Raw genomic sequence first — 72,089 nt, 5'->3', positions numbered from 1 at the left:
CATATTTAGGTCTAATACATACAAATGACTTGATAATTATTAGAATTATCCAACAGCATAATGTTTTGCCTCATGAGGTAGTAAGCTTACTACCCTTGGAGGTATTTAAGAACAGCCTGAACAGCTATCTGATTAGAATGCTGTACATATGTCAGGTGGGAAATTCCTTCCAACTCTGAAAGTCTGTAATAAAAGAATTCTATTGTGATTGAAATAACAGAAATATAATCATCAGATATCTCCTATTCAACATCTATTCAATAAGCATTGCTGAATGACTAAATAAATCATTATCCCATATCTTTTTATATAGGTATAGGGTATATTAACTAACTAAAAAATTGTTTATTTTTAACCAAGGTGAAACTTTGATTGTGGGTGCACCCGAGTTCTGCCACCTACTATCTGTGTTCACTTGGGCAAGTCATGTAACTTCTCTGGGCCTCGTTTTCCTCACTTGCTGCTCAAGGCTAGATATGACTCAGATTAGGTCCTAGTAGTATAGATTTGATACTAGAAGGGAATGAAGTACTCACAGGTCATTGAAAAGTTAACAGAAAGAGATTGATTTAGCCATAGCCAGAGGTCATTGATCATGGATAGCACCTGAGGATACTTCAAGGAGATTGAATTTAGTGAAGTACCTTGGCCTGTGTAATCCAAGATGATACCAAATATAAGAGTATAGTTAGATCTCCTCTTGGTTTCTTTGTACTGATGCAACAAGGAAGCAACATCAGTAGTCTGAATTCTTAGTCTCCTGAGCCAATCAAATATTGAGAAAGGTCTCAATAACTTTTAGGGGAAAAACTAGCTTAGTTTATATGGAGGGAGATAGTAGACTGTTACACATTGGGCACCCATAAATTGAGGTTTAACTAGATGAACAGTACCTCCTAGGTTTAAATTTATTATCCTATCTTGACACAAGATATTACACTTAATTTATAAGGTAAACAAGTAGCAGCTGTTGTAGTTAAAAGTCCTTTGGATAGAAAGGCTAATGTTTTCTAGAGGGAAAATGATGTATTTGTTGTCTGAAATGAAGCATGGTTGTAAGATTTTTGTTTTGTTTTATGTTTCCTACAAGAAAGCATATTTAAAGACTATACTTTGTAGATATTATCGTGGTTCCTGGGATACATATTGCTTTGTGAAACTGCTATAAATTTTCTTATTTGTTGGTAAACCCAACTGAAACTCCCAGCTATGTAGGGTTGTGCTATTTGAACTTTCCTTCAGTTTATGCTCTATACAAACAGAGATGTCATGAGAAAATGTGGTTTTAAAATGGAGTATTTGGTGAGATTCAAGAAAAATGTAGAGATGTTTTTTTTGGGGGGGATGAGCTTTGGGGAGGAATTGCTATTGCTTTACTATTCATCTGTTATGATTTCGAGCTTATCAATATCCCTTTTTTTGAGTCTTGGACATTCCTTCACTTTGTCACACTGATTACTAGATGGAATGACAACTCTTACTTTCCTGCTTCCAGTACATTGCCTTTCCTTTTCTGACAAAGAAAGTGTGAGCAGAACTGTCTTTAGAGCCTTTTGAAAATTCTCTTTAGATATTAAAAGGTATCTATTGTGCAATACTTCGCGGCTCTCAAGAAAAGGGAAAGAATTAAATCTTTGACTTTCTGTGAAATAATAAATCCAGCTGGACACACTGAGTTATTTTATCTACCATTGTCATGTTCTTTAAAAAGACTATGAAGCTATAGATTTTGCTTAAAGAAGAATATGGTTAGGTAGACTTTTATGGTTTGGTAGATTTTTTTCACAGAAGTATGGAAAATCAGTGGAGAAATGTAGGGTTCTGGGAATAATTCATAGAATGAGTACAGTCTTAACTCTGATTTTTCCTTTTCTGAGTCAATCTTATTTGGATATACAGGGTGTATTTTGAAAAGTTCTGGCAACTGGCCATCCATTTGATTTTAGAAAATGTAATTCAAATCTCCAAATTAAAATTTGAAATCCCCATATATTGTATTATCATAGCTTTGCCTTTTAATTATATGGAGACTTTTGCATCTGGTAGTAAAAGAACTTGAGAAAGCAATTTTTAGGACCTGTGTTGATAGTCAAAGGGAAAGGAATTTCTTTTTCATTCGTTATTGATATACTCAAAAGAAAATTATGTCTTGGTTGACTCTGATCCATCATCTTTCTTTTAGCCTTTCCTTTCCATGAATTTATTTGAATTGACTTATGATTCAGATATAAAATGATTTGATATCAACTGCTCACTCTTCTAATTTGGGGACATTGACTAGATCAGGTAGAACTAGTGAGGAGCAGGTGTTTTTCACAAGCAGGAAAAAAAGCAAATAGAAAGTGCTTCAGGATGCACATCTCTAATTAAAACCGCAGAGTTCTCAATAAGTTTTTTTTTTCTTTTTTTCTCTCTAGGTAAGTCAGGTGCTACCTAATCTAAAATGCCTAGACCTGCATGTCTTCTACATGTGTCTCATCTGGCCAAAAACTAATTGCATAACTAATTATTTTCATCATTAATGTGCTTACGTTGTAGCAGGATCACTTTTATTTTTAAGGTGCTATTAATACTTAGTATTTACAAATTATTTTTTTATGTTTGGGAAATATATGAAAGAATGAATCAACTGAATGCTGGGAAATTGTTTCCTTGTAATATAAGTTGTCAGTAATCAGCAGGTTTATTTAATGAGTAAACAATTCCTTTTCATGGCAGGAAGCTAAGATTGTTTTAGATTTTATATAAAAATGAAAACCAGCACAAATGAACAAGCACCTCCTTTTAATAGACCGGTAGATACATTCATAGATAGATTAGATAGATAGATAGATAGATAGATAGATAGATAGATAGATAGATAGATAGATAGATAGATAGATAGATAATTCTTCCAAAAGTCTCCACGGAATATTAGAGCTGTAAGGCGCCATCTATTTCAATGAGCAATCAAGATTCAGACTAGTTAAGTGGTAAAGATCATGTGGGCAGCTAGGTGGCACAGTGGTTAGAGTGTCACACTTAGAGTCAGGAAGACTCATCTTCCCGAGTTCAAATCTGACTGCAGACACAAGCTGTGCGATCCTGGGCAACTTGTTTAACCCTGTTTGCCTCAGTTCCTCATCTATAAAATGAACTGGAGAAGGAAATGGCAAATCACTCCAGCATCTTTGCCGAAACAAATCCTGAATGGAGTCAGAATGAGTAGAACATGACTGAAAAACAACTGAACAGCAAAGATCATGTAGTTATAACAGCTGGCAGTAGAATTGGTAATAGAACCCGTCATAGCACATTCCTGCTACACTATTATGCTGCAGTAGTGCTATCAAATGCTAATGAACCATTTCCAGGTCTCCTTACTAGCAGCCCTTCCCTTTCTCCACAACTGGTTGCAGGAAGCTTTCAAAATGAGAAGGCCATCTATGGTAAGAACTTTCATCCTGGAAATGTGGTGAATTTTATCTTGAACTTCGAAAGGATTAATTTTACTGGCCCTTATGTTCAGTGACTGAAAAATTCTGCTTTCTATCATTCTGGTCTCTAATCCCTACCATTTAGTCTCACTTCCTTAGATGAAAGCTGCATGTCTACATTATCACCTTTCAAATCCTTATTTCTATTTTAATTAACCATACAAGTCCCACAAATACTTTCCAAATTTCAATGTTATTACAGTATGTCCTTTGTTATTTTTGCTTTATCTTAAACTCCTCTAACCTTTGGATTCTTCTTTTATTTCTCCCTATTAAAGGAAACCTGGCTTACTCCTTAGGATACACACTGCTTTAAAATCTTTCCCTGGTGGACAGTTTTACCATTTCTCCATTTAAGAGGGCTAGGAGGAAATGTGGTAAACTCTTTTCTTCTTCGGTTAATTCTGGGCAATTTCAGTACTACTACAATTCAATATCTGCCCCTTTTGCTGTCATCTGCCAATTTTAGGCAATTCTCCAAACTTTGTGACCATCTTCACTATCTTGTTCATGGTTATCATCTCTGTTCTAAGTCCCATCATCCTTTCCTAGAATGTCAGTTTTAATTTTTATGATTTGACATTTTAAATGACACCAATATTAAATATATATATGTATATATATGCACACACACATATAAATATAATGGGTATACACACACACATATATATATATATGTATATATGCCAAGTAGAATGATATTATAAGAGAAAAGTTAACTGAATTAGAGAAAAACATAATAGAGTAGGAGCCTTTAATATCCCTCTTTCAGAGCTGAATAAAGCTAATAGAAAGATAAAAAAAAAGGAAAACAAAGAACAGAAGAGATTGCAGGATAATTAAATGCTAAAAAATTTATTGCATTTTCTGAAATGGAATAATAAAAAATGTACTTCTTACTCAGGATGATGTAACATCTTTATAAAAAAAAGAACTGGTATACTATGGCACATAGAAATTACAAATAAATATAATTTATTATACTTGTGAAACACATTCTTTGAAGACTATAAAGCAAAGAAAAGGTAATCAGTACAGTAATACAAGCAAAAGACACAGACCTAAATGGAAACTGAATAATGAAATCCAGAACAATGAGTATGCCAAGTAATAAAACATAGAAACAATAAATATATTAAAGACAATGTCAATGATTAGAAAATACAAATTTCTGAAATGCAGCCAAATCAGAGGAAAAATTGTGTTCCTAAACATTATGTCCCTATTAAAATAGAAAAGAGAGAGGACTGATTAATTGCGCATGCAATTTAAAATAAAAATAAAAATTGTATGATAGAGGATATTTTGAAAGCTAAAGGAGAAATAAATTGGAAACCAAATATTATAGAACTGGGAAACAAATTCCAAAAATCTGATTATCTGAAAAGAATAGCAAAATTTGTAAACTTTCAGGCAATTTGATTAAAAATAAAAAGGAGAAAAATCAGACTGAGAAAAATATGAACAAGCAAAAATCATAACAGCAAGGAAATAAAAAAATTGCTGGAACTTACCATTCACATATGCCAACATAATTTTCTAGAAAAGAACTATCTTTTAATTACTAGTATAACTGCAAAGTAAGGTAGTTGAAATTAAGTGTAGACCCTCATTTACACAATAAACTAAAAATGGATATGTGACCTGAATGGTAAATATAAATAAAAACATCAGAAGAGAGTCAGATTAAGCACTATCCATTTGTATGTTTAGTAGGTAAGTTATTAACCAAATGAAATACAGAGGAGATGCAAAAGACAAAATATGAAATTTCAATTCAGGTTCAAAAATTAAAAATTTCCCAGGAATTTTAAAAACCAAATAGTGAATTTTTTTTTAATCCCAAAAGCTTAGATCTTATCTTTACCAAATGTAAGGTTACTATAATAATGTACTATTGTACATTGTAGACCTACTGCATTCCACTGATCCACCATTCTATTTCTTAGCCAATACTAGAGAGTTTTGATAATTATTGTTATTAAGATTTGATACTGCGAGATTGCTTTCCTTTACATTTTTTCTTTATTTCCTTTGATATTCTTGACATTTTGTTTTTCCAAATGAATTTTGTTATTACTTTTTTCTAACTCAATAAAATAACTTTTTGGTTGTTTAATTGGGATGGAACTGAATAAGTAAATTAGTTTAGTTAGAAGTGGCATTGTCATTATATGACTTGACCCACCCATGAACTATGAATATTTCTCCAGTTATTTAAACCTGACTTTATATAAAACTGTTTATAATTATGTTATATCTTTCCTGGGTTTGTCTCAGCAGTTATATTCCCAGCTATTTTATATTGTTGAAGGTTATTTTAAATGAAATATCTCTTTCTTTTCTTGCAGGGTTTGGTTAAGCAATATATAGAAATACTGATGATTTATGTGGCTTTATCTTATATCCTGTTACTTTGCTAAAATTATTGTTTCAATTAATTTTAGTTGAATCTTAGATTTTCCAAGTATATCATCATATCATCTGAAAAAGTTATTTTCTCATTGACTATTCTGATTCCTTCAATTTCTTTTTTTCCTCTTATTGCTATTGTTAGCATTTCTAGTACAATATTAAATAATATTGGTGACAATGGGCATTATTGTATCACTTCTGATTTTATTGAGAAGGCTTCTAGCTTATTTCCATCACAGATAATGCTTGCTGGATGTTCTTAGGTGGATGTATCTAACTATTTTAAGAAAAAATCCATTTACACCTATGCTTTTAAGCACTTTTAATAGGAATGATTGTTGTATTTTATCAAAAGCCTTTTAATGCATCTATTGATATAATCACATGATTTTGTTGATTTTGATTTACATAATCAATTATGTTAATAGTGTTCTTTATATTGAACCAACTCTGCATTCTTGGTATGTCTCACTTAGTAATAATGTATAATCTTTGTAATATATTGCTGTAGTATTCTAGCTAGCATTTTATTTAGGAATTTTGCATCAATATTCATTAGAGATGATTTATAGTTTTCTTTTTCTGTTTTTGCTCTTTCTGGTTTAGCTATCAGAACAATGTTTGTTTCGTAAAATGACTTTGGTAGGACTCTTTCTTTACCTATTATTCAAAATAATTTATTTAATATTGTAATTAGTTGATCTTTAAATATTTGGTAGAATTTACTTGTAAAATCATCCGGTCCTGATGCTTTCTTGTTAGGAAGCTCATTTGTGGCCTGTTCCACTTCTTTTTCTAAAAGAGATCTAGTTAGATATTCTATTTCCTCTTCTGTTAATGTAGGCAGTCTAGATTTCTGTAAATATTCTTCCATTTCACTTAAATTGTTAAATTTATTGGCTTATAATTGGAAAAAAATAGCTCCTAATAATTGCTTTAATTTCATCTTAATTAGTGGTACATTCATCTTTGTCATTTTTGATAATAGTGATTTGACTTTCTTCTCTCTTTTTGGAAATCATTAACCAATGATTTATCTATTTTATTGTTTTTCATAAAATCAACTCCTAACTTTATTTATTAATTTAATGGTTTTTCTTATATTCAATTTTATTAATCTCATCTTTAATTTTCAGGATTTCCAATTAGATGTTCAGTTGAGGATTTTTAATCTTCTTTTTCCAGTTTTTTTTGAAATTCCATACCCAATTCAATGTTCTTTTTTTCTCCATTTTATTGATAAAGATATAATTTTCATCTCATTATTGCTTTTATTGCATCCCATAAGTTTTGGTATAATTAAATAGGGTTTTAAAACTTATTAATGAATAAATTAATTTAAGTAGGATAAGAAGGAGAAAATCTTCACATGAAATATCTCTGTCAGTTGATATCCAAGATATGTGAACAATTTACATGAATGTATAACACCCAAAGTGATTTCCCAATAAATAATCAAAGCATATAAACAAACCATTTTCTTTTTTATTAATTAATTAATTTTTAGTTTTCAACATTCACTTCCACAAGATTTTGAATTTCAGATTTTCTCCCCTTATCTCCTCTCCACCATTCCAAGACTACATGCATTCTGATTACCCCTTCCCTCAATCTTTCTTTCCTTCTATCATCTTCCTCTCTTCTCTTATGCTCTTCCCTTTCTAATTTCCTTTAGGGTATGATAGATTTCTATACTTCATCACCTGTATATCTTATTTTCCATTTTCATGAATAAACAATTTTTAACATTTGTTTTTAAAACTTTGAGTTCCAAATTCTCTCCCTTCCTCTCCCCCCACCATTGAGAAGGCAAGCAATTAGATATAGGTTGTTCATGTGTAGTCATGCAAAACGCTTCCATAATAGGTTTTGAAAGACTAACTATATTTCTCTCCATCTATCCTGTCCCTTGTTTCTTCTCTTCCCTTCTTTGACCCTATGCCTCCTCAAAAGTGTTTGCTTCTGATTCCCCCCCCCCCATTCTGTCCTCTCTTCTATCAAACCATCTCCCTTTCTTATCCCTTTTCTCCCTACTTTTCTTTAGGGTAAAATAGCTTTCCATACTCAATTGATTGTGTAAGTTATTCCCTCCTTAAGTCAAATCTGATGAGAGTAAGGTTCACTTATTCCTTCTCACCTTCCCCCTCTTCCCCTCCACTATAAAAGTTTTTTATTGCCTCTTTTATGTGAGATAATTTACCCAATTCTACCTCCCCCTTTCTCCTTCTTCCAGTACTTTCCTCTCTCACCCCTTAATTTTATTTTTTAGATAACATCCCTTCATATTAAACTCACCCTGTGTCCCATCTCTCTCTCTCTTTCCATATATATGTATACATGTATATACATACACATGCATAATCACACATACATATATACAAACATATATACATATATATGTATATATTCCTTCCAACTACTCTAATACTGAGAAAAATCCCCTGAGTTACAACTATCATCTTTTCATGTAGAAATGTAAATCGTTCAAGTTTAATAAGTCCCTTATGATTTCTTTTCCTGTTTACCTTTTCATACTTCTCTTGAGTCTTGAATTGAAAGTCAAATTTTCTATTCCACTCTGGTCTTTCCATCAAGAAAGCTTGAAAGTCCTTTATTACATTGAATAGTCATTTTTCCCCCTGAAGGATTACACTCAGTTTTGTTGGGTAGGTGAGTCTTGGTTTTAATCCTAGCTCCTTTGACCTCCAGAATATCATATTTCAAGTCCTCTGGTTTTTAATGTAAAAGCTGCTAAATCTTCTGTTATCCTTACTGTGTTTCCACAATACTTGAATTATTTCTTTCTTACTTCTTGCAATATTTTCTCTGTGACCTGGGATCTCTGGAATTCAACTATAATATTCTTACGAGTTTTCTTTTTTGAATCTCTTTCATTAAGTGATAAGTGGATTCTTTCCATTTCTATTTTACCCTCTGGTTCTAGAATATGGGGATAGTTATCCTTGATAATTTCTGAAAACATGATGTCTAGGCGCATTTTGATCATGGCTTTTAAGTGGCCCAATAATTTTTTTTTAAATGATCTCTCCTGGATCTATTTTCCAGGTTAGTTGTTTTTCCAATGAGATATTTCACACTGTCTTCTATTTTTTTCATTCTTTGAATCTTTGTTCTCACAAGTTGGTGATCTGTAGTAATAAATCTCTTTTTAAATTCTTCTCCCATGCTGCCTTACACCTAGGTCTGTACTTGAGTATGCATTTCTAACAGAGCAATCACATTTAGGTTCAAATTCATTCATACAGAGGGATGGAAATGTGTGTTTGTGGGAGAATAGAGAGGATATTATAGAAGGAGCAGTTCTCTCAAATGGATAGCTTGTGTCAGAATACATTTATATTATTCTTTTCCTCAAGGTAGGAACAGTTGTATTCAGTAACTCTTAGAATTACAAATTATTTCAAAACTGCTCATGTAGTTTAACCTTTTGGATCTAGGAGGGACTCTACAACTCTGCTTACCCACTCAATGTTGCAGTTTCCCTGCCCCATCACTGAGAGAAAAACCAAATGGAAAAGTTAGAAAAATGGATATAAAGTTAATTTAGAAATTTCCCTAAAGATGGATTTCAGGTTTTTAAACTTGGAATATTAAAGTATTATGTCAGTCAACCCAAGAGAAAAAAAAGCTGCCCATATTTATGAAGTTTCATCTTGATGTAGTAAAAATAGTCTGCTTTTTTCTTCTTTGAATTTTTTTCTTTTGTTTTTAAATGTATGGAATAAAAAAAAAAAGCATTTCTATAACATAGTACAATAAAAAGTTGTATATGAAACTGCAAATGTACTAGGCACAATTTGCTATTCCTTTCAAATATACAACAAAATTATGATGTAACTTTCTTTTCTTTTTATTTTTTTCTTCTCTCCCCTCCTAACCCTAGCGATGTCTACCATTAAACATAAATAGGTGTGTGTGTGTGTGTGTCTATGTATGTGTGTGTGCATGTTATGTATATAAAATGATTCTATACATACTTGTATTTATCAGTTCCTTCTCTGGATACAGATAGTATCTTTCTTCAAATAATCTTTTATAGTTAATTTAGGTATTCATAATAGACAAAATAACTTCTTCTCTCTAAGTAATTCTTAAAACAACATTACTGTTGTTGTATATAATGCTCTCTTGGCTCTGCTCATTTCACTCCTGATTATTTCATGCAAATCTTTTGATGTTTTTCTAAAATTATCGAGTTCATCATTTCTTATAGCATAGTACTGTTCTATCACAATTATATACCACAATTCATGATAAAGACCTTAGCTTAAAAAGGCCAAGATCTCCCATTGCATGCTGAGCCATCTCCAGTTGTCCTGATCTATACCTTGCCACTGGACCCAGTGGCTCCAGAGAAGAAAATGAGGCAGGTGACATGAAAATGAGGCACAGCTCTCCCTCACTCAAATCCAATTCATTTGCATGTCATGGCATCATCTTCCTGATGTCATGGTCTTCTTCAAGAATGAAGGACAAACAGGAACAATCCCTAATTGATTGGGATCCCTGCAATTTTCAGTTCTTTGTCACTACAAAGAGAGTTGCTATAAACAATCTAGAACATATAGGTTCTTTACATTTCCCCCTAATCATCTTTGGAAATAGACTAAGTAGTTGTATTGCTGGTTTGAAAGGTATAGGTAGTTTAATAATTCTTTGGACCTAATTCCAGATTACTCTCCAAAATGGTTGGATAAATTCAAAATTCCACCCACAATGAATTAGAGTTCCAATTTTTCCACATTCCCTGCAACAATTTTTTGCTTTCCCCTTTAATAATTTTACCCAATCTGGTAGGTGTAAAATGGTATCTCAAAGTTGTTTTAATCTGCATTTCTCTAATCAGTAATGATATAGAGCATTTTTATATGGCTATAAATTATTTTATAGTAGGTTTAGAGCAATCTAATTTTAAATGCTGTTTTATCCACATCTCTGATTGTATATGTGATCTTCACAGCACAAAACAATAATCTTTTAAGGTCTCATTTCATTTCATTTGACTCAGGTATTGTATGTAATCAAATCTTTACATGGTCCCCTACTCATGCTATTCAAGAGTCTGTGCCTTATTACTGCAAAGAGGTGTGGGTATTGAGGTTTTCTAAGATGATGGAGAGATTAAACCCAAACTTAATAGCTAAAGATGGTAGATAATTGAAGAGAGAGTTATCAGTTGTAATTTCGTGATTACTCCATGAGTCAAAAAGGTTGATGCAAGAGCTACATTTAAATAAAGATGAACAGAAATGACACCCTTGTTTCTTATTTTGAAAATATAAAACATCCCTACAATTGTAATGTATTATGATTAATAATTATATTTACTTAAATATTTTATACTGACATTGTTATATAAATTAATATACATATTTTCACTTTGAATCTTGAGATAAGAATGGGTCAAAATGTGGTTATATCCTACCAATCAGAGGGTCCTGATATGCTGTCATGACAAAGGAAAAGTTGTGGTTTCAGAACATTAACTGTCTACCTAGCAACTATCCAGGCTCAATGATATCCCAGCACAACACACACCCTGTTGTGTCTTATTGCTTAAATATTCCCACTTCTAAAATTACCACTGCACCACTGGGGGTGAATGAATACAAGATTACAATTTCAATTTGACAGTTTTAAAGGAAATAGCATAGGGATTTAATTAGACCCTCTACATGTGCTTCATTGATTCTCAGATGGGTTTTCATTCTAGCATAAGCAGATGTGGATTGTAATGTAGGAGTTAGCTTTCCTTCTACACTTGGCTGGATGATTTGAACCAGTAAAACAACCAACAGTTAGCCAGCTCAACTGCAATTTTTTTAGAAAGTAGTTTGATTTGGTACAAAATAGTAGAGAACTGTTTCCATCCCATCTTCTCATTTTCTACGTGAGTGTTAAAATCATGTGTATAATAGTCATAGAGCACTGTCTTAGAATCACTAGTTTTTCCCATGACTATGCTAATAGTTGGACAAGCTAGTTATATATGGAGACTTTTATCATTGATTACAATAGCCTTCTTGATTTTATGAGAAGGAAAATATTTGCTCTAATAAGAAATGTGACTGAGGAAGATAATACTTTAAATTAATATGGTTTTTAGTGTTACAAAACTAGTTATCTACATTAATTAATTGATACCTTAAGAGCTAGGTATTGCTGTATCTTCATGTTATAGGTGAAGAGTTAAGGTAATTTGAAAGTGATTGGCAGAGATGCGACTTGAGCCCAGGTATTTGAACAAGGTGTTTGCTTTCTACCATGGTGTCTCATGTTCAAGTTCATCATCAGAATTAGACAATGCACTTTTAAAATAGAGAAATCCATTAATTCTCACAATTCATTTGTGATCAGGAAATCAAGATGCATTCTAGAAATACTAACATTTTCCAGAAATTCTTTGAAAATTCATACTTTCCTGAAAATCAAGTCAGGAGAGAGATTAGCAGTTCTACAATAACAAATGAAGGAGGCAAAGGTTTCAGAGATGTGATGAAACCTGGCTTCTCTAAGAGAGTATCTATTACATGCTTAAGAGACAGTAGTCAGATGCCTATTACAGGATGATGTGCATGGTGGTCTTTTGAGAAATAGGACATTGAAAACTAATTTGAGTCTATCTCATTAGTTTCAAGCAACATATTTTAAGTGCCTGCTACCTGAAAAGTCCTATACTATTCATAATTGATGAGATAGGTGGATCATCCCAAAGAAGGGGTATCAGCCTATATTTATGGGTGTTGTTTTTCAGTTATATCAGTAATGAAATAGTTGGGGTTTTCTTGGCAGAGATACTGGAGTGACTTGCCATTTCCTTCTTCATCTCATTTTAGAGATGAGGAAACTGAGGCAAACAAGATCAAATGGTTTGCCCAGGATTACACAGTTATTAAGTGTCTGAGACTGATTTGGACTCACAAAGATGTGCTCCTGTCTTCAGCCCCAGCACTCTATCCATTGAGCCACCTAACTGCCCTATCAGATTATAGAGAATATGATATACCTGACAACCAATAATCAGAAACATAATGTTCTCTGGACATGATAATAAAAAACAGAAGGACCTCAGGAAACAAGTTTTAAATAATATTTGATTCCATCCAATAACATATTCAGGGTCACTTTTTCACGTAGCAAAAACAGTTTTGAAATTTTATTTTTATCTTATCTTTTGTATTTTCATAACTTTTATTTCTGAACATATTTCTCTTCCTCCTCTTACTTAGCCATATCTTATAACAAACATTTGAAAAGAAGATTTGGTAAACCTATTAATATACCAACTATTTGACAGTACTTGCAATACTCTGTACTCATACACCACTCTTCAATCTTTGCATCTACAGAAAGGAAGTGTATTTTATCAGTTCTTCCCTGGGGTTAAAATTGGTCGATTATAATTCCACAACATTCCATTTCATTTTTCCCCATTTATGTTGTTAATCTTATAGATGTGGTTTTCTTGGTTCTACTTATTTGCCTCTGTATCAACTCATATATGGTTCTTTAAATTCTTCATATTAATCCTTTCTTTGGGTGTAGCAATATTCAACTATACTCATGTCCCATGATTTCTTGAGTTGTTCCCCAAATGATGATCACCCTTTTTGTTTCCAGTATTTCCTATCACACAAAATGTTGCTGTAAATATTTTGGGAACAAGGACATTTCTACTTTTGATATCTTTCATTTATCTGCCTGGCAGTGGGACATCTGGATTAAAGAGTATGAATATTTTATTCACTTTCTTAGAATTAATTTGAAGAAGTTTCAAGAATGACAAGACCAATTTATTAGCTGGTGTGGTGGTCATTGCCAATATTTACTATTTCTCTCTTTTTTATGTTTGCAATTTTCTCTAAGTGAAGTAAAAGCTGAGGATTATTTTGATTAACATTTCTTTTATTATTTGTGATTCACAGCCACTTTTCATATGGTTGTTAAAGTTTGCTTTTTTTCAATAAAGAATTATTCCTACTTGACCACTTACACACTGGGAAATGACACTTGGTGTTTACAAGTTTCCTATATATTAACTGTAATTAGATATATTTGATGTTCTTTTTTCCCTAAGTGGCTGTTTCCCTTCTAATCCAGGCTGCATTGATTTTGTTTGTGCAAAAGCTTTTCAATTTCATTCATTAAAAAGTATCTTCCTTACATTTTGTAATTACCCTATGACTTATTTAGTTAAGAGGTCTCCTAGCAACAGTTATGAAATGTAAATTCTCTTCTTTAATGTGTGTATGTGTGTGTGTGTGTGTGTGTGTGTGTGTGTGTACATTTCATATTCAAGGCATATGTCCATTTTGAGATTAGTGTGGTATGCAATGTAAGAAGCAAGTGTAAAACTAATTTTTGCCAAAACTTTTAAAAGTTATCCTGGCAATTCTTGTAAAATAGGGAGTCTTGTCCAAGTATTTGAGTTCACAGATTTGTTAAATCCTGCATTAGTAAAATTGATTATTTTTCGTTATTCCTTATCTAGTCTGTTCCACTGTTGTACTTTACAATTTTGTTAACCAAATGCGTAACAAAATCATTTATGGGGTAACACTCTCCTATAAATACAGGGGAATATGTATTCTTATGGTGAAAGAGGCAAAGAAGAACTCTTTAGGTCTTTCAACTTATGTGAGAATAATGGCCTTTAATGCTTTCTTTTATTTATTTATTTTTACTATTACAGGTCTGACTAATGTTAAAAATTTGAGTTATGTTCCAAATTTTAGCTCCTCCTTTGCTTCAAGACATTAGGAATGAATGTCACTTAAAGTTAAATTTCTCTTTTGCAAAAATAAATAAATAAATAGCAAAGTTTTCTGAATGTCAGTGGGTCTATGATCTCATCTGTATAGGTACTCTTTCCAAAGGTGCTAATCACAACCAACTCATGCATTCTCATGAAATTTTCTCCATCTTTCCCCATAAATTGTCCTTGGAAGAAGTTTTTCCAACATGCTGAGAGCCTTCCTCTAGATCTCTTAACATTATGTGGATGCAACTGAATCATTCAGTCTGCTCCTCTACTATCTCTTCCTCATACTATACTAACCTCTTTTTGTAGTTATTTGGCCTGGACCTATGTTTTTCTCAGTAAAAAGAGTCATCATAGAGGAAAGACTCTCTACCAATATAGATTTTTACTTTGTTAAAACATTGCCTTGGGGTACTTAGAGGTTGTGATATGATGAGAGTCACAAAGATATTACGTGCCTGAGACAGGTCTTAAATCCAAGTTTTTTTACTTGGAAGCCAGCATTTTCCCACCTCCCTGTATGATACACTGATCTTAAAATTATACACCTTCACAGACATCTTATTCTGTGATATGGCATGAAATAACCTTGGGTTCTTTAACACTGTAACTAGGAAACTCCAAACACCGGCAAATTCTTCCACTTTTTGAAGGCTTTGAGTATGTTCCTAACAATAGACTATGTTTTCCATCCTTGGACCAGTCTAATTAAGAAAATAGAGAGAAACTTCACCAACAGACTGTTCACTCAATGATAGTTTAATGATGACAACCCATGAATGGGACCACTGTTTTGTCTGGTTATGTTTTAAAATGCTCAGAGGGAAGAGAATTAACTCCTTTTTCCTTGTGTCAAGTTTGAAATTATAGAGGATTAACTAGAGTCAAATTATAAAATGAGGATGTGATCTATGCTTAGAGATAGACTATCATAATGCCAGAATTCTTCAAAAATTAAGATGTGATATCTCTCCGACTTATTTATATCTTAAGATGAGTTCAGAATTTGAGAATTCAGAATACTTGGTTATATATGGCCTCTGCTGGGAGAAATTTTAACTGTGAAGATTAATGACAAGAATGTCTTTGTTTTTGTAATATTTTAAATTATGCTAAACATTGTTTAGAATTAGAAATTAAAAATCAATAGAAATATGTAGGATAGCTATATTATTGTTGAAAATACAATATCAGGTGGGCTATGAGTGTTTCATCCATGCCTGAGGACAGTTTATTAAATATAGCCACCCCCCCAATGTTAATTATGTTAATGAGAATTAAAGATCTTCCTCACCCTTAATGGGCCTGCCCATTAAGGGAAGCTTGATTATGGGAGATTTTTTTTGTAGGAAAACTCACACCTTTTGTTAATTTCTAATGAGGCACTGGTTCTCAATAGCTGTGATGCCCTGTGGCTCTGAAAAGTGTATATATATTCTGAGCTGAGGTTTTGTTTTGGGGCTTACTCATTGGAAGTGTTTGTTTGGCCAGATGAGATTCTGGGTAGCCACTAAGGAGGCACCCAGCTTCAAAAACCCAGATGTTGGTGCTTCTCTCTCTCTGGTAACTATGTCTATATTTAATGATCAGACAGTTGGATCTGTCTCTTGATCTGTGATGTATGTATTGCTTATGGTCAGGCAGTTGGAAGTCCTGTCTGTTGGTCTTTCTATTTGTAATTTCTGTTTGTTTTGTCTGTTAAATTCAGGATGCTGACTTTTCCCCTGAACTAGGTGAATGATGTATGTACTTGATTAAAGTACCTTGCTCACCTCTCAAAAGTTGCTTTCCTTTTAGAAAAGCAGATCTAAGAACTTGTACAGCAAGCCCTCCTGTGTATGGCAGGGTCCTTGCTGTTACACCCGCCTCCCCCCAAAAAGAAGTCATCAGTGTTTACCTGGGGCACTCATATGAAGCAAAATATAAGTGACCAGCTTCTATAGAACACAATTTAAAAAACAAATAAAAACGGGATCCTCTCTGTTCATCTGATAAAGTAATTGTTAGAACCAAGTAGGAAAAGAAAAAAAAACAGAAATACTTGGAAAATTGAAAAAAATATATAAGTATTAGAACAAAAGCTCTTCCCAGAGTCAGGCAAAGGGCTGTGTTTTTGCCCTTTAGAACTTTATTCTTTGAGCTTAAGGTTTTGGTTCCTGTTAAAATTTATAAATCCCTAAGAAGGGTACCCGGGTATCTTAATATGCACGTGGGCATTTAGTCACTTTCTCTCTCTGAGTCTTTGGCAACTCTCTAAGGTTAAGTAATAGACAATTGAAATCTCCATTAGATAAAAGGAGTTCAAACTCACAGATTAGTAGTTTATTAGATTTTTCTTTTTTTTTCTTTTTTGTATTTTGCTTTTGCAGAGCCTAAATTTCTTCTTATGTTCCTGACTCTACAGCCAACTATCCCACATAATAAATCAGTTTTTGAAAGAAAAAGAAAGAGATAAAATGATAACTATACAAAAAGACTGATGTATCTAATATTCAACATTCCATACCTCAAGAATCACCTCATCTCAACTTCTGCATAGGATTTGGGGGAGGTGTCTCATATCTCTCCTTTGGGCCAAGCTTATTCTTTGTCATTTTGCAATATTCATTTTCTGTCAATGTATACATGGTTCTGCTTACTTTGCATAAGTTCATGTAAATCTTTTTGTGCTCTGTATTAATCATAGTCATTGTTTCTCACAGCACAATAACATTTCATTATAATTATGTATTACTATTTGGCAATTCTTTAGGCAACCTCTTCATTTCCAGTTCTTTGCTACCACAAGGGGAAGGGGAGAGGGAAGAGTGCCTACTATGTGCCAGGCCCTATATAAAGCACATTTTACAAATATTAGCTCATTTGATCCTCACAAACACCCTAAGAAAAAGGAGCTAATATTACCTTCATCCTTTATACTTGAAGAAACTGAAGCAAACATAAGTTAAGTGCTCAGGGTCACACAGCTAGTAAGTATCTGAGAGTTCTCCTGACTACTGGTCCAGTGCTCTATTTCTCCACATCTCCACTAGCTGCCGCTGCCACAAAAGTACTGCCATAAGTATTTTGGCGTATACGAAGCCTATCCTTTTTCAATTTGTTCCTTGGCATATATGCCTAACAGTAGAATCCTGGAGTAAAAGGGTATGAACATTTTATCTACTTAATTTGCATAATGCCAAACTGATTTCCATAATGGTTGTATTAACTCATAGCTGCATAAACAATGCATTCATATGTGTATTTTCCTACAATCCCTCCAGCAATGAATACTCCTATCTCTTGTCATCTTTGACTATCTGCTGGCTATGAAGTAAAAATCTCAAGGTTATTTTGATTTTTCACTTCTCTTATTAATGATTTGGAGCATTCTTTCAAATCATTAGGGACAGTTGGGTGGTGCAGTGGATAGAGCACCAGTGCAGGAGCCAGGAGGACCTGAGTTCAAATCTCACCTCAGACACTTGACACTCACTAGCTGTGTGACCTTGGGCAAGTCACTTAACCCCAATTGCCTCATCCTGGATCATCTCCAGTCATCCTGATGAATATCTGGTCACTGGATTCAGATGGCTCTGCAGGAGAAGTGAGGCTGGTGACCTGCACAGCCCTCCCTCACTCAAAACCAAGTCAAGTCCAAGTTATGTCATCATTTCTCTGATGGCAAGCTCTTCTTCGGCAAAGAAGGATGAACACACTTCTAACAGTTTGTAATTCCTCTTTTAAGTGCCATTTGTTCATACAGTAGGACTACTATCTATTGGGAAATAGCTTTTAATCATGTATATTTCTCTTGTCTTTTTTATACACATATACACATGTATATGTGTATATGTATATATGTACATACATATATGTAAACATATACATGTGTGTATATACAAATATATAATGTACATATATGTATGTATATGTATATATGTGTATACACAAATATGCATACATATTTATATAAATATAAATATATGTGTATACCTTCATCTTTCTGTCTTTCTGTCCATCTAACTGAAGATTATGGTGCTAGCTACCAAGGGGAGTATAGAGAGAACAAAATGATGGCTTAGGGGTTTCAAATAATATTTTTCAGATTTGCCTGGTACTGTCTTCTCTTGGATACTAGCATCATATAATATCTGCATTAATATCATGTGACTTTTACAGACAACTGTACCCAAAGTTTCTAAGCTTTGTTTCTTAGTAAGAAGACTGCAGCAGATTTCATGGACTTGGTCAATGGTGAATTCCTTGACTCAGTCTTATGGAGAAAGAGAAGGGATTTCCTGAATAATATAAGGTTTTGGACTGAGACTTTGGGAAAGAAAGGGAATTCCAGTTGAGCTCCTGTACCCAGAATTATGGAGAGAAGATAAACAAGTATATAGCCTTAGAGTTGGAAGAGTTGCAAGGAATTAAGTAAATCTGTCCTTTGCTTTCCACTACTCCTATAAATGATATGGGCTGTCTAGATTGACTTTCTGAGGCCAAAATTTTAATTTGGGGAGGGAGTCCCCCAACCTTAGTGTAATACTCTAAGTCTCCTGACCCATTTAGGTCTTTAGAAGAGAGTAGAGGCTTGCTGAAGGATAAGGCATCATCATTTTCTAGACTTCTGTTTCCTTTCTGGGGGAATCACTGTGACAGGGTGATGCCATGAGTCTAGTGGAACTTACAAGAAAGGGAAAGAGAGTTGCTTTGACTATATTTGGGCTCCTGTGAATTCTTTATATGTTTTGCATATTTCTATGGGGTGAAATAAAGGTTGTCCTTAATCAAAGGACTCTTTTTCACATCTACAGAGACAAAGACATGAGTAAAATTTTAAATTTTCCAGAGGGGCACCTATATAAGGGCACAAATCAAAGAGTGACTCTAAGGATTGGAGTTCTGGGCCATGTTTCACATAAGGGGTCCCAGATTTTCGCAAATGCCTAGCTATACATATTCTAGTTTTGTAAAGCTGACCTTTTTACTGGGAGAGCATAGAGAGACTTGCCCTATAATATTGTAATAGAATTCCAATTTCTGGCTCCCTTGTGCTTCCCTTATCCCACTGTGGCTCAAGCTGAATTTCAGGGTTACTCCATTTGCTCAATCCTTACAGAAGCACAGTATTCATATTATGACAGGAAAATAATTATTTCCTCTCCTCTTGCAAAGGGTATCAAGTTGACAGTTAAGATTTAGAGATCTTCCTTTATATAGCTGTATTCTCTGAAATAAAAGTGAATTTCTACTAATTTCTTGTTCTTTAAGGACAGCAGCTATTTCGTTTGTGTCTCTGCATCTCCAGCACTAGCACAATATCTCGAACTGGCCAAATGCTTTTTGAAATAGATGGTATTGGCAAGTAATCTTTATCTCTTTGTGGTTTAGTTTCCTCATCTGTAAAATGGGTTGGGGGTGATAAGTGGGTGGGGCTGCGGCTGGGGTGGAAAGTGATGGGTTGAGGGTGGGGCATTAGATGACCTCCAAGATTATTCTCAGCTCTAAAATACTATATAACATTCCCAGTCAGAACTGTTTGGGTGGTCCACTTCCAAAGCAGATAGCACTAGCCTTGACACTTCTTTTCAATTTAACCATTTAATTCAAACCTTTTTCAATGAAACTTTTCCTCTGGCTATTGTTGAGTTATCACATACAAAACTATAATTACATAGTTTGGATATGGTCTTAATATTTGTAATATGCACTGTACTTAAAGGAAAGAACTGTACATGTGTATACAAACACAAATAGTAGTCTTAAAAATAGCAAATATAATCCTCTCTCCCACAAAGATTCCAAATTTAACTTGGTGAAACATACCACATGTTTTTAAAGGTACAGCTATATTGTCTCACTGCCTCTTAACAAGAGTGTGAAATTCTTTGTCTTCTTTCTCCTGTGAATTGGCTAATATCAGGGATAGAAATGGTTCTTCTTCACCCCCCCCCCCCCCACTTTTTCACTGTATTTATTCACTCTTTTAAAAAGTAGCGGTTAATTTAGGGCACTGGCAAGCATAAAATCAAGGAAAGGTTAGTCTTTTTCTATATTCTCCATGCAACAATTTCAATGAGTGTCTCTTAGATTTTGGAGACACCAAAGGATAATACTCTTATAGGAAAAATCTAAATTTCCATGTTCTGAGTTTCATTAATAGCTCACTGATGGTGATATTTATGTTAGCACTGTTGATGTAAATAGTAAAACAACCACTGAGTTCTCACATTTTGTTTTGTGGGCTTTTTGTTTGTTGTTTGTTTTTTTCCCTAAGTTCCCCTGTCTTCCCAAATTAGAAACAGAACAGCCATTTGCTTTCTGAGCCCAATGCTTAAATATCCTGGTTTTCATTTTTCTCTTTCTGATCTGGGCTAGTTCATTCCTTCTTAGGTAGCCTAGCTGCCTTCTGCTTCTGGGGTTTACCATCTTGGTGCCAGACATAATATAGACAACCCAAAGGTTTAGCCCACTGTATGCAGTCCAGAGAGTCAGAGCTCAACCCATCCCCTAGATTCAGCTTTGCTGGTAGTGGGGATTATGGGTGTGTGGCACAATGGCCAGAGGTTTCTCCATTTTCCAATCCATGAACTTTGCCATTGTTTACCATGAAAATAAGCTTTGTTGTTTTCTTATCACTAAGAGTAAGAATTGGAAGTGTTCTTTTGCAGTGACAAGAGCTACCTTTTATATGTTTCAGTCTTACTGCTACCTTGTGGGATGGGGAGCACAGGTATTAATTTTGTTTTATAGAAAGAAATAATCTGAATCTTCAAGAGGCTTGCCCATAGTTGAAAAACTGTACATATCATAGGCAGGATGGAAAGTAGGTCTAAGTCTAACATTTTGCCCTTCTGTGGATCATTAAGGTTGTGTAGAGAGTTCTTCATGGTTGGCAAAAAATCAATAAGTAAAAACAAAGGAGTTTTGGCAACTTATAAAGTCTTTTAGGGTTTGGTTAACTTTAAAAATTTGATCTCAGAAAATAATGAATAATTTAATACATGTATAATGTGAAGTTTTGGTAACTATCCCATGCCAGGTAGAATTTGGAAATTGTTTAGAAAAACAACCAAGGAGAAACTTATTTTAATATCTATCCATTCATTTATCAAACCTTTATTTGGGAACTTATTCCTAAGCACTGAAAGGGATACAAAGATGAAGGAGACTTAATCCTTGCCTGTTGGGAGTTTATATTCAAACAGGAAATAACAGTGCATTGAACATAATAAGTGCTTTATGAATGAATGAATGATAAATTTAGAATGTCATTGATATGATGATGGGTAAGAAAAAGTGTTATGTGAGACTGGAGGAAATAATTTAAAACTTCAAGTCAAATACTGGTCAGTCTTGGAGGTGTCATTCTACTTTGGAAGGATTGGTGCTATAGTCTTTGGTCCGTTGGTAAATTGATCAAGTAGCAAATCAGTAGTTTTAGTTTCAAGTTACTATTGCTAAATTACTAGAATTAAGATGTAAGCAGAAAGGAAAAAAAATCATGATTATTGGAGAAAAACCGACAGTTTCATAAAATATTATTTGTGAATCTAATTTTTTAAATCTATAAATGGGGAAATGGATAACCTCCAATCAAGTGCATCTTGGCAATTTAGTCTCAGGAACAGAATACAATTAGCATAGTGAGGGTTGAATTCTAAGTAGTACAGGCCAAGGGGTACTGAGCTTGCTTCTTATTTGCTTCAGAGAAACAACAGTTTAGCATTAAAGGATTTGGATACTTTTGGATGATGAAATAATTCTCTTATTGGCCATTAAACTAGAAGAGTCTCTGACTCAGTGGGCCTTCAAAAGAAGTCCCCTTCCTCTCTTCTCTTCCTAAGACTAGTCTGCATCAGTATCAAATGAGCTTCTCTGTGATAGGGTAAGGGCAGTGCCTAGCACCCTCTCTTCACCCCAGTGGCACTGCAGTAACTCCCCTGCCATAACACTGCAGCTAGAGCAAAGGGAGATTGAGTGTGGGCCTTTGGCAACCTGTTCTGCATTAAATTTCTTTTCTTTATCATAGGAGAATGAATGGTGATCCTGAAATCAATATTTCCAACCTTGGAGGCCAACACATGAATTCAAAACATCCAAAGATGATCAGTTCTCATCTAGTGTGTGAGAAACCCTTTATAGTCACCACATTTCTTCTTGGAGAAGACTTCAGATTGATAATGAGCTCCATTCCTGGCCTGGCATCCCAGAAGACATAGGTCCTGGTGGGAACTGTTTGGACAGTGCAGGTAAAATCTGAAGTATCTATTTAGCAAGCCTACAAACTACATGGTTTAATAATTTTAACAGTATCATGTTATTTCATTGTTTGTCAACGTATTTTGGGGTCTTGTGTATTTTAAACATTTTAGAAGAAATAAATAGCTGTCCTTTCTTTGCTCTATACATGAATCCATGAATATCTTTGTGCTTTAAGTAAGTAATTTTTCTTTGGTTGCAGAGTGCATGTGTAAAAACGTAGTGAGTATAGGGCAAAAGGAAGCTGACATCTGATTTAGGGGGTAAGTTTGCCTTAGGATTAGAGCTGGTACAACTCTTATGTGTTGGACTAGAACTGAGTGTAACTTCTTAGTGTAGAGGGGGAACGTGCAGCATTCCAACCCTGTATTGGGTTTTTATTGCTACACTAGGAAAAAGATTTTCTTCTAAAAGTAATTGGCTGCCTTTTAAGAACATCACAATCAGTCCCCTAAGAACAAAGTTGTGCTAATAAATGGTTATTTTCTTTCTGATAGAAAGGTCTCATCCTGTTTCATGGAAACCATAGGAAACTACACTAATGAATCAACTGTGCATATGGGAATTACTCAAGTTTTGCAGATAAACTACAGAACATTGTTTGACCAGTCTTTATTTATCAAGTAAGTAAAATTAACTTGAACTTTGCTGGTAAGAAATCAAACCAGGGCTGTGTTTTGCTGGTGGTCTGTCATTCTTGAAGAGGACCAATGACTTCAGGAGGGTGACATTTTGACTTGTAAATAAATGGGATTTAAGTGAGGCAGAGCTGTTCAAAGTCACTAGCCCCATTCTCTCTTCCAAAGTCATTGTATTCCAGTGGCAAGACATAGGTTAAGATAACTGGTGATGGTCCAGAATGCAGTAGGAGACCTTGGCCTTTTTAAGCTAAGGTCTTTCCTAGGTCTCTCTATGTCTGAGTCAACACCCATTCTGTGGTTAAGGCTAGGTAAGAAATGAAGTAAAATGTGGCCTACTTTGCCTTCACAAAGGAATCACTCCAGAAGGGGAAGACTGGCAGAGTTTCTGGTCAGAACAGAAACAATTACTATTTACATTCACTCTGAACCATCAAAACCCAAACAATGAGCAAGTGAGAGTTGGGTTGGGGGATTTATTGGAAGGGAGAGTGATGCTACCTGACTTAGAAATCAAAGCATTGTAGTTTTCCTATTTTAAAAAGGTAACATTTTTCATTGAATATAGGGGTTGAACCCGAGCAAAACTGTAAAGTAGCAGATACTTGTCTAAGGTGTCCTTTCCGTCTTCCTTGGCCACCTTTCAATATATCCTTTTCCTTTCTCTCAGTTGAACATGTCATCATAATTCCATGCAGATGTACCCTGCCCTACACTGTAAGCATCGCATTTGAATTATCACCCAACAAACCCAGTTCTAAGCTCTACAGGGTTTCCTTGATTTCATTTCTTTGAAATTCATCTGTGTTCATACCTGTATCCTTTGACTTCAGATATACTGCTCTTAAGCCTGGACTTTCATTTCTTAATCAGTAAAATGAGCGTGTTGAAATAGGTGATTTCTAAATCTCAAACCAACTCAAGCATTTTGACCTAATGTATAAAGGACTGATAATGACTTTATGTGTCACTTTACTGATATCATTTGCATTTTAATAAAATTCCTAAAGTTGAGGTCTTCCTGAGAAGTGCAACTACCATTGTAGAGGGCTTTGAGGTCATGCCACCTGAAGCTTGGTTGAAGGAACTGGAGACATCTAACCCAGAGAAGAAAAGATTTAGGAGTAGAAGAGAGGGAGGACATACATAATAACTGTTTGTCTTCATGTATTTGAAGGACTTTAACATAGAAGAGGGATTAGAATTGCTGTGTTTGGCTCCAGGGGCCAGAATTAGGAGGATTTGGTGGGATTTGCAAAGAGGACAATTTGAGTTTTCTGAAAAAATATTAGAGCTATCCAAAAGTAGACTGGACTACTTATAGAAGTGGGGGGAGGGGCTCTCTCTCACTGGAGGATTTAATTCATGCTGTTATTGTTGTTGTGTTTGTCCTTCATTTTTAAGAGGACTATGACATCAGGGAGATGATGACATGACTTGCAATTGACTTTGATTTATCAGAGTGAGGGAGGGCTGTGCAAAGTCAGCAACCATACTTTCTCCTTCAGAGCCATCTGGGTCCGGTGGTCAGATATCCATCAGGATGACTGGAGATGGCCTCGGATGCAACGGGAAACCCTGACTCTTTTAGGCTAAGACCTTTTCAGGTTCTCACTCTGAGTGAGGTAACACCCATTCAGTGAATAAGCCTTTTTAAGAAGTGATTGAAGGGATGGCTTCTTTTTAAAAAAAATCAAACTGGGAGGAGAAGACTCCCAGGGTTGCTGGTCAAAAAAGAAACAGACATTCACTCTGAGTTTGGAGGGGCCAAAATATAATCATTAAGTGGAGCTTGGGCAGGGAACCAATTGTGGTTCAATCTATGAGCTCCAGAGTGAAATAGGTTTAAGCTTTGGTCTTTGAGAAAAGAGAAAGGAAGAATGAAAGAAAGAAAGAAAAATGAAAGAAAGAAAATCTCAAAGAAAATGAAAGGAAGGAAGGAAGGGGAAAAAGAAAAAAAAGAGACAGGAAGGAAGGATAGAAGGAATTTTGCCAGCAAACCCCAAGTTAACTGGGCAGCTTCCTGCCATCAAAATTTACCTTCATTTAGAGAGGAGGAAGCAAGGGAGAGGACTCCCTGAGTTACCCAACTGGCTGGGTTTCCATTCAGGCAGCTTGAACTACTATTTTGTTTGTTCTTTGTTTTCATAGTGGACCATGACTTCAGGGAAATGGTGACATGGCTTGCATTTGACTTTGATTTGAGTGAAGGAGGACTGTGCAAGGTCACCAGCCTCACTTTTTCCTCCAGAGCCAGTTCTGATGAGTATCTACATCAGACAAAGTTTGAATCAATACTTTTGTCAGTTGTGATGTAGAGAGGACTGTTCTGGTAGAGACTGGACTAGATGGATGCTGAAATTCTGACATTTGATGATTCAATGAATCCCAAGAACAAGGCAGGGTCAACGGAGAAGATATGTTGGGGCAAAGTTGGGAGCTTGGGTATCTGTCCAACCACATATGTAGGGGGCTCCCTAAGGCTGGCTTTGTTCATAGGTGGGTTGAGTAACCTATAACAAATTTGTTTAAAATAAGTGAGAAAGGAAAAATTGGATTGATTTTTATGTTACCCTTTACTATTTACCAGTTTCTTTACTCTTGGTATCTCAACAAATCTAGGCATTATTCTATTGTTTGCTTAATTGCCAGGATAGATTAATATTTAAATGGCATTTCTATTTTGCATACATTTAAAAAAATCTGATCCTTATAGCATCCCTGTCAGGTATTATCCCCATTTTACAGTGGAACAAACTGAGACTAGAGTGGTACTGTGACTTGCCTGTAGTTTCACAATTAAGTATCTGAGTCAGGTTTGACTCCACTTCTCCACATGAAAACTCTTGCTTCTGTCCTTTTGTTCAAACTATGCCCCCTGCCTGGAATGCCTTCTCTCTTTACTGCCACTTCTAAGAACCTCCAACTTCGTGCAAAGTTCAGCTTTAGAGTCACTGGCTTCAATAAAGTGTTTGCTGTCTCCCTCGGTCCTTAGCACTTTTCAGTCATGTTGCATGCACTTTATATTTATCCTGTATTTACTTATCTGTGATTACAGTGGATACTCCCAAGGATATGAACTGTGACTTTTGTGTTTGCATCCCAGGTGACTTATTGTTGATCTCTCAATCTTCCCTCTTTCCGGCATCTTACCTGCTATGTCATTCCTTTGTACTAGGAAAAGGATCACTGAAATGATTGCTTGCACTATTAAACCTGCAAATTATACTACTTTTGTGTCATCTCATTAATCCACAAATCTGCAATGATGTATCCGTATGCAAATGATGCATACATTTGCAGGTATGTTTGAAAGTCCAGTGGGGGTGAAGCAAAGATATTTGGTTGAAATGATCTGGCAAATCTAGGTGATATAAAAGAGTTATTGGAACCATTTGGTCCATTTATAGCAACTTTTTTGAGGTAATGAGTTTTAAAAAATTGTGAATGAGGGAATAGATCAATAAAAATCTTGGGAAATTAAAAACACTTCTCTTTTAAAACATGACATTCATCTGATTGAAGATTTAAGTGAAATGAGTCTGAAGAGTTGTTTTCCCATGCATAAAGGGAGCTAATTCTTTCAATTGTTTCTTTTAGATAAGAATATTTAGATAACCAAATAGGCTTTTTCCAAACCTTGAGTTTCAATGATTTTGAAGAATCCAAATCAATTTGATAAATGTTATATCTGAACCTTACTTTGAAATGAGTATCTATTCAACTCCACCCTACACCTCCACAATTTTAAGCAATAAACTGATGGATCAAGCAGGACATAAGTTTAGGTGTGGTCCACTCAGGATGATTTGTTTTAGGATGACTTTTTATGTTTTAACAGAATACCCAACAATTCAATTGAATACACTCTAGCAAGTGATGAAGGAGACATTCGACACATGGCTGATGGTCTCTTCAATGGCATAGAGGTAGGAGAGAGATAGACTGTTGTGTAGGAGAACAGCAAATAAGTCAGTTTATTTGGAACATAGAATGTATAAAAGTGCACAATGTGAAATCAGACTAGAAAGATTGATTGGATTCAGATTGTTAAGGGCTTTAAATGCTAAAAGAGGAGTTTTTTTTCTTATCTCACCTTTGAGTCAACCTTCATAACTTCTTGAACATGGGAATGTCAGACTTGGGTATTATAAGGAAGAAACTTGGGAGAGATGAGAAATTTAATTCAGGGAGACCAATGAGGAGGCTTGAAATAGGGTCACTATGTTAGTCCAAAGTCTGGGACAGATGCAAGAGATATCGTTGAGGTAGAATTAACAGTTCAACTGTGTGTGATGGTAGCATTGTTGAAGTATCTTAAAGGAATGGGTTTGGTTTTTTTTTTTTGATGCTGGTGGTGAAGGGGAAATCCATGTTACTATAAGTTCAATTTAATCCCCAAGCAAAAACATTCCTTTGTAGTTTGCTCTTAAAAATATTGCAAAGATTTTTATAGGTAACAAAAAAAAATCTCAAAACATTTTCATTTCATTGTGGGAATTGAATTTACCTTACAATTGCCAGGGTAAATGCTTGAAGATTTTCCCAAACCAACGCGCCATTAAGAATACTCCTCTTATGAATAATAGCACTCTTTCTTTCCCTTAATTTCTTTAAGTTGCTTTATATTTAATGGAAAATTTTAGCATCAAACTAAAGCATATTTGCATTGGAACAAAAATGAGACTTTCACATGTCTGTCATTTTCTAAAAAGCTCTGAAGACTGATTTTTTTCTGTGTATATCATGGGATTCAATACCTCTGAATAGAGTATATTAATGATAAATTTAGTATTTCAAGAATCAACCTTCTTTGATGCTACAAAACCTATACCTGTTATTGACATCACAATCAGCTTCTCTGCAAATTTCTTCCCCGACAGCTAGGTATTATCCTTATTAAATGCAGGAGAAAGGCTCAAGCAATGAAGTTTTTAAATGGATATAGATTTATTTTTTATAGTTTTTCTTTGGGAGGCAGGTGCTATTATTATCCCCATTTTACAGATGAGGAAACTGAAGCAAATAGGGGTTAAATTATTTGCCTGGAGTCACATAGCTAATAAGTGTCAGATGAGAACAATTTGTTCCAATATCCATGAAGGCAGCTGAAGCAGATGCTGTGTAGCACTTAAAGCTTGGTCCGACATCAAAGATGTTCTAAGGTCATTCACTCCATCCCTGACCATCACCAGCCATCTTTACTTTTGTCCTGCTACTCAACTTTGATGACTCTTGAAGAGAGAGTGAGGCTAGTGACTTTGTGTAAAGTTGCTTCATTTAAATCCAATTTATGCCCAAGACAAGACTTCACTCCATGATGACATTGATCCTCTTAGAAAACAAAGGATTAAGGACAGCAACTATAGTTTCTCTTTCCATGAAAGTCCTCCTTTGATATCTCTTTTGTGATGTGAAGTTGATATGGGTTACATAACCTTGAACAGGGTCTTACCAAGGTGACAGGCTTTTTTGATTATATCCCACCACCAGCTGACCTTATGCTTATTGTTTGAGGACAAACTTGTTTAAGCGTTGAGAGGATCATCCCCAGAAGGAGGATCTACCAGTAATAAGCTGCTACAGCCACAGTAGTATAGGAAGACTGCCTACAGAGGCACAGAGGAATTGTGATCTGCACTGGTGAAAGGAATACCCACACCTGGGCCATCATGCATCCTTTAAGTAAACATGCTGAAGCTCAGTAGGTCAGGAACAACAGATAGTGAGATTGGAGATTGTTAAGAGTTCAGAGTAGTTGTAGGAAATGGAAGTGAAATGTAGAAAAGAAGAAAGAAAGAAAATCTTAAGTATTACATATACTGGAAAAAATGGCAAGCAGGAAAATTTCACATGGATGATTTCATCTGGGGCTAGAAATAGCTTTACAAACAGCACTAGTCATCAGTCATCATCCAGAGCATAGATCTCACTTCTTCCTCTTCCTCCTTTCCTCTTCTCTTTCACTTTTCAGTTTCCTAAATATTATATTATGTTAACATGCATGTAGCTCTTTTGAGTGCTGGCTGACTGTTTTATTTATTCAGCCATTTATTTATTTTTAAATTTATGGATTAAACAAGCATTTCCATAACATGAAGAAGATGATTCCACATAAAACTGCAAATCTGCTCTGTATAACTTACTGTTCTTTTTGAATACACAACAAAGTTATCCTGTAAATCTCGGTGGGGACTTGAGAACGACTAACTACAGAAGGGAAAGTGTTTTGCTGCTTCTATGAAGTATATTCATCTCACTCCAAAAGTGGAATGATGCTTTCCCAAAACATCAGCAAGAGCCATATCCATGACAGGACAGAGTTTCAGCAGATGGCAGCCATGAAGATGGAATGTAGCCATGATAGCAAAGCTTTAGTAGATAGAAGCTATGAGAATAGTAATGATAAAGAGGTAGAAGGCAATTATGGTGATGAGGGACTGGACAGGAAACAAAGCTAGCAACTTCCAGCCTCAATGGGAAAATGATACAGGCTGAAAAGCAGTAGCAACTAAGTTATTTAGTAGAGCCAAGAAGCTACGTATGGGAGGCCAAGCTAAAAGATCAATCAACTGCTGGGAGAGAGAGCTGGCAAGACCCATGAAGGACATTTACATCTAATGGCATGGATTCTTTGAAGACCAGAACCTCTCTCACCTTAAAGTTTGAGTTTTCTGGGATTTGCTCAGATACTGACAACAATTATGTTGCTTGACTTTTCCCTTTTGATTTATCATTCTGCCTCGTTTAAATACTTTATATTTGATTTGTGGTTCTTCCCTGGTCTGTTAGTAAAGTTGGCACCAGAGATTTGAGTCATACTTCATACAATAGCTCAATAAGCTGGGTGAATTTTAGAGTATGTGTGTATACACACATACGCTCATATTTGTTTTCATTGAATATGAAGCACTTTCACCATGGAAATTCCTTTTATTGATTCAGAGAAACAACTCATCATCTTTGAGAACTGTTTGATGCAGGGAGAGTCCTTGCTTGTGTAACTGATGTCAGAGATAAGACTTCAACGAGAGAGAGAGAGAGAGAGAGAGAGACAGAGAGACAGAGAGACAGAGAGACAGAGAGACAGAGAGACAGAGAGACAGAGGAGAGAAAGACAGAGACAGAGACAGAGAGAGAGAGAAAAAGAGAGACAGAGAGAAAGAGAGACAGAGACAGAGAGAGAGAGAGAGGGAGAGAGGGAGGGAGAGAGAGAGAGAGAGAGAGAGAGAGAGAGAGAGAGAGAGAGAGAGAGAGAGAGAGAGAGATCTAGTCTGATCCATATTTGAATAAAAATCTGCTTAGCACATATTTGAACAGTCACCATCCAGCTTTGCCTGACAGATTGTCAGTGAGTGGTTGCTTCCTGAGGCTTCCGCTCTCACTGACTGTTAAGAAATTTTCCCTTAAGATCTAAATTTCCCTCTTTTTGTCCTCTACCCATTTCTTCCTTCCTGTTCTACCCTCTGGGTCCAAGCAAAGTGAACTATTCCTTCTTTCATGTGGCAAACCTCAAATACTTGAAGACAGCTACCTTATCTTCCCTAAACATTTGTTTTTCCAGGTTAAACATCCCAGATGTCTTCAAGGGCACTTCATAAAGCATGACCTCAAGGTCTTTCACCATCCTGGTTTTCCTTCTCTGGTTGTGTTCCATACTTAGTTCCTAGAGGTCAAAGGTCACATATTATCTTTTTACTCTTCATGATTTATTGTCTAGTAGAAAACTCACACCCTAGTATAAACTCTTCTTACTACTAGGTATATAGTAGAATCTCAATAAATATTCATTTCATTGAATAGTATTTCTAGAAAATGATACCACACAGGACAGTACACTGTAATGTGTACCTACAATTCTTTCTAATTCTCCAAGTTTTCCATAATGACAGGGAGCAACAATCTTTCTCCCTTCAACTGTGATCACTCTAAAATGATCCCTCTTCCTCAGTGCTTCACATTTTTTGAGGTTGAGTGTGAAGTTAAGTGAAAAAAAAGTCATGCTTTTACTTCAGAATGTTTAGATGGGTCTTTCTAAGTTGGATTCAAGGCACTTACTTCCATCTTTTCCCCAGTCATAGATCAGTGAATTAGCAAGTTACCATCCTTGCTTTGTCTTCCAGTCTTCAAGCCAAGCCTAATTAAAGAAATATATAGTTTTTATTGAGCTGCAAGAAAAAGGGACACAGGGCACAATTAAATTTGCATCAATAATTAAAGACAAAATTATTAATGCAGCAAATATTATACATTAATAAGAAATATATTTTGTCACTAACTACAGCATAAAAGTCCCTTCTGTTAATCTATAATCCAAAAGAAGAAATAGATAAGAAAACATATAAAGAACATTTTATACTAATCTGGGTTGTAGTCATTTAAAATAATATGATTGCTATATTTTAAAATTTTGCAATACTGTGTTAAATATTTTGTTGTGGTATAAATTTTTCAGAATTGCTAAGCAAGAAAAAAATAATAAATTGAATGCATGCAAAGCCTTTTACCTAGGTTATAAAATCATTTATCAGCCTATCCATGCTCAAAGAGGACAGACACTTACTCTACTTTCTTCTCAAATAATCTCCAAGACAAGATTTGACTGCTCTCTTCTGACCCAGTGATATGAAGGTGTTTTGCCAGGGTCTGTCTTTTGACCTGTGGGTAACACTCAAGCATTCATCTTATTAAATGTGCCTGGGGCTAATAGAGAGAACGTGTAATCTCTTCAGAAATGGAAGGGGAGAAAGACAGAGAGAGACACACAAAGAGAGAGAGAGAGAGAGAATAAGCACTGATACAGCATATTCCATGTGCCAGGCACTGTGCTAAGTGCCTTAACATTTTTTTCAAATATTATCTCATTTGATCCTCACAATAACTCTGCAATATAGGTATTATTATTATCCCCATTTAGCAGTAGAGGAAACTGAGGCAAAGAGAGGTTAAGTGATTTGCTCACAAAATTAGAAAGTGTCTGAGACTGAATTTAACCTCATGTTCTCAACTCTTCCTGACTTCAGGTTCACTTGTAAGCTGGTTTAGAGGAAATCCATGATTTGTCTATTTAAACTATGATCACCAACCACTTAATCAAACAAAGCTACTTGAGCAATATTTTATGGCAGTGGTGGTGATGGGGACCCTAAGCTTGTAAATAGAATGATCTGCTTTGGTATCCTGACCCTAATGCTGATTAGCTGTGTGAATGCAGTTCATTTAAACCCCTTTAGATCTAGTTTCCTCATCTATTAAAGGCAAATGTTAATGTTTTTCCTCCCTCAAAGTTATATTGTGGGGAAAGCATTTTGAAAAGTGCGGTATATTTTGTGAGGCATTATTACAACTCATGTTTTTTGTCTGTGTTGTACTCACAGTTATCTTATTAGATGTTTTTTGCTAGGTGGCATGGCAAAGTAAATACAGTGCTGTACTTAGAGTCAAGAAGATCTGGGTTCAAATCCAGGTGTAGACACATTAACTGTGTGTGCATGAGTTAGTTATTTAGCCTTTTTGAGCCTCAGTTTTCTCATGTATAAATTGGTAATAATAAAACAAAAAAAAGTACATTATTAGGAAAACAAGGATGAAGAAAATGTGGTCTCTAACTTAAAGGAATGTTGTGAGATTTGAATGAGATGGTGCACAGAAAAAGCTTTGTAAAATGGAAAATTCTCTAAAAGATATTATTATCAATATTATTATCATGAAGATTACTTCCGTCATTTTGTGAATCTGTGTTGCATATTTTCTCAGGTCAGGAACCATTTTATCTATTCCTTTTATATCCTTCCAAGTACTCTGCCTGCAGTTAGCACTTGATCAATTTTAATTGTATGTTGTTGATTGTTGACTGGCAGCGACCTATATGGCTTTAACTACATTGGTACAAGACATTTTACCTGAATAATGAGGCAAAAATTGAAATCTTCCTTTATATTTTTTAAAAATCCCAACTCCCTCACCAAGGTCCATGTGGAACAGAAGGAGAGCAAGACAGAGACCAGCTAATCCAAAGGCCAGCTAATCCAAAGTGTTCTTTGCCTTTTCTCTGCTGCCACTTACAGTTCAGCAAAATAAGTTTCCACTTTGATGAGGCCAAATTTCACCATCAAGATCCAAAGTAGATGTTGTAACACTTGACCTTCAGTCTTTCCAAGGGCTATTTGGATTTTCTTCTCTATCATTCATTCATGAAACTATTAATGTCACTGAAAGGAACTGTTAGAACCAAGACTTTGGCCATGTTAAGATGCCCTTTTGCTGAACATCAGAGTAGTATGCTTTAGGGAGGGAAACTAGCTTGAAATCCCTTTATTTCTTTGTCATGCTGAAGTGGAAAAAACATTAAGTTTAGAGTTAGAACCCTTGGACTTGGTTCTTGGCTCTTATGAGTTGTGTAACCACTGGGTACTCTTTCTGCCCCAGCTGAGTAGATTGTCTCTAAAGGCTGTTCTAGGTTTCAGAGATGGGGTGAGGAACCTGTGGACTCTAGGCCACATGTGGCTCTCCAGGTCGTCAAATGTGGGCCTTTGATTGAATCCAAAGTTCACAGAACAAATCCCCTTAATAAAAGGACTTGTTCTGTAAAACTTGGACTCAGTGAAAAGGCCACACTCGAGGACCTAGAAGGTCACATGTGGCCTCCAGGCAAATTTCTGTGACCCACCAAAATTCTGAATCTTAAAATTCAATAGACTCTCTACATGGAAGACAGAACGAAAACATTCAGATACCAGAAAGTCAAATCCATCCTAGTAACAAAAATCTAGACACAACAACAATGCAGAGGGCAACATCATCCCCAAGCCTTCCCCCGTTAGGCTTCCCACAAACCAGCTCCCTTAAACAAAGCCACAAACAAGCTCTCTTGCTCACACTAGCCAGCTGCCTGCATCCTTCCTAGCTCTGACTGTTCTCTGACCAATTTCCTCTCAGCTCTGCTCTAGCTCTTTCACCCTTCCTGCTCCATGGGACTTAGACTCATGTGACTCAGGATTCCATGTGACCCAAACAAGTCACATGGGCCTATTAATGAATGGGAAAGATCTTCACATTTAATTTACCATTACAGTCCAAAACCCTGTCCTTGCCCTCAAGGAGCTTACCTTCTAATGTGGAAGACAACATACAAACAACCATGTACATGCAAGACATATATGCTGTAGGAAGGCACTAGTAGAAGTTGGTATGTGGGTATCTTATAGAAGGTGAAATTTGAGTAGAGTCTTGAAAGAAACCATAGAAACTAACTCACCATTTCTATTTAATTTCAATTCAATGAGCATTTATCAAGATTCTATGCTGTGCCCAGATGTGTGCTAAGAATTCTGGGACCCAGGAGGATCTCATCTACACCATCCTCTCAAGAAAGGATGATAGAATAAGTCAGGCTTTGTCTCTGTCACACAAAGTGGAATGGAGAGTCACAATTACCTGGAAAATTTGATTCAGAAAGTGATCTAATGAGTTGATGTATATGGCTACATAGCCTAAACTAGCCAGAAATGCCATCTCACTATTCCTATTTACTTTTAAAATGAGTGTTTAGCAAGTATCTATGCTGTGCCCAGATCTGTGCTAAGAATTGTGGGCTTATAAATGTAGTACAAGGAATGTTCTCTCTAGGAACCTAAAAAAATCTATCTAGTGAGAATATATTATGCATGTGAAACAATCAGATGAGAAGTGTTGTAGGAAGTCCAGAAAGGGAGAAGTCAGTATTTGTTTTAGAGGTGTCTGGGAAAGTTTCATGGAAGATGTGACAGAACACTTAAAGGATTGCTTTTGGAGACGTTGATAAAAAAGGTTAGAATGTTTATTATAAAATGTTGGTTCCCCTTTGGGCACAGGATATCTTACCCTTGTTAGCCAGGGGTATGCCCATAATAATTGAACAATTGGCTCTCCTAAAGAACAAAGACACACTTTTAAATTTAACCTGCTCTCCATCTCTCTCTAAAGCCTAGATAATCAACAAAACAATAAATCAGCCCCTGATTTGTAGGTTTGCTGATTTCTGAGGTTTCATGTTGACATTGAAAATTGGACCATCAGCTAGCTTCAGCACATCCTCGGTAATAGTCTTGGTAAATGCAGATCATCTTCCTAATGTAGTCACTTCTTGGGATACTGTCATGTTTGGGGAAAATAGTTTTAATGTATTCTGATGGGCTAAATCAGAAAAGAACTACCATTCTAGAAGGAAATTTAGACGTTTCAGAAGTGTATAGAAGAACTTGAGTAAGAAAGTGGTTGTGCCCATGAAATTGCCAAACACCATCTGGTATAGACATTGTGGGTGGAAGTGTGAGATTAAAAATCTTTTGAAGAGAGCAGGGCAGATTTTAACCTCATAAAAACAAAACAAAACAAAAAACCTTTGGTTCCTTTCGCATGTTTTTTTTTTTTTTAAATGTAGTCTACTCAGAAGCCTATCTCCATCACCTATGATGAAAGCCTGGCTTGATATCGTTTTATTCATTTCTCCCTCTAGTACAAAAGCAGCTCTGGCAAGCAAACATGCAAACAAACTAACAAATAAACGAAACAAGCAGCGACAACAATCTTGAGGCAAATTCTCTGGGAACACATCATGAGTTGAATTGCTTTCAATGCTGTCTTACTTCTTACCTAGGCTAGTTTGTGTAGAGAAATGGAACATATGGAAACAATGGTTTCAAGACTCCTGAGGGGCCTTTTTGCCCCTTTGCTGCCTGCTGATCTCACCTGTGATTTGTTACTTTCTGATGTACTGTCTTTGATTCAGCACTTAAAGTCTTCATACTTCCAAGGATAACAAATAAGTTTTAATGATGCTATCGGGATAAATAAAGAAGCACGTACTTAGATGAGGGAGCTATGATAGGAGAAAGAAAAACAAACACCCCCACAGTGCCTAGTTTCATTGCCAGAAACTAAAGCAGCTTGTAAACACAGGTGATTGTATGTACAATCAGTGGAGGATTTGCAGGTCTAGAAACACCCTGCCAAGCTAAGGTATCTATTAAGATTGGAGTAGGATACTTTTTTTTAAGAGTATGCAGCAGCTCCAACATAAACAGGAAACCAATAGCTGCTTTGTGAGAGGTCAACTTGGCTTTTCTGGAGAGTCCCATGGTACAGGCACTCTGTTGCCTGAGGTCAATGATCCTTCTTTGTGCAGCAGTAGGCACTTTATGGTAAGGGGTAGAGGCTAGTGACTTGGCTCTCCCTGTGGCTACCTGGGTCTGCAGAAATGAAAGTATGACTTTGTGGGGGTACTTGGGGCCTAGCTTGGAATATTAGCTTTGATGTTTAAGCTTTGTTTAACTTGGCACAGGGCAAAGGATGTGTGCAAAGGCACACATCAGCATCCCGAATTAACCTTAATAATGCCCCAGTCACTGGATAGGATGGACCTCCTGTCTAGTGCATTCTCAGACACTTGTAATATAACCATTGTTAAAGACCTAAAATTCATTTTAGGATAGAGACAAAGAATATTAGAAAAAATGTAGAATATTAATAGCAACTCATTGAAAACATATTGGCACAACTTACCCAAAGCAGTTTCCTGCAACCCATTGTGTTAAGGAATGCCATTTCTCAGCATATTTGTTTCTGGAGATGATCATCGCCTTGGTTCTTAATGACTATATTTGGAATGAAGAGCCTGTGGCATTTGCCTCCTTTCCATCGTCTGACTGTGACAAAGTTTAGTTGGGGAGACTCAACTTTGCTTTTATGCTGGTAGGCTTGATGAGAGGGGCAACAAAATTCTTTTGAAAGCTTTATTACTATATCTTTACAGAGGATCATCTCAAGGTCATAACTAGGTGACACTGTTAGCTCCATTTGCTGGGCAGGATGGCCAGGGAGAAGGCAATTATTTAACCCTCCTATGCTTCTTTCACAGCTTTGATGATGTCTCAAATTCATTCATAGGGGACATGACCTTTCTTTCCACAAAAAAGCAAGGTGGCAAATACCCTTGAAGGAAGTAACATCTTGGCCTATGTGACATCTTGATGCATAAATGACTGCCAGGAGGTCATTCACTGTTGAGGACAGCAAAGTTTGTAAGGAGAAGTAAATATTCTCTCAAGAAGAGTAGGGTGGTAGGGGTTAGGGATGTAAAATGGGTGCCAAAAAAGGCCTCTGAACACAGAATTTGCTTGCTTTCCCATCTTGTCCAGCCCTTCTTAGGGAGAGAATTTGGCTATATTTTTTGAACATGTCAAGCTTGCTATGCCTGAATCCCAATATACGGTCCCGATTTAGAAGGATAAAAAAAGAAATCCCTTATTAAAAGATAATCTGAAGGAACAAGAATTAATATCAAGAAATCTATATATGTATATTTATATATGTATAGGAATAAATATCAAGATTGTTAATGACATCTCAAATTTTTACTTAATAGAGATACCACTCTTTGACCCCACAAAGATGTAACGTCACTTAGATAGGCAAATTGGAAAATTCAGCTTTTATGTGATAATTTTATGGGATGTCATTTTTATTTTTCAACAAGTGGTAAAAAAAAAACCACACATACACAGTTCACTTAAAGATTCTGGGACTAGGGAGGTCAGTTTTTCATTCTTAGAGAATTTTGAAAGACTCTTCAGGGTGGAAAGCCGACCTGAACTAAATTGCCATTGCTATTTCTAGGCAACATTTAGTTTTCTTAAATGATTACATTTCTGGCACCTGTTTAGGTGGGTGGTAGAAGGATTGCTGACCCTACCTAGACATGAGTGACATAAATGTACACAAATGCAGTACAGACTCCCATTAACATCCCTTTATTGTGTGTCCACCAGAAATGGGGCATTGTGTGGAGGATGGGAAAAGAACATATGTGGATATCAATTGTTACTAGGTCCAGACAGTACACTAATCTCAGGTTCTTAAGGTGGCATTCTCCCACTGCCAAACATATTAGGCAAACAAAGTCCTGATGATGACAGGGTCCCACTAGGCAGCTAGGAACACAGGCAAGATACCTAACTTCTCTGAGTCTCAATTTCCTCATCTATAAAATGGGGATAATAATGATGGCATAACTGGCCTCAAAGGATTCTCATGAAAAGTTGTAGAAACTTTCAAGTATGACATCGATGAGAGTTGTTTTTTTTTTGTTTTGTTATTTTCTTTCTCCATTACTAGGTAAGGGGCAAACATGAGAGGGAGAAAAGTACTGAAGATCCTCTTTCCTTTATACCTAGTAAAAATATCATTCTTAAAGGGAGGAATCAGGCCTATTGACTGACCATATTAAAGACTTAAAAGGAGCTTGAAAATTTAACAGACATTGTATCTTTATCTGGTCAACGATGAAGGCAATTCTAGACTGAATTCATTCATTCAGCAAACATTTATTAATTGCCCACTGTGTGCAGAGCCCTGTGCTAGGTGATATAAAATTAAGTTGGAGGAAGTTCTTGCCTTCATGGAGCTCACCATCTAGAAATGTTGTAGGAGTATAAGATGGGAAACATCAGGTTGGTAAAGTCTCTCTCATGGTCATAGACATTGCTTGATTCACTTTGAAAGTGTAGGAAAACTTGACCAAAACCACGAAGATCGTCCTTGAGAGGGAAGGAACAAAAAGAAAAAATAAAAGTAGTGAATTTCTATCAAGTAAACACATATAAACATATATGCAGCATCTTACAGTTTCCTACATTGATTTGTGCTATTTATGATTGATTTCATTTTCAAAAGTAAAAAATAGTCCCCCTTTTGCAACTTTAAAAGACCCTGGATAATTAACTCCTGTTTTTTCCACTGTAGGTAAAATTGTTTTAATTTCTGAATCCTTCTCCTCCAGGATTCCATATTTTAATCCTCCCTTTGTAACAATTTATCCATTTTGAAGTCTTTCTTATTTCACCAGTAAGCTTTTAAAATGTGAACACACAAAGAGGACAATGTCCTTGAGTGGATTTGGTAATAGCCAACAGTGAAGGAGGATAATTATTTTGTTGGTACTTGAATACTTTGATTCTTTTAGTTGAATTTTATTTTATTTTTAGTTCTGAATTCTCTTTCTCTCTGCTCCCCTTCCTCTGCCCTTTTAGAAGGCAGGAAAAACAAAATATATTACTAATATGTATAGTCATGAAAAGCAAATTCCAACATTAACCATGTCCAAGAAAGAAAAGAGGAAAGTGGAAGGAAGGAAAGTAGGAAGGAAGAAGAGAAACTATGCTTTAATACAGATCAGTGTCAGGGATTTTGGGAAAGGGATCGTAGATCTAGAGACTTCAAACAATATCTGGTCCAACTCCCTCCTTTTATGGATGAAGAAAACGAAGCCTAAAGACATTAAATGAAATTGCGAAAAGTCGCACATATAGACTCATTGTTCATATAGGTCTGAAGACAGAAAAGAACTTAGAGGTTATCTACTTCAACTCTTCATTTTACAAATAAAGAAACTGAGGCCCATGGAGGTAAAGTTCAAGGATCCAAAAATAATAGACATCAAAAGAAATATTTGAATTCCAAGACTCTAATTCCATAGCTGGTCCTCTTTCTACTGTGCTCTGTTGTGTTTCCCTAGATGAGTTTGAATGAATGAATAAATTAATGGAAAGCATTTATTTATCACTTATTACATAATATTGTGCTAAGTTTGAATGCAAATGCAAAAGTGAGATAGTACCTGCTTTCAAGGAATTAACATTCTAACATGTGGAGAGAACACATAATGGAATGACAGTCAAGAAAAGGTGTTTTGTAAGCTTATCAAGTTCATCATTTCTTCTAACACAGTCACAGTCACAATCATATACTGAAAACATGGATAGACTTACACAAATAACTGAGTGAAATGAGCAGAATTAAGACAATATTGTATATAGATACAGTATGTTTTAAAACACCTTTGAGTGACTAAGTGATTTTTATTATTATAAATACTCAAATTAACTGTAAAGGACACAGGAAGGAAAATGCTATCTGCATCCAAAGAACTGCTAAATAGAAGTATATATAGAATGATTTTACATACACATATGTATATGTATATATACACATATATATTTGTATCTAATGGCAGCCATCTCTAGGGTTTGAGGAGGAAGGAAAGAAAAAAGGAAAAGAAAAAGAAAATTATACAACAACGTTATATATTTAAAAGGAATAACAGGTTGAACATAAAAGATTTGCAGTTTCATATATGATCATCTTTTTTTTCCTTCCTATCCTACTGTTACAGAGATGCATGCTTTGTTTCTTAAGTTTGGAATGAAATGTTATTTTTTTTTTAAAAGAAAAGATGTTTTGGGTTGAGAATTCACAGGCATGTTAAATGGAGGCACTGGAAGTTGATCGACAGCCTTTTCTCAAAACAAGTAGTATTCACTCCCAAAACAAGTAATAGAAAGCATTGGGTATGGCAACGGAAGGGCAGATGGTAAGACAATAGCCAGGGCAAGAGACCCACTGAATGAGATGTGAAGAATGTGTTGGCATAGTCTGGGGCCAGCTAGCTATTAACTATATAAATGTATGCTCATTCATTCACCAATCAGGATAATTCAGTCCTGGGGTGGGTGTTCCCAAAGTTGGGTGCAACAAAACTAGAATTCTCACAGTCCATAGGATGGAAAGAATGAAACAAACATTTATAGCATCTACTATGTGTAAAATACTGTGCTAAGGGCTTTATAAATGGCTTGTTTGGATCTTATAGTAACCCTGGGAGAGAGGTGTTATTATTACCCCCATTTTACAGTTGAGGAAACTAAGGCAGACAGAGGTTAAGTGATTGTTCAGAGTGACACAGCTAACATGAAGCTAAATTTGAATTCAGGTCTTCTGGACTCCAGGCAAGAATATTATGTACCTCAGATGGAGTGGCTATAGCCAGAAGACAACTAGTCTGAATTTATTATTTATTCACATTATCATGTATCTAAAAGCTAGCATCTAAAAGCTCAAAATCTTAGGGTTGTGATCAACCTGACCCCTAGGGGCAGATTTAGCTGACATAAGGGCAGGCACTTAGCCAGCCAGCTGCACTTAAGCTAAGGTTTATACTTGCAATAAGCAAACACCTGGATGTTTCTGGATCTCACATGTAGAATTTTCTTCTCTGTGAAAGCATAGCATCTAGCTCATTCTTTGTATCTTTGTACACCAAGGGCATCACACAGTGTCTGGCTTATAGTGGGAATTTAATAAATTCTGGTTAAAAGGGGAATGCATATGACATTCAGCATCATTCTCTCCTCAAACACTATACTATGATATTGACACCAGGCTTAAAGCACCTTTTAGTGGTCAGCATTATTGGGTACCTTCAAAAGTGATTAGATTTTAAAAGGCAATTTCATCAAATATGAATAAAAATAAATTCATGTTTAGTGTAAAAAAAGGTGTGCTGATTTGCCTCTCTTGAATTTGTTTCATTGCTCTAAATGGACATAGCTCATCTCTCTCTCTCTCCCTCTCCCTCCCTCTCCCTCCCTCTCCCTCCCTCTCCCTTTCTCCCTCTCTCCCTCTCTCCCTCTCTCTCTCTCTCTCTCTCTCTCTCTCTCTCTCTCTCTCTCTCTCTCTCTCTCTCTCTCTCTCTCTCTCTCTCTCTCTCTCTCTCTCTCTCTCTCAGAGACTATATTTGCAGCCCAGGACAGAGAACCAAGTTACAATTAAAATAAGCTGGCATGGTAGATTAAAAGGCATGGCAACTGACGAAAGAATCATCAGTGAGATTATTCATTCATTCATCTAAGACTGCAAAAGTTTTGAGAGTGGGAATTTTTTTTGTAACAATTGAAATAACATTGATATTTTTTGAACTTCATAATCACTTCTATACTTAAATATCTATATGAAACTTGAATTTTTTTTGAACAAAATTATATTGGTGTTTGACAAATTATTTGTTGTTTTTTTATTGATCTGCACTAATCTCATGAAACTTTTATAAATGTAGATTTTAGTGCAATTCTAAAAAAGTTCCTGAAAGTTACTCCCTTCACCCAGTGTAAATGAAATTGGGATCATGATTCCATGGAAATTGTCATGTAAAACAGGGAAGAAACCGATAAAGAATTGGAATCATTGATGTACAGATTTAAGTATTTACAGCATCTATAAGTTTCACTGTGACTATAAAATACAATCCCATCTGTTAGTAAATCAAGCTTATAAAAATGGTAATCATGAAGTGGTTAGTTGTGAAACCAAGAGGATGAGGATTAAGAGTGTAACAGATTCCTTTTATGATAAATTATCTAGCTCCTGGCTACCATGTCTGAGCTCTATTAACTGCCTATAAATTGTTCATCATAAAATCTAGTTCATTCTTGTTAATTAGGCCAGGGCTTTTATACAGATTTTTTTTCTTTCTGTAAGAGCCAAGTCTGTCGGGAGAACAGTTACACTAGAATACTCAGGAAAAAAGGAACCATTGCCACTCCTGCTTCTGTAACAGCTGTTAGTCACCTTGTTTTTTACAGACTTGCTATCAGGCATGATTTGGGTTCTTAGGACTGGGAAAATAGAAACGTTCAATTGAAGACAGAGAGGCTAAATACAGTCCAACCAATTGTATCTTCCCACTTTAATGTCTCTCAGTTTAAAAGATTCATCAATGAAAGGGCACATTCACACGCACACACATGTGAATGAAAAAATGTCCATTAAAAACAATTAAATCTAAACAAGTTCAAGATAGATAACATGGCTTTTCCCCCCTGACACTGAACTTGACTATATTTTTTCGTTCATGCTTTATGAAATTGCACCTTCAAATTTAGATGATATTTGAAAGTACCTGGCATTCATTTCTGACCCTTAAAAGGTAGTCTTCTGCGTTCAGTGGCTCTCATGAACTGATCATCTGGCAGTGAATTTTATGTTTACATTTTCTGATATTTTGCATTACTAACTGGCTCCCTTGATACCATTTACGGTGAATCCGTAATCAGATATCAGATTTCATAATTCTCTTGCCTTCTGTGAATTTTCTGAAGAGAAGACATACTGTGCCCCAGTTCTGGACTCCAAAGCATTTATGACTACAGGAAATCCCAATAGTCAGTGCCACGGGCTGAGTCAAGGCTTGTGATTGTTCCCATGAGATGTAGTTAGCAAGCCTCCCTGACAGAGGCCAGAGGCAAGAAAAAGTCAAAGACTTCAGAACCCAAATGTTTTCACACACACACACACACACACACACACACACACACACACACACACACACTCTCTCTCTCTCTCTCTCTCTCTCTCTCTCTCTCTCTCTCTCTCTCTCTCTCACTCTCACACTTCACATTTTAAGTCCATTTAATGGGGAATTAAGAATGGTCAGTAACATTGTTCTATTTGGAAACCTCAAATAACAGAAACTGAAGTGGTAAAAAAAAGGGGGAAAAAGTAATTCCACTTGAAGAAAAGTGTCTTAATATCACAATTCTGTGATATTGTTCCATGGAAATATTTAGTTAAGTTCAACAAATATTTATGAAGAACCTCTGGTGTGCAAGATGGTGCTAGGCACTGGGAATCTACAGTCCCTAACTTCAAGAACTTTTCAGTGTCCTGGAGAAGCACAAAAAACACACAAATAAGCTCAATATGAAGAATGTGAAGAGTCACCTTCAACTGAGGGTATCATGAGGGTCACATGGAGATGGTGTTTCAGCTTGATCTTGAAGGAAGAGTAGAATTTGCAAAGTGGGTAGAGAGCAAGGAGTTCACTAAAGTCAGGTGAAATAAATTTCATGGAGAAAGAGGCAGGACAGGAAGCCTAGGAGAGGGGGAAAGGTAGGCTAACTTGTCTAGAATATAAAGGCCAGTAATAGAAAATGCATTTGGAGAGTCAATCAATCAAAAATCATTTATTAAGAGCTTACTATGCTCCAGACAGGGTGGGAAGCAAAATAAAAGGAAAAAAAAAAACAGTTCCTGTCCTCAAGAAGTTATTTTCTAATGAGGGAAATAATGTATATTAATGGGAGCATATAAGACAGCAGAAGTAGGATGAGGTCCAAATGTGGAGATCCTTATTTGAAGGCTAAAGAGTTTGCATTTTTTCCTGTAGTGGAGAGGGCACCATGAAGGCTTGAAGGTAGACACGGTCAGAACTGTGGGAAGGATGGATTGGAGAGGAAAGATATTACACTCAGGGAGAATAATTAAGAGGCCATTTCCTCCAGTTAGTTGTTGCTATATGCTTCTGACGAATGAATGAAAAACCATTTATTAAGTGATTACTATGTACAAAGCACTGTGATATGTATACAAATAGAAAAACAGAGATAGTTCTTGCTCTTAAGAAGCTCACCGTTTAGGTGATAAAACAGAAAACACATACAGGAAGTTTCAGCTGCAAATCGGATGGAAAGGTCTCATTGTCGTTGGGGTGCAGCTGCAAAGTAGATGCTAATGTCACTGCTATTGAAAAGACCCTACCTATTTTTAATGTTGAACCTATGACTGAATATATTATTCTGTCTTTCTAACTTTTAATCGTTGCTCGCAGTTTAATAAAATGTTTCATTTCCAAGCTCTCTTCGACATATGGGGTTTGATTCTTTCTATTGCACTCCTGACTCACACTCTACCTCTGCTTCTCCTTCCATATTTTCTAATGTAGATGAATTTAGAATGTCCTTGCTTGTATCTAAGTCACCGTTCCCACACAGAATGAATGGGTCAGGAGTATAGTGATACCTATTTTAAGTTGAGTCAATGTACTCCTTCTTACAAATAGGGTAATATTTAGTACACTCCAGGAGGTTCAGTTTAATGACTTCTGACAAGTGCCTTTAAATGCATTCTCTTGGATGATGAGCAGAAGTAATGCCCACAGGACTGAACAGGGAATATTTTGTCTCCTGATGTGCCTTAGGCACAGAAAGCATCAATTGCAATACATTTATGTTATTGTATATTAGATAATCCGGATAGGTTCCCAGAATTCTTTGTATGTAGCTAATAGCAGTATCATTTAAGTTGTTCATATCTAGTTCTAATTATTAGCCAAACTCTAATTATCCCCCAAAGGAAAAAAAAATAAGAACTTGTAAATATGTTGTATATTTTATGTGATTTTGAAAAAAAAGTTCACCTCTATACATTCCCCTTTGATCATCTACGTTACCATCATCAACCAGCTAATGGCAAACAATGGATAAAGACAATGTAGATATAGATGGACACTGGTCCCAATTAGGTTTTAAAGAAAAAGGTAGAATACGGGAAATTACCAGGTGGAAAGAAACTCTGATTAGGTCTGTGTTCTTACTTCAACTTCCTAGTACCAATCTTTGATAATGCGCTGATATGGAAGAGGGATATGTGGAAGACCAGTGATTGAGAGTATCAGATGACTAAAATGACTAAGGTCTTTTCACCATATAAGAAAAAATAGAGAAAAAGGCACACACACACACACACACACACACACACACACACACACAGATAGAGACAAAGACAATCAGAGAGACTGAGACAAAGCGACTGAGAGAGCTAGACGGACAGAGTAAGACGTTAGCTGTTTTAACATTAAAAACACAACCAGAATTCCAACTGACCCTAGGGATAAAATTAATTAATAGATGAAAAGTGGCTTGCAAAGCATAAAGCATCTTACAAATCTATGTTATATACAATTATTATCATCTCTGCTAATATCTAAAATTAGAGATATACATCTTCTATGTTCTGTGATAGTGTGATATTAAAATTACAGAAGCTACTCACAGAGAGCCTAACAAGTGACTATAATAGAGGTGGTGCTAAGCAAACAAACGAATACAAACACGCATAAATAACTGTGAGAACAATCCTGGCAGAAATATTTTCAAATGGACTACACTTTTTCCACCTGACAAAATTCACCAGTTCTAAGGGATTCGTTTAATCCTTTGATATTAAAATCCAACCCCGTCCAAGGAATAGTTATGAAGCACCTACTATGTGCCAGTCACTGTGCTAAGTGCTGGGTCTAAAATTAATTAAAAAAAAAATGGGAGTTTACAACCTACTTAAGGGAGAAAACAAACAAAAGGAGGCAGGGAAGTGGGAGGAACCAGGGTAGACCTGGTACATCAAGCATCTTGTTCCCTGGATTTGAAAAAAAAAAAAGAAGGAAGCCTGCAGACTTAGGGTGGAGTGAGCCTGAAAGTCCAGTTTCTTCCTTCTGTAAAGGAAAGCATTGGGAGGAATCTTGTACTCTACCCTCTAGAAAGAGGTGGTGTCAGTCAAGGCTTGAATTAGCAGCAAGGTGATAACATTAGAGATCATGATTTTAACTTGGGAGGACTATAATAATTTTCTCTTGGGAGAAACATCCAAAGAACTATAGGACTCTGCCCCCTCCCCCAAAAAATTATTTGTTGGGTAGGAATGGGTGGTGACATTGCCTAGTGTTAAGTGTAGAGGGATATTTGAGTGGAAACTAGTTTTATTGATGGTCAATTTGTTAGTGAATCCTTTCATGTTTTAATAACTGTTGTTTCACTATAAAACCTCATAGGTAGGCAGTGTGGAAAAGTGAGTAGAGTATGGAATATTGTGATGGAACATTAAAGTAGAGAACTAGTCTTGTTGGCAGGAAAAGATCAAATATTAACTCTGATAGATATTGTTAAGTCAACCACTCTGTCTTGTGAAGAAAATTTCTTCACTGGGAGTTCCCTATACCAATGCAATCATAAGTCCATCTAGAGCAACACACACACACACACACACACACTGGCACACACAAACTTTGGTTTCTAAAATAATGAATACTTGGGATTATACACACACACACACACACACACACACACACACACACACATAATTAGACCCAATCTATTTTAAAGAAATAATTCAAAGAATTTTAAAGAATAAGACAGGTATGGACCTGCCTTAGTTCCTTAAAAAAATGTGGTCAACTGAAAAATAATGAACTAAATTTTGTTTGATTATCTTTTCAGCTTTCTTACTTCTTCTAGTCAGTGCCTAGTAATCTATACCTAACAAACTTTAAAAATGTCCTGTGATACTAGATTGTTATAAGAAGTATTAATTTTATTGAATAGGTATCTAACAGGGAGAGTTACTGTGACTTCCAAAAGGGGAAAAATGGACTTTATCTCTTTGCTTTCTTTTTTACGTTCTTAGTTGGTCTCTAGGGGCTACATTTTCAATATGCACGTCCTACGTCATGATATCCTTCATGTGGTTACCCCTTTTATCAGCACAACATTTGGTCTGTCCATCTGTTAGCTCTCATTCCTAAGACATGACTGGTCCACCTCCTCTTCTGCCTGTGCGTGTCCTTGACAATGTCTTTCATGCCACTCCTTGTGTGCAAGTTATTGTTGGAAATATGCTGAAACCTGTTTCCACCCACCATACATCTTCGCATTGCACTTTGGGTCACAATTGTGATTTTTTTTTTTAGAGATCATGGCATTCCATGATTCACAGCCAATATAGCATCAGTTGGAAAATACAGTGTTAAAAAATATGGGCTATTATAGCAGTATGCAGCTTGGGCCATGAGAATGATGTGCACTTCTCAAAAGGGAACTGGCCTAATCTCTTATTCAATTTTGAGTCTACCTCACTGGTCATACCACACTGAAGATCTTTAATAATGATTTCTTTTCATATTAATGAAGATAATTTTATAGATAACACATTTAGGGCCAAAACAGAACTTAGAGGTCATCTAGTAAAACTTTTCTAATTTTTCATTTGAGGAAATTGAAACTTAGAGAGGTTGTGACTTGTTCAAGGTATCTCAGGTAGTCGCTGATACTACCATGATTCACACTTGGGGCTTATGATTCCAAGTTGAGCACTCTTTCCATTTTATCATACCATTTTGTATCTACTTAGTGTGTTTTGGATAGATAGCAAGCCCCTTCTTTGTTAAAACCCACACATGTAAACATAAATAATGAACATAATATCTCACAGCAATCCAACAAAGTAAATTGTATTTGTAATCATTTACATAAATGAATTTCAATGTAAAATATTTAAAAAAACCCAACTTTGCAGTTTTCTAAAACTCCATCAGCATTCTTTTTTTTTTATTCCATTCATGCCCTTTTACTTTGCCTTTTATATGGCTGCTAGTGTGTACTCTTTCTTCTAGTTGAGGCTGTTCTACTGGAAAGATCAGTGACTGAGTCCAAATTCAGTAGTTCCACGATCATAACTGATGAGAAAACATCATCATAGAAACCACAGAAATATCTGGTAGATTTCAAACCTATTTGCTTGAATCTATTTTTTCCAGTTTTATCTACAAATACTGTTGAGATTATCTGTCTTAGCTGTGTGTCTCACATCCAGATCTCTGCAGGCTTGTTTTCCCCTTAACTTCTTTTTGCTGTTTTGTTAGCCAGCATTCAAAAATGTCTATTCTTCTCCTCCATATAGATTTTAAACAAGCTTGTTTTCTACACAAGTTTTGCCCTTGGCTTCCACATATCTCCATTTGGCAAAATGGAGTAAACATAGGGTAAAAATGGAATTTTAAAAATGGAGTAAACATGCATTTACTCCCTAATGTTTTTGAGTTCTTTTAGCCCCTTTATTGTCGTTACACATTAGTGAAAGCTCTCTAAAACATGGCAGTAATAGATCAGTGAAGGAGCACTTATTAAGCATTTGTTATGTGCCAGGCACTGTGCTAAGTACTGGGGATACAAAGAAAGACAAAAAAAACCAAACAAAAAATAGTCTCTGCCCTCAAGGACTTTACATTTTAATGGGGGAGAAAATATACAAATAACTATGTATGTACAAGATAGGTCAAGTGTAATGGAAGCTAATTTTAGAGGGAAGACCCTAGCAGTCAAGAATGGGAGGAGAAAGGGTACTGGAAAAGGCTTTTTGTAGAAGACTGCATCTCGAAGGAAGCCAGGATGTGGAAGTTAGTAGGGCAAGCATTCTAATCATGGGAGCCAATGCAGAGCCAACGCAGAGCCAATGCAGAGGCACAGAGATGGGAGATGGAATATTGTGTGTGAAGAAGAAGTAAGCCAGTATGATTGGATCATAGAGCACATGGAGGAAAGTAAAGAAAGTGTAAGAGTACTAGGAAAGCAAGGAGCCAGACTGTGAAGAGCCTTAAATGCTAAGCAGAGTATTTTATATTTGATCCTAGAATTAATAGGAAGACACTTGAATCTATTGAGAAGGAGGTGGGTGACATTGTCAAACCTGCATTTTAGGAAAATCACCTTGGCAGCTGAGTGGTAGGTGCAGTGGAATGGGGAGAGACTTGTAATCAAGATATTTTACAGTTTAGTGGGTTGGACTTGGTCTAATCACATGGAATATTTTCTCATGAGAGCTAATGTACTACAGTGAAAAGAATAGATTTGAAATCATATATTTCAAATTTTAGTTTTTCTACTGACTTCTAGAGTGACCCTAAGCAAGTTAAATCTTCTCTGAGTCTAAATTTCTTCATCTGTAAAACTGGGAGTTTAGAGCAGACCCTTGCTAAGTTTCTTCTGTCTAGATCAAAGTTTTTTTTTATTTTTATTTTTTTTTTGGTATCATAGTTCCCTTTTGTGATCTAGTAAAGCTTGTAGAGTTCATAGGCTTATATAATCTATAGTACAGACCCTATCTCAGAAGACTATTTCTAAATATATAAAATAAAATGCACAGAACCACAAAGGAAACCAATTATTTTTAATAAAGAAGTAATTTTTCCCCATCTAAAGTTACAGACCCCTTGAAAACTATCCATGGACCCCTCCAGGGGTTGAGAACTTCTGGTCTAGATAGTTGGGAACCCTTGCTGGATGCCAATGATCACTACTTCCCTTTTCAACTGTTTACAACCGTTTAATAATACAATAGAAAATTTTATTGGTATCAAAATCAAGATCCCAGGTCAATAAATTGACAATCACTGTTTGCAAATTTTTGAAATTCTGGATGTTTTCCTGTCTCTAGCCCTTTGAAATATTTTTTACTGTCTATCACAAATGAATTTATGAAAAATATAGCAAATATTTACTTTGTGCCAGGTACTGTTAAGTAAGGATAATTCAAATACAAAATAAAGGTAGTTTTTGCCTTCAAAGAGTTTGTCTTCTGATAGTGAGAGACAAAACACATAGGAGAGTTTTGCACAAAGGAAGGGTGTTAGAGACTGGAAAATCACACAATGGAGAAGGGGGACATAGAACAACCAAATTAACATACCCTTTCCATAAACAATGGTAGTGTTGACTTGATAATAATTCCCAGAACAAGAGGCAGAAAAAGAGGAAAGATATCATGGAATAAAAATATGTAGAGCACATTTGACTGGTTGGTGTAGACATAAGAACTTTCATCAGTTAGGGTACCATGACCCCAGGGCAAGGCCTCAAAGTCTGGTTGAGAAGGTGCAATGCCACATCATGATGCCATGGCAGAATGATGTCTGTTGATTCATCATTGTTCAGAGAGAAATGACAATGGCTCTGCAATCATACCTGTAAGTTCTTTGAGCACATTGAGATATTACTCATCTGGACCTGGGGACCTGAACTCATTTTAACCAATTAAATACTCTTTTTTCTGTCTACTTACTTATCTGGGCCTTCAATTCCCTGTTAACTACATTTGTCTTACCTTCCGTGGTTTGAAGATCATTCTTCTTGATAGAGAGAGTAGAAGCAAAGCAGGAATTACATATTTCTGCTTTCTCTCTGTCATCTGCAAAAAGTGAATGAATACCATTACCCAGAAATTGTGGGTGTGTCCCTTCCTTTGTCTTCTTTTCGCTCAGAAAATGCTGAATTCTGATTCAGCTTAACTGTGCATTTGTGGAATACTTTAAAAAAATCTATGAAGTACTTTCACATCTAATATTTCATTTGTCCTAACAATGTAACTGTGATCTATCATCACTCAATTCTCTTGGCTCACAGATCTTAGATAATTTCTTTGGGTTACACCATCTTCAATAATGTGTTAAGGATGATCACTTTTTTCCATTAAACACTCAATTATATTGTTACACCTGCAGTTATGAAGCAGCAGAAGATTTGATTTACAAGTAAAGAAAAAAAGTCTTGTTTAGTTTGAACACAAGAAACAAACAAATAAAACCATAACTGGTCTGGGCATGATTTGTTCTCATGTTCCCTGAGGCCACATGTCACTGATGTTGAAGTGAAAATAATTTTTTGGGGAAGAAAAAGCATGAAGATTGGGTGGGGATTGTGGGGAATTGTGTGTGTGTGTGTGTGTGTGTGTGTGTGTGTGTGTGTGTGTGTGTGTGTAGGGGGGAGCCATCTTCCTTGCCTTTCAGTTCCAGATCATAAATGTTAACCAGGATTGTGGCGCTTACTCATCAGAGGAGATATATCATGAGCTATTTGGTGCCTCTGATATAAATCGGGTCTGGCAAGCCTGGAAGCTCTGTTGAGATTGACAAATCTATAGTCAAGAACCATCTTTGTGGAGAGTGAAACCATATGCCACCAACTGTCTGAGCTGAAAAGAATCCCTATACTAATGAAACCAATGATGGGATCAGACAGCATCAAGAGCCATTTTACCATCTCACAACTTCCCAATTTGGGCTGCTTATTTTTTTTACCTTTGCTACTGACTGAACTGTGGAAAATACCAGAATATTGCAGCACTAACAAGGAATAAAGCTCTTGCACCAGATGGTGCCACTCCTCTCCACCTAGCTCCAGCCCAAACAGTCTGCCAGAGTTTTGAAGAAAAATCCAAATTGATCATATCACTAAGTCAACGAAGACACAGTACAAAAAGCACACCTCCCTCAAGTACTGGAAGCCTTTATGGAGTTGAATTATTTGTGCCAGTGGATCTGAGCATTGCTATTTCAGAATCTTTACTAAAAAGTGTTGGCAATCACTAGTGCTCTAATACAAATGAAACTCCCAAGAGCAATTCGTCAATCCATTAACAATCATTGATTACGGGTTTTCTATGTATAAGGTTCTGTGCTGGACAATGGGAACATAAAAAAAAAATCAGACTCTTTAGCCTCCAAGAACTTATATTTTATATGACAAGACAATATAAACAAAAGTATATGTGTATATATGTGTATGTATACATTTATACACACAAAATCAATATATACAAAATAAATGAGAGGTAAGTTGGTTGGGAAGGACTATCAGGTGGGAAAATCAGGAAGAGTCTCATATAGCGCGTGGTATTAGAGCCAAGTTTTAAAGAAAACTGAATTCTGAGAAGCAGAGGAGAAAGGACAGGTAGATCAATTAGGAGGTTATTTCAATAGTACAGGTATGAGTTGTTGAGGGTCTGAACCAGCATGGTGGTTATATGAATTAAGAGAGCAGAGGGATGTAAAAAATATTGTGGAGGTAGAAATTGATGGGCAAGTGGGGTGAGGGGCAGTGAGGAGGACAGCATCATCTGAAGCTTTGAGCCTAAGTGATTGGGAGCCCTTGATAAAAAGTTTGGAAGAGGGGTAAGTTGGGGGAGGGGTCAGAGAATCAATTCTGTCTCTCAACATTCCCCTCAAAGCAACTTTCAAATAAGACCTCAAATCCTGGAGTAGCAGAGTCAACAAAAGGTCAAGGTGAGACATTTTTCCAGCCCAGGAAGGTCAGCAGGAGATATCTGTGACACTGGAATAGGGGTTGGCCCAGAGTATACACAGCAGAAACATGCCTTCAAGATGGCTGTGATAGCTGCTATAGCAGCTTTGGGATCCCTTAGCCCACGGAAGGTAAAGGGGTCAGACAACTGGTCAGAAAGAGATTGCTGGGGACCCTTTGCAAGCACTGGGTTCAGGACACTGTTGCATTGCCTATATGCAGTTTGGCGTCTCAGTTTCAGGGCACAAGAGAGTGCTAGCATTTGATGTTTCAGGAGAGCAGGGGCCCTTCCTGAGTAAAGACAGGAGGACAGACCAGGAGACTGGTGACCACGCCTCTCTTCAGATCACACCACTTTGGAAATATCAAAAACTTACAGAGCCCCAGAACTAGCTCTGAAAACAACAGTACAAAATAGCCTAAAGCTTGGGATAGTGCTCCCTCCACCCAAGAAAGAGAGCCCAACTTTAATGGAAAATTAAAAAGTCAAGAAATAGTCTGGAAAAATGAGAAAACAATACCAAAACAACTTCACCATAAAATGCTATCATGGTGACAGGGAAAATCAAGACACAAACTCAGAAGAGGACAACAGTGTCAAACCATATACTTGCAAAGCCTCAAAGGAAAACAAAAATGAATTGGACACCAACCAATGAGAATTTTTGGAAGAGCTAACAAATGATTTAAAAAATTAAATAAAAGAGGTACAGGAAAAATTGGGAAAAATGAGAGTGACACAAGAAAATAATAAAAAGACAATCAACAACTTGGTAAAACAGGCACAAAAATACTACAGAAAATAACACTTAAAAGTAAAACCAGAATTGGCCAAATGGTAAAAGAGGTATGAAAACTCACAGAAGAAAGTTACTCCTTAAAAATTAGATTTAAGCAAGTAGAAGCTAATGATTCCATGAGACATCAAGAAATAATAAAGTCAAAAGAAAGGAAAAAAGAAGAAAATGTGAAATATCTCATTGAAAAAAGAATTGACCTGAAAAATAGATTGATGAGAGAATTTAAGAATTATTGAATTATGAGAAATTCAAGATTTAAAATAATAGAAATCATATTTAAAGAAGTTATAAAGAAAAATGACCTCAATATATTAGAATCAGAAGGTAAGACAGAAATAGAAAGAATCCCCTGATCCCCTCATCAAAGAGATACCAAAATGAAAACTCCTGGGAATACTGTAGTGAAATTTTAGAGCTCCCAGGTCAAGAAGAAAATATTGCAAGCACACAGAAAAACAAACAAAAAAACATACAAACATTCAGCTATGATGGAGCTACTGTCAGGATTATAAGAGTTACCACTTTCCACATTAAAGGACTGGAGGTCTTAGAATATGATGTTCCAGAAGTGAGAGGAACTAAGGTTATAACCAAGAATAACCTACAAAGAAAAACTGAATATAATCCTTCAAGGGAAAAAATGTACATTTAATGAAGTATTATCAGAGATCTTTCTTTGGTTGTGTCTGCTTAGCTCTATGCATTCTCTCTGATTGACCCCCATGCCTCACTCTCCCTCCTCCAGTCTGACTGTTGACCTCCATGTTTTTCATTAAATCCCAATTAAAATCTTACCTTCTACAGGAATCCTTCCCCAACTTTTCTTTATTCTAGTGCCTTCCTTCTGTTACTTAACTTTCATGAGTTAACTGTAACTTGGGCAAGGGTTTTCATATTGCAGATGAAGGAAAACATACAAAATGAGGTTGTACATATAAAGAAATAATAAGATTTGGCAAAGGAAGTATGTTTACATGTATGAATCAGTGGTAAAAAAGGTCTTTAATGAAAGTTCAAGATAGTGGACACAGAAAGGTTGGAAGCAGTGCTAAAATCACTTAGAAAAGTTCATTATAATAAAGGTAATTTAGGTGGAAGACTAGAAGTTTTATCTCTACCATGGTTTGTGAAATGATTGCAGGATACTTGTTTGAAAATGTCCGGGAGACATTGAAATATGTGGGCATTGATTAGTGTAGAGAGATTTGGGGGGGACATTAAAATATAGCAGGCAACTGATTTTTCATTCTGTTTGTTTTCCATATTCTGCTAAGATACCTTACTTAATCCCTTACTTAACACCCTAATCCCTTACTTAATACCCTAAGGGGTATCCCTAAAATACTCCTTAATCCCTTACAAAACCCCAAGTTTTGGGCTAGAACTTTATCATCAACTAAATGCCATGTCCATGTGAGAATGAGAGTGAATTCCCTGTTTCTTGAACATCCCTGTCTGCCAGTTCCTCTGACTAGGGGCCAATTTAGATAACCCTGTGAAACAACAAAGAAAAACAACACTGTCTATTTAGTTTTAGCAATCAACAAAACAGGCAGCTTCTAATATTACAAAGTCTATGGAGAGTTCTTACTTTGAGTAAGTGGATGATTTTTACATAATTCAGATTTCCCTGCAGAAGCAGGGACTGGAGGGAGATAGTCAAGAAAAAGGCTGTCCCGTGTGGAGGGAGAGAGCTGGCACATAGTTCAAGAACAAGAGAAGGAAAATAAATAGAAAGAACACTGGGGATGAGGTCAGCTATGTGGTGGCCTGGCTAGAATCCAGACGAGGAACGTGGTGGGGACAGGCATATGAGAGCCCAATACAGACATGGATAGTAGAGGACTGGTAAAACACTGGGTCACAGATAGGCAGGCAGTACATAAGCACATAGATGGAAAGCAGATACCTGGGCCAGACACTAGTGGGTGGGCTGAATAGGACAAAGGTCCTCTCTCTTGGTTCCAGAGGTCTCAAGCTAAGCCCCTGATCCTGCATCAGCGAAGGCTATGGCATGCTCTTCTCATCTTGATTTTTCTGCTTTTACTTGGAGGGTTTTGTTTTGTTTTGTTTGTTTTTATTTTGTTTTTTGTTGGGGGTGGGAGACCCTGGAGCTCCCAGTCAAGGGTCAGGGGCAGAGCCAGACGGTACAGTCCTATACGGTAAAGTTAACATAGGTAGATTTTTGAAATATAGATTTCTTTCAGAAATCTTTACCCATTGTTAAATTCGTATAACATGAATTTTAAGTAAAACCAGAACTGTCTGTATTTCAAAAGTTGATCTAAGTGACCTGTTTGGAATTCAGAAAATATTGTTCTATTAAAACATTTTTAAAAATTATTTTTTGGTTCCCAGGTCAACTCATAGAAAGGTTATTAAACTTATTAGTACTTTTATCACTAATGATATTAAGAACAATACTATATGATTAATGTGATTTAAGCTTCAGATTAAATCAACTTTTTATGATATTGTTCCTACAGGAAATATTTTATCATAAGGCAAATATGGGATAAACATGTCCAGTTTCACTCTATGCTCCTCCTCCCACAGAAGGCTATAACCATCGTGTCCACATGGTGAGTATGTTCAGGTCATGTTGAAAAAAGATTGGGAGGCTTCAAGGAGCAAAGGTTCTTTACAGTTCCAATAAATCTGACCACTGTGGTAAGTAGAGCAGAAAACAGATACTCATTCCTATAGGATATCTATAAGTCAGAAAAGTAGTATAGATTAGTAAATAGTTGATTTGGGAGCTAGGAAGACGAGTTCAAACTCCAATTTAGATGCCTACTGGCCATGTAAGTCTGGCCTAATCAGTCAACTAAACCCTAGAAACTCTCCAAGACTCTAAGATGGCGATCAATAGCTTATTTGCATATTTAACTACTTTGCATATATATGTATTTATTAGCTTTATATTTCTGCTTTGTCGATTTTTCAAATATATACTTTTTGTCTGAACCATCATAAAGTTGACTCCTTGTGAGTAGGGATGGATTGCTTGCTTGTTTGTAGCTGTATCCCCGAGACCTAGCACAGTTACTACTTCATGGAGCAGGCATTTAATAAATACTTCATCGACAGATTAATTATAGATTGATTGTAGAAGGAGTGCAGTTTGCAACACCAATGAAATCAAAGGCCCGGTTAGAAAAAAAACACAGTAAACTCATAAGTGGTGTTCTATCTTGTAATTGGGAAAGTTCTTGTAATGAATAACTAGCACTGAAAACTGGGATAAACTAATTTGCTACAGAGTCCGATTCTCATATTTAACATATTGTTTTACTTTGTCAAACTTCCTGACCTTCACTGTATTTTTTAACATGGATTTTTACACATTTAAAAAAGTATCTTAAAGATGGAATCTTTCCTTATCTTCCCCCATCTGCTGGGACCTCCCCTCCAAAAAAATGTTTTGCACTTACTTTGAATGTATACAAGAAATCTCTCCAGATAGAATTTAATCCTCTTGATGGTAGGAATGATTTCTTTTAGGTCTATATCCCCAGCAACTAGGATAATGCTTGGCACAGATTTGTTGGTTAGTTGTCTGATCCCATGCAAATGGAGATTCTTCCTCCTTGATAATATAACAAATTAGAAAAAAAATAGTTAATATTGTCCTTATTTGTTTCCCTTTTTCCATTTAGCTTTTTTTGAATGTATATTTACCACTCTTTCCAGTAAAAGTAAGCTTCTTGAGAGCAGAGATAATTTCCTTCTTGTCTTTCCATTGTCCTTGCCTAGCAACTGTGCTTGGTCCATAGGAGGTGCTGAATGAAGATTTGTTTAGCAGAATTGAAATAAATTGAATATCTGTTTTCTTTTTCATGCTGTCGTGATAGTTCGTTTTTCCTTGTGTACAATTCTGAAAGGCTTGATTTCTTTCTTCTTATATTGGTGATCATTTTGGAAGCAAAGAATAGCTGGATCTTATTTTTCCAGTTATTTTGGCAATACTCTAGTGTGGAGGCTATTTTAATACCATCTCATCTCTAACTGACTCCTGTCAGAGGTACAATACTAAGGACAGGAATGTTTGTTATTGAAACAAACAAACCATGTGGCATCCTAGATTTGTATGCAAAAGATTTACAATACAACTAAGTAGCTATTTACTTTAAATATGCCAATTAACTGTTACTAATGTACAGCACACTTCTGGGTTAAGGATGATTGATGGTAACATGCAGCGAAATGTTCTTAAATTGTAGTCAGAAAATGGTAATGCACAAAATGGAAGGAACCACCAACTGATAGTACTAGTTACATATTTCAAAACAACACTTACAAATTGTTCTTATATAATTCTTTTGGGCTTTTTGTATTCCAGGCCAAAACAACACCCAAAAAAAGTTTTGGAGAAGAAAAAATGTTTCAGTGTGAAGTGTGTACCATAGACCCAATCTCATTTCCTCCCTCAGTGGAAATTGCAGTGCAAGTTTTGCCTGAATGAGGAGAATGGGCCTGGGTCTTTTAAATGCCTGACATTCAGTTTATTGCCATTAGAGAACTAATTAAAGGGAGAAATGACTTCTTCAATGGAGGAAAGTTGAGTCTTGTTAGCTAGACAGCGGCTTCTTCATGTGCTCTATTCAGAATGTTAGAAGATCAGTCTATCATCACCCAGACTGAGCCAACTTGCACAATACATGTCTTTGTGTGGGTTTCACCAGATCTGCAGTTAGAGGATTTATGTTGGCTGGTCAGCAAGGGCTGGATCTTGAGGCTGTCTACACAATGATCAAGCCACTGTTCTAGCTGGTCAATTCAGAAAACAAATGACCAATTCAGTGTGGGGGAAGAGTGGAGAGTGGGGAAGACTAGGGAATCAATTGAGCTGTTTGCTGAACTGAACTGACTGATTGACTCAGATATAACGTTGTGTGACTCACAGGACCAATTGATACAGTCAAAACATGGGCTCTTGAGAAGCAGTTTAGACATAACCACTGCGACCTTGGCTACTCTTTCAGTAGATGACTCAATTTAAAGAATGAAATAAAATTATAATTTTAATTTTTACAAAATCTGAACTTTCATAATCTGCTTTCACTGTTATTATAGGTGTCCTTTTGATGAATACAGTCCTCCACTGATATCTGTGTGGCCTTTCCCAATGAAAAGGACATTATGAGGTATTACACAGAGTTAAATTCTTTCTTGTCTGGCATGGTTGTGGAACTGGATTTTCTGTTTAATCAAATCTCAAATATTCTGGTTAATAATGAGTGATCATCTCTGGGGCCCAACAATTTTCAGAAAATTGAAGTACAATAAAATTTAACACTGAAAATACTATCATAATATTTCTTTGAAGATTCAGAGGGGACTTCATAAACTTGTAGTACAGTAGCGGCCTCATAATGAACATCAATAATCACTGTACTAATGAAGTATGGACATTTCAGTTAATATAAATTCTTGGTTGATAGAATGCCAGATAAACTAATTTCACCATAATTTGAATATACTGTTCCCTAGGGAGAAAAAAGGAAAATACCTTGTAAAGGAAGATATAGAATGGTTTAACAAATATTATTGTAAAAGAGGTCCCCAGGTGAAACTTCATTAGAAGCAGAAGGTTTTTAGAGAGTAAAAGACAGAGATATTGAAAGGTAAAGAGGGAAATGCAAATAGGCATTCCCCATTCTAGAAGCGGGGCAGGTAGACGGCAGGATGGAGAGAATATTGGGCCTGTAGTAAGCAGGTTTTATCTTCCTGAGTTTGTTCATAGAAGAAAGAAATTTTTGAGAAGGGATGATCTGTGGAAAAGAAGAGGCCAGTCTTTTCCCATCTGTTGACAAGAGGTAAGGGATGGCCCTGGCTCTGAGGCTCTGAGAGGGTCAAAGAAAAGAATCTTCTGCCAATTGTAAATGAAGAATTGTTAGTGCAGCATAAAGAACTTTGTAATACTGTATCTGAAAGCAGAACGATAATATTACACTTGAGGAGATCTCAGAACCAGAATCCCTCCGCCCTGCCAGAGGCTGAAGATGGATAAGATTGCTACTGCCCAATGAAGAGCTAGCTCAGCTGAATCCTATAGAGAAAGAAAGGTTAGCAACACCCTGAAAAAAGTAGGCTTCTTGTTTTGGGAATGGGGAGTTATTTGTGATTACTGTTCTTGTGATGTCGTGTGAGTAAATGCCTTTGCTGAAGGCCTGAGTCCTTTGTCTCCAAATCCAGTTATCAATTTTAAATCGAGGGAGTGAGTTATAAATTAGGACTAAGTCCTATGGAGATGGCAAGAGCATTGTACAGAAAGATGTGAATGTTTGCAGATATATTTATTTGCTCTTTATTTGGTTACAAGTAGGAAAGTTTCAAATCTTGTCAAGTTAATGTTTGTTGAGCATCTAGTCTGTACCTAGCAACATAGACAGAGTTGGTTTTCACCTTTTCTTTCTGTGCTTCTTTTCCAGCTCATTGCTACCCCTTCCCTGAGGTTCTTTCTTTCTCCATTAGTTTTTCAATCTAAACTTGTTCACAGCAAAAGATCTGCAAAACTCAATCAAACAGAGCTGTAAGTAAACTGGATAAAGCTTAATGTGTTACCCCATAGAGGCAGTGCCTCATTATTTTAAAAGAGGGATTCCTAATTTTTTGAGTGGGATCAAGGACCCCTTTGGCAGTCTGATAAAACCTATGCATGTCTTCTTAAAATAATTTTTTAAATGCTTAAAATAAAATACATAGGAATATCAAGGAAACCAATTATATGAAAATAAAATTATTAAAAATAAAATTCCAGACCCCAGGTTAAGAACCTCTGGTTTAAGCCAAGGAATAAAACTCTTCTTATGGATCATTTGCTAAATGGGCAGAAATTTGAGTGTTTGAGCTCTTTCAGTTCACTGTTACATAGCCTAGTATATAGGCAGCTGCCTTTTCTGCTGTACATATTAGTGCTGAAGGAACTTTGAAACACTTTCAAAAGCAGTGCAAGATCTTCTTTGGGGGTAACAGAGGGAAATGTTAGTTCAAGTTGGGCTATTTAAGTCTTCCTTCCAAAAATAAGTTTCTCCTGGCTCATTTTGGACACAGGCCTTCACTTTTGAATATCAAATTAAATACAGCTGCCTAATGATACCAAGCAATATTAAAGTGTCAAGGACTTTAGCTTCTTTCAGATCTTTCTCCTTTACAGGCAAAAAAAAAAATCGATGAGATATTCTCTCTCTCTCTCTCTCTCTCTCTCTCTCTCTCTCTCTCTCTCTCTCTCTCTCTCTCTCTCTCTCTCATTCCTAACTAACCTTAAGTTCTTTCAACACTTGATCCTTTTAGTACATGCCAACTTTTCTGCCAGCTAACAAAACCCAGGTGTATCCATCTCCTCTCCAGGTTTTTCTTTCCATTCTGGGCAGAGGCATGGAAAAGGACAACCTTGGGGCCAAAGGAATCATGACCAAAGAGAGCTGACATTTACTTCCATGTAGAAGGTTCCAGCTGAGACCAGACTGTGGGAAGGCTACAAGTCAGCGTCCTTGCAGGCTCCATTTTGGCACAAGTGAAGTGAAATGTTTGGAAATATACATCTATTGAATAACAGTATTTACAAGTTTCTCATTAACCTTGGGGGACTCAACCAGTTCATACTAGCATTTCAGTTCAAGCTCTAGTTATACCAATGGTAGTGTGGCTCTATTTAGAATCTACTGATTTTTCCATCCCCATGTAATGCCATTTTTTTTAGGGATTGTTTCAAAACCAATAATTTAATCCACATTTTGCTAAGTTTTAAAAAATGAATGCCCTACACAGATATGTGGGTTTGTATGTGTGTGTGTAGCAGTTGGCCTTGCTGTTTTTTTTTAAATCCAATTTTAATTGGCAAGCCCATTAAAAAAACCAAATGAATGCAATAAAAATATGCTGTTTTCCTTTTGTGTTTGTGCTTTTGTCTTTTCCTATGCACAAATCAAAACATGGATATGTTAAAAAACAATGTCTTTAAACAGATATTCCTTTAGTATTTCCCTTTGATAATGAAAGACTTTAAAAAAGTTTGAATCATCTAAATGTCCTATGTTGAAAAATCCATAGTGAGTGTGTTTAGCAGTTATTACTCGTGATGATTTTATTTTCTTCCATTGGTATGCACCATCATATTAACACATGCTAAGTAAGGGGCAAGTTTTAAATATACATGCTTTGGTTGCTAAATCTGTCCTTGGTTTTGTCTGGGCAAAAAGATCATTGACTTTTTATTAGACTACATAAGCTAGGGAGAGTTAAATATGCTTCTGAAGCAACATCAAGGGAGATTTCTGTGATGAGTTCACTTTTCCAAAGCAGTGATTTAATTTGGTAAATTTAAAGACATGTATTGGGTTTTTTTCATATTGCCTACACACATTCAATTAATCCAACTAAAAAATTCAGGCAATTACCCAAATATGCAATCTACATGATACAAATTTCCATATTACCTGAATTTTTTTTTGCCTGAATTTTTAATGAAATTGAAGGCGTTGACTAGATGTTTTGGCTTTGGGTAGACCCAGTCATATAGTGAGTATTATATAGCTAAGGGGTATTTTTCTCCCCTTTATTCATTCTCCAAATGAGGAATATTTAATAATTAAATATTAAATGAATATTCCTATTCTAGACAAAGTACTTTCTAGCTAAATTGTAATAGATTAGATGTTTTAAAACATAGTTTTCATTCTTTCTACTATTCACTTAAATGGAGCTGAAGAAGTTGCTAGAGATAAAGTAGGATGGGAAACTGAAAACTCATCAGCTGTGGTCTATTGACAGACATTCAGGAAGGTTTTACAAAAAGTATTCCATACCATGGTAAGGGAGAGGGTTGTCCTTATGTGTGATGTAAGAGAGATAGAAGAGACATCTTCTAGTCTCTTTTCCCTCTACTCTTCTCCAAGGGAAACTTTAATTCTTGCCAAGAGGGGAAGCACAATCTCTTCCTTTAACAACCTGAAGTGAAGTTGGCCTCTTCCATCTTTGAATATATGCTATTTGATGGGCAGCTAGGTGGTGCAGTAGCTAGAGCACCAGTACAGGAGTCAGGAGGACCTGAGTTCAAATCTCACCTCAGACACTTGACACTCACTAGCTGTGTGACCTTGGGCAAGTCACTTAACCTCAATTGCCTCATCCTGGGTCATCTCCAGTCATCCTGATGAATATCTGGTCACTGGATTCAGATGACTCTGGAGGAGAAGTGAGGCTGGTGACCTGCACAGCCCTCCCTCACTCAAAACCAAGTCAAGTCCAAGTCATGTCATCATTTCTCTGATGGCATAGCTTTATTCGGCAACAAAGGACAAACACGCATATGCTATTTGATATTTGAAGGCTCTGATAAGTCCTGAAGGGGGCTGACCTTGAAGAATCTTAAAAGGGGTCTCCCAGGGAACTCTTACTTGGAGGACCTGAAGGGGACAGATAAAAGCTGGAGCTCTGTCACCTTTGTTCCACCCATCATGCAGGGCAAGTATTCAACTCTACCAATAAGGAGGAAGTCCCATATGTATCAAGGCAATATTCACAGCACTGGTGGTCACTATGAGTATGCTGTTGTAGTACTCAATTGAAAAGTACAACAGACTCTCCATATAGAAGGCAGAAGAAAAACATTTATTCAGGTGCCAGAAAGCCAAATTCATCATAGTAGCTGAGAGGTCAATACACATTAACACTGCAGGGGGACAAAGCGGTTCCCAAGCCTCCCCTCCCTCGCTCCCTCCCTTGGCCTTCCCACAAAAACAAAACAAAACAAAAAAAAAAAAAACCACTCATTAACCTAGCTGTCTGCTTGCCTGTGTCCTCCCTCCCTCCACTCACCAACTTCCTCTCAGCTCTGTTCCACCCTTTCTGTTCCATCCATTCAGCAAGCTCCTCCCAACGCAGGTGACTTAGGCTTCCATGTGATTTAAGCAGGTCCCATGGGCCTCTTAATGAATAGGAAAGATCTTCCCATTTAACTTACCATTATACCATACCAATGACTTTCAGATAAGACTATACTTTCTGACATGGGAACTTACTTTTATATAGAATCTATTTAATTCAAATCCAACTGAACAAAATATTTATTGTGTCTTATAATTGCCTATACCCCAATTCCAGAACATCCTGAGAAAACATGATATCTTTAGTAGAACTTATGCCTCTATTAAAAGAGGTCGTGTCTTCATATTTGGTATGCTCTAATGTGAACCTTAAATTCTAAAGAAGCCCTGCAGTAGTGTAGATAATAGGATCTTGCTAGTTAACCAAGGTTTATCGAGTGCTTTCTTTGAACATAATCTCTTGGTGGGGAGTGGGAATGGGAGTGCTGTCAAAGAGTCCAAGTCTACTTAAAGAATTTTTTTTAAAAGTATAATTAGAGAAAAATATATATTGAGGAATGATAATCTTATTAAATATGTTTTATTTCAAAGTGCTGAAAATTATATTATCTCATTTTCTTCTCAACACAAAGAGTAAATATTTGTCATTTTATAGAAAAAGAAACTGAGGGTCCGAGGGGTTAAGTGACTGGCCCTATAACACAGAGTTAATGATCATAATCCCAGAACCCAGGTCTCCTAGCTTGTACCCCCAAAATTATGTAACCTCCCTATGAATTAATATGGAAGTAGTTACAAATCAGTATATAGGTAAGTAGTGTAATACGATAACATATGTAACTGTACAAGTTTGGAAAACAAAAATTTTCTTGTTGGTATTTTGGTCTCTGTGATTTCTCTGGCTAGGAAACTTTTGGGTATGAAAACTCACATGACCATGGATCAGCACCTTCTTTGTTACTTAGTCTTATAGAAGTGCCTAGAACACAGAGAGGGTAAGTGACTAGCTTTGGCCTATATACTCAGAATATGTCAGAAGTGGAACGTTAGCCCAGGTTATCTGGTCTCTGAGGTCAGCTCTCACTATTGTACAGGAACTTCTCTTTATTATTGAATCCCCAGAAGCTTGTTGACTAAGCCCAAGGAGGGGCAATTTAAAAAAAGGAAATAATGATTGGTTCAGAGGCTGAGGAACTATGGGTTCCTTGCTCTGTATTCAACTCAGCTCAGCTCAGCTCATACAAGAAATCCCAGGAGTACTTTACTCTGGAATTTTTTTTTAACTAAGAGCTGAACTCAAAATGTCTTAAATTAGCAAAGAATTCAGCATCAAATGTTTCATTTTTCCCTTATATGGATTGTTCCCAAAACTCCATCTAGGATGCCACACACTTTCTTCATTGTATTCATTTGTGATCATAGGCAACATAATTTGAAACTTGGATTTTGTTCAGGGGAAAAGTCAGAACAAAAACACCAAAGGCTTTATTTTTCTCTTTAATTCTACGGATTTGATTGTATTCAGGTCAGGGTTAAGTTGAAAATGTTGTTCTTTTGGGAGAAAGAAATGTCAGTCTATTAGGTGATTAAGTTTTTAGATTCAACAAAATCTAGGGAAACATTGTCAACTATCTAAGAGTCATTATGAAGTAAGTGGAAAAATAAGACTGGGTACATTATATTTGAAATAACATTTAGGAATTTAAATATTTATTTTTGATGTTGATGTGAACTTTGAAGCAGAAGCAGATTATTCTAGCAGCAGAACAAGTCCAGTATACTGGATTTTGAAATGACAATTTTTGAAATTAAAAAAAAAATTATGAACCAGTTGGAATTCTCAGTAGGTGAGTGTAGAACTCTCCACATGGTGATTGACGGAATTCTCCATGTGTTAAGTGGCAGAAAACAGCTACTATTGAAATATAGGTTAGGGATTTCTTCTCCTACCACATGTCTGCCTCAAGGAAGGAAAACCTCACTGGGGTCATCTTAGACCAAAGGTCCTTGGCAAGAGATGTCTTCAACCTCCCCTCCTTCCTATGGTTTTTGGAATATCGATCTGGAAACATAATTTATCTGGATGACTATATTTCCCTCAGCATCTCACTGTGAGTTCGCTCATCTATCTATCTCACTGAACTGTCCTTTCTGGTATTTATGGCTCCATACTTATTTTTACTCAAATACCAAAGTCATCTCTATGCAGTTAGTGACACAGCGGATTGAGTGCTAGACCTGAAGTTAGGAAGATCATGTAGCAGCAAGCACCCTGACACATCCAGAATGATCTGCTGGCACAGGTTCTTAGGTCTGCTTTTCTAAGGACAGCAACTTAAAAGGGGGTCAACAACCTTCTTTAATCACATATACCAACAGAGAAAATACAAGCAGAGAAATAAATTCCAACAGAAAGGGCTTCTGACTATCTGATCATAGGCAATACATGCATCACAGATCAATAGACAGATCTAATTGTCTGACCATTACATACATATGCAGTTACCAGAGAGAGAAGCACCAACATCTGACTTTTCAAATCCAGGGGGCTCCTTAGTGGCTACCCAGAGTCTCATCTGGCACATGAACCTTCTTCCAAAGAGTAAGCCCCCACAGCAAAACCTCATGTCAGAGTATGTGTGTATGTGTGTGTGTGTGTATATATATATATGTGTGTGTATACATATATATGTACATATGTACATATATATGTATATATATGTATGCATATATGTATATATATACATATACACTTTTCAGAGCCAGAGGTCATCAAAACCTTCGTGAACCAGTGTCTCATTAACAATTAATGAAAGGTGTGGGCCTTCCTATAAAACAAGCCTCCTGTAATCAAGCTTCCCTTAATGGGTTCCACCTGAGGCCTATTAATAGAGGGAAGGATATTTCATTAATATAAATCTAATTAACATTATAGAACTGAATTTACATTCAACGTCAGATAGTTTCTAGGTATGTGACCCAAATGAAATCACTTCACTTCTGTTTGCCTTAGTTTCCTCAGCTGTAAAATGGGTTTAATAATACCTGCTTCCCAGGTTGCTTCTGATAGCAGAAAGTGAAGTAGAATTAAGAAACCTCTTGATGAGAGTAAAAGAGGAGAGTGTAAAAGTTGACTTGAAAATTAACATTAAAAAAATTAAGATCTTGGCAACTGGTGCCATCACTTCCTGACAAATAGAGGAAGAAGACAAAACAGTCTCAGATTTTATAGTTTTGGGCTCAGAGATCACTGCAGACCATCAACTGAAGCCATGAAATTAAAAGATTCAGGCTCTGTGGAAGGAAAGCTTTGACACATCTGGACAGCACACTAAACAGAGATATCACCTTGCTGACAAAGATTCATATAGTCAAAACTATGGTTTTTCCAGTAGTGATGATGGCTATGAGAGTTGGACTATGAGGAAATCCAAATGCCACAGAATCAATACATTCAAATTGTGGTGCTAGAGAAGACTTTTGAGAGTCCTTTGGACAACAAGGAGATCAAATCAGTTAATACCTAAAGAAATTAATTTATACTACTCACTGGAAGTTCAAATACTGCAGCTGAAGCTTAAATACTTTGGTCACATAGTGAGAAGACAGGACTCTGGAAAAGACTCTGATTTTGGGAAAGATTGAAGGCAAAAAGGAAAAGAAGATGGCAGAGGATGAGATAGATAGATAGTATTATGGAAAAAATGAACATGACCTTGGCAGAGTCTGAGAGACAGTGGAGGACAGAAGGACCTGGCTTGCTATTATGGTCCATGAGGTCATGAAGTGTGACATGACTGAATAAACAAAAAACATGAGATAGTATTTGGAAGGCATGTAGTATAGTGTCTGGTACATAAAGATATTGTTTAAATGCTTATTCCCTTTCCCTTCTATTCCCTTCCCTTCCTTCACCTTCTTCTCTTTTATCTTTTCTACTTTGGCCATTAAAAATAATGAGTGGTATATAGGATTGTTTATAGGATAATTACAAGTCCCTTAGATGAGCATCCTAGGTTTTCCAAAATATGGCTCCAGTATAAATTTCCAATTTATTTCACACTACTTTCCTTCACATAGTCTACATTGTAGCCAAATAAGAATAACAGCCATTCCCCAGTTTTGTCCTGCCTTCTCTCTTCTCCATACTTTTTTTCCCATATTACAACCTTTTTTTAGAATGGACTTCCCCATCCCTATTGGTTGAAATCCTACAAAGCTCAGTTTAACTCTTATGTGAAGGATCCTTCTTCCTTTAACTAGAAGCACTCTCAACTTTCACAAATATTTCATGCCTCTCTGATCCCGCCTCCATATTTACCTTTTCTAACTTGTATTACCTTAATGCATACATCTTATTTCCCTGCTTGTCCTAGGGAAGACAACATGTGGGTACACACACACACACACACACACACACACACACAGAGGCACAAAGAGATTTGGAGAGGCACTTGCAGCTAGCCAGGGGATGAGGGAACATGAATCAGAAAAGATCTTATGGAAAAGATAGAGCTTAAGTTAAATTGGGAAGAAAACTAGTAATTCTGAGACAAGGGAGTAGAGAGGGAATACATCCTGGGACATGAAGGCATGGGATGAAGTTCTATAAGGTTAGCCTGGCTGGATCATTGTATGTGTAGAAAGGAGTAATGTGTAAGGACATTGGAAAAATAGGTTTGGGGCAGGGAATGAAGGGATTTCAATACTAAAAGATGACTTTTATATTTGATCCTAGAGGTAAGACAGAAGCACTAGAATGTATTAAGTAATGGACTGGCAAAATCAGATTTGTATTTTAGGAGAATTAGTGGAGAGATATGGGGTGATTAAGAATAAAAAGTCAAAAATGAAACTAAAGCAATGAATGTGGGTAACTGGAAGAAAGGTGATGCTTTTTATAGAAATAGGGGAGTTACATGGTGATCAGCTTGGAAGGAAGGAAAATTGGACGTATTGAATTTGAGTTTTCTTTAGGACAATCCTGTCTGAGGTGCCCAAGAAGCAATTGGAGAGGTAGGACTAGAGTTCAGGAGAGAAACTAGGACTGAAAATAAACACCTGGGAGTCATGAGCCTACAGATGACTATCATACCCAGGGGAAATGATAAAGTTGTTAAGAGAGGGTATTGTACAAGAGTTCTTAAGTTGGGGTCCTAGATTTCAAGGGGCCTTTGAATTTGGGTGGGAAAATATTACATTTTTTCTTTTCTTTTCTAACTTCTAACTGAAATTTAGCATTTCCTTCAATTATTTAAAAAAAGTTATTCTTAGAAGTGCTCCATAGACTTTACCAGATGGACAAAAACAGTCCATGATATTGAGACATGAAAGTTAACCCCTCATCTACAGAGAAGAGAGGCCCCAAGACAACTCCTAGAAGTGTACTCATAGTTAGGGAAGGTGCAAAGGAGATTCAGAATGAGAGATCAGAGAGGTCCACATTCTGCTGTCATGCTGCTGAGAGCTTTAGGATGTCTACTTTTCCTTCTCAACCAACCCTTCCAACCCAGGAGCTCCATACCCAACTCAGCTAAAACACTGTTATTCTGTGCAAGAAAGCAGGTGATTCAAATACTTTGTGTTGAAGAGAAGGTTATCTTCCAGCTTTCTCTCACTGGAAACTTCTTGGAGACTACAAGGACATGTTTCCCCACAGCTCCCAGGCTGTTCTCTTGAATCATCAATCAAATCAGCAACCTCACTCTGAGGTGAGTTCCTGATCCAGAAATAAGTGCTTCACTTAACATCTGCCCCCTACAACTACAAACTGGAGGAAATCTTCTTCAGAGGGGACTTCACCTTTTCCCCTTTGAGGCAGCTGCTGGAGAAGGGGAGAACATTGGACCTAGAGTCTGAAAAAGTAGCATTCAAATCCAGCATCAGACACTAGCTATTTGTTCCTGGGCAAGACATTTAACCCCAATTTGTCTCAGATTCCTCAACTGTAAAATGAGGATAATAATAGTACTTACCTCACAGGGTTGTTGTGAAAATCAAATAAGATATATTTGTAAAAATGCTTAACCCAATGCCTGGCACATGGTAGATGTTGTATAAATGCGTGTTTCCTTCCCTTCCAGCCCCATAGCAACTCCAGGCCCTGACAACTGTGCTCCTGCCCAATGAGACTACTTGCCAGCCTCTGAACATGTCTTACACTTGCCAAACTTTGGTTATAGTATTTCCTTTAAATGCAATACCCTTCCCCCTAAGCTCCACTTGTCCAATTTCTTCTCATGTGTCCAAGTCCATGGCTTTGTAAATATATTTTGTATTCAATTGGCTGTATACATACGTGTTGTTTCCTTCACTGAGGGCAGGGACTGGTTCATTTTTGTCTTTGTACCTCTACTGCTAAGTATGGTGCCTTGTACATAGTAGATGTTTAATTGATGCTTGCTTTTGAATTCCAAGAAACATTCCTTGATATTTTGATCTGGAAGCACTCTCATTCCTCTGAACTCCATTAGCACTAGCTGCATATGTTTCTCATTGCACATTCACATTCTAGAGATTATGGAATCAAAGATTTGGAGCTGGAAGCAACCTCAGAGCTTATCTAGTCCAAACTCTTTATTTTATGGAAGATGAAACTGATGTCCAGATGGATTCAGTGACTACCCAGGAGAGTTGTCTTTCTTATCTTCCATCTTCAGTTCTAAAATCCTTGAATGCAGTATGTCTTGTGCATTTTTGTATCCCCCCATAGAACCTAATCCAGAGATTCTTAACCTTTCCTCTTTCCAAGGATCCCTTTGGTGGTCTGATGAAGAACTCCTTCTCAGAATTAAGTTTTTAAATGCATAAGATTAAATACATAAGGTTGTAAAGGAAATCAATTATACTGAAAGACAATTATCAAAATATTTTAAAAATAGATTAATGGACTCCATTTTGGGAACTTCTGTAATATTTACTCAATAGATATTGCAAGGAAAGGAGATATAAGACCAAAACAAAATATCAAGGTAGGGTAAAAGCCTTCAAAAGGGGGAGGCAAGAAATAGACTAGAAAGAATATCATGGAGGATTCAAAATGGTGGGTCCAAAAGAAGAATTTAGTCATGGCTAAATGATAGTGATCTAAGACATATAAAAAAAAAGACAGGAAGATGAATACACAGAAAAACACCAAGGTTTCTTAACAGAGAAGACAGGGTCTGTGTTATAGTCCATATGGTGGAAATAGTGAGAAAGCAAGAGTTCTTATAGTCAGAACCAGGGATGTCAGGGATGTCAGGGATATCCTAGTGAAAAAGATGATCTCACTGCAAACCAGAAGCCAAAAAGATGAACAATGGAAAGCATCTTACTTTTTTCTGAAACAAGAAGAGATGGGGCTAAAGATAGCAACTCGATTCACTGCTGGGGAATGGTTGAATGGGTAGGGCTTGTAGTAATAAGGAAGAATTAATACAAAGGACCACTGAAAGGTCTGATGAATGAAAGAGAAGTGAAGGCACCTGAAAACAGTGGTGGTTGAGTCCTGTTAAACCTAAACCATCACCAGCATGCAGTGGCAGCTGTGACGGAGTGCTGAGCTAAGCTGACTGAAGTCGAAGCCACCTTGTGAGACACTTCCACAATATCATGTTTGTACCATCCTCCTCCCAAATCCCTTACATGGGAATGATATTGACTTGATCCTTAAACTGCCTGTGGCTTCTAGAGAAGCCATGGAGAATGGTGGAAAGGCTGAGGATCCAGGGATACAATTACACTCTGGTCAGTAGCATCTAAGATTGAAAATTATTCCAGTAGTGGCTAAGATAAGGATCACCAAGGCTGCTGGCATAGTTGAACTATATTTCATCTCATGCTTTTGTCTGCCCGTGAATGTGACTGTCTCTTGAACCAAGCCTCAGTGTATAGAAAGAAGAGTCCCAGGGGCTGAGAATGGGTACAGGAAATAGAAGACCTTCTCCTCTTTGGTACTTTTTAATCTTCACTGAGCAAGTTTCTTTGGAGGTCCATGGTGACTCCATTTCCTGGAAGGGAAGGGGAAAATCTATAGAACGTGACAAGAGGTGGATCTGTTATTCCCAGAGCTGAGCTGATTTCTTCACAAATCCTGGCAAAGGGTAGAGTTATTTGTTAGAACAAAGTGCCCTGTAGCAGGAAGTTGAAGTAGAGGTTAAACTAAACAACAACATGAAAAAAAACAAAACAAAACTACAACATGTTAATTTTAACTCCATTCAAAACCTAGGGAAAATAAAATCAATGTTTACAAAGTTAAGATTAAGGGACTGCCAAAAGTCAACTCATTAGGCAGTACTATACATGTACTGGTCACATTTGGATCTGGTGGTCTTACAGGGTGCATTTAAAAAATAATCATTGGGA

At 36.4% G+C, this 72,089-nt stretch overlaps 1 long non-coding RNA gene across 1 annotated transcript; it reads left to right on the top strand.

Annotated features, from left to right (window-relative positions):
- Positions 1 to 22,693: 22,693 nt before the first annotated feature.
- Positions 22,694 to 61,779, top strand: LOC140498653 (uncharacterized). The gene is made up of 6 exons (XR_011965164.1): positions 22,694 to 22,907; positions 23,415 to 23,540; positions 56,397 to 56,492; positions 58,987 to 59,057; positions 60,345 to 60,445; positions 61,264 to 61,779. It is a non-coding gene; the product is annotated as an uncharacterized lncRNA (long non-coding RNA).
- Positions 61,780 to 72,089: the final 10,310 nt, after the last annotated feature.

This window comes from Notamacropus eugenii, chromosome 4, assembly GCF_028372415.1.
Source record: "Notamacropus eugenii isolate mMacEug1 chromosome 4, mMacEug1.pri_v2, whole genome shotgun sequence".
Taxonomy (NCBI): domain Eukaryota; kingdom Metazoa; phylum Chordata; class Mammalia; order Diprotodontia; family Macropodidae; genus Notamacropus; species Notamacropus eugenii.
Note: the sequence above shows the minus strand (reverse complement) of the source record. Positions and strands in the feature narration are given on the sequence as shown.